The 72,089-nt window shown below is 37.3% G+C and overlaps 1 protein-coding gene and 1 long non-coding RNA gene across 2 annotated transcripts; one reads left to right on the top strand and one right to left on the bottom strand.

Moving 5' to 3' along the window:
• Nucleotides 1-37,894: 37,894 nt before the first annotated feature.
• Nucleotides 37,895-41,663, bottom strand: LOC145055305 (protein SMAX1-LIKE 6-like). The gene is made up of 3 exons (XM_079003601.1): nt 40,141-41,663; nt 39,741-39,987; nt 37,895-39,612 (listed from the first exon to the last, which is right to left on the bottom strand). The coding sequence occupies exons 1-3, from the start codon at nt 41,316-41,318 to the stop codon at nt 38,080-38,082; spliced, it is 2,958 nt and encodes a 985-aa protein (XP_078859727.1). The 5' UTR covers nt 41,319-41,663; the 3' UTR covers nt 37,895-38,079.
• Nucleotides 41,664-41,931: 268 nt separating this feature from the next.
• On the top strand, nt 41,932-42,683 carry LOC145052011 (uncharacterized). The gene is made up of 2 exons (XR_013683902.1): nt 41,932-42,261; nt 42,367-42,683. It is a non-coding gene; the product is annotated as an uncharacterized LOC145052011 (long non-coding RNA).
• The last annotated feature ends 29,406 nt before the right edge of the window (nt 42,684-72,089 follow it).

Here is a 72,089-nt window from a genome sequence, read left to right as displayed (position 1 = left end):
ATACCTTAATCCTGATCTGATCCATACTCCCGGATCTATAACTGTGCCCAATCCATACTCCCGGACTAGGGACAATTATCTTAATCTTAATCCATATCTGATCCATACTCCCGGATCCATAACTGTGCCCAATCCATACTCCCGGACTAGGGACAATTAACTTAGTCTTAATCCATACTCCCGGACTAATAGCAAGTTTATCTCTTTACCTGATCCATACTCACGGATCTAAAACTAACCTCTTAATTTGATCCCTACTCATGGATCTAAGCTGACCTCTTGATTTGATCCCTACTCACGGATCTAAACTAACCTCTTGATCTAATCCATACTCGCTGAATAACTAGATCAACAACAACAACATCGGGGCCTCTCATCTGTTTATCACACATCAACTGTCTCCCCATGTTCTACCCAACATATTAGTAGATAAAAATATATATTTTTATACATAGTTTGAAACCTGTATAACACTCTCATTCAATACCTATTCCACATAACAGATGAGGCACACCCACATAACACGTATTTCATAGAGAATAAATCAGATCTATGAGATAGAAGAAAGTGAATATACATTCACACACATAACAACAAAACTATACACATAACACGTATTTCGTATAAAATACTTCATAATTATGCGTTAGAAGAAAGTAACCACACACTCACCTGATCAGAAGATGATCGGACAGCACTACAACTCGCAGAAGTAGTATTCTCCGGTAGATCTGGAAGATCTCTACAAAAATCGAACTTCTCGCGGGCAGAGCTTCGGCTCGGGAACCGCACTTCTCGGGATCTTCGGGATCTCGGGACTCGCCTCGGGGCTCGAGTATGATACCGGGGCTTCGGGGTGGAATCGGGAGTAAAAATGCAGAGCTTCGGCACAAAGATAAGAAGAAATGAGCAAATAAACCCTGAACCCTCGCATCCTATTTATAGTGAAAATATCTGATGTACTCGCCGAGTAGGGGACACCTACTCGCCGAGTTGGTCCATACTCGCCGAGTAGGGGACACCTACTCGCCGAGTTGGTCCATGTGGCGGCTTTCTGGTGGTGCCACGTGTCAAATTCTAGGTGGTGCCACGTCACCCCTATCGCGTGTTAGCCTTCGAACTTAGAAAAATCATAACTCTCGCATACAAGCTCCGTTTTTGACGTTCTTTATATCCACGCATAGGTAAAATCAAGATCTACAACTTTCGTTTAGACTCCGTCGGCTAAATCTTGACCGATCTCAAATTTAACAGTAGGAGGCGTTTAGACTGTTAAATGACCGCGAAGAATTCGTAACTCCTTCATACGAACTCCGTTTTCGTCCATATTTTTACCGTTGAGTTCCTATTAATGAGACCTTCAACTCTTATTTAGGTCGCATAAGCCAAAAACCGCTCGAACTAAAATTCGAGTTTCGGGTCGTGCACTGCTAAGCCGAATCTTAGAAAAATCATAACTTCCTCATACGAAGTCAGATTTGGGCGTTCTTTTTATTGACGCTCTTATCTTAACATATTCTACAACTTTTGTTTAGATTGATAAGGCTAAATCTCGCTCTATCGTAAATTCACTATTTACGCTTCCCGGTGCCGTGCCGGTTTTGCCGTAAAACTTCGACAGATCATAACTTCTTCGTTATAACTCGGATTTTGGCGTTCTTTATATGCACGGAAACCTTGTGACATATACTAAAATTTGGTTGAGATTAATCCTTCTAGATAATCTTCCATCAAAAAGTCATTTTTGACGCCTATCGTCTTAAAATTGACTAGCCCGAATCTACAGGCGTTACATGTTAAGTGGATCTGTATGCAGAGAATGAGTGGATATGTCGCCATGCAATAGCAATCGATATGGTCCGGCCCCTAGTATTGATCATGATGATGGAGTTGGTTGGAGGCCGTGCGTGGGCCTTGTTGGTTATATGATCGGATTCGTGGTATATGGGAGTTCGAGAATAGCAGTTGCTCTACATGGATAGTGGAGAGTGGAGTTTAGCTCAGTGGCACTTATAGGTGCGGTAAAAGTTGTTAAGTAGACTTCCTGGAAAGGAAAGGTATGTAGCTCCGAAAGGAGTGTGAGTCCTCTGAAAGGAAGGCAGTAGAGTAAATGGATGATCGAAAGTGCTCCAGTTGATGGTGATAAGCACTGAGATTGTACCAGATGTGTGGAAGCACATACGGGTTGGATGCCCGTTGAGATTGTGGGACGGTTAGCACTGACGCGGAGTCAGGGGAGATCGGAAGTGATGCACGAGTAGATCCTTGGATCCAGAATTATGGTCGTGGTCATGAGTTATGTGTGTAGTGGTGTTTCATCCTAGGGATGGCTGGATCATCGTAGACGTGCCTGGTCTTCCAGCCCGAGGTTAAGTGGGCCAGGTACGATGTGTATGAACATTATGGCTGGATGTTCAGGAGGGTTGCTCGGAAGCTGTTAAATGTTCCATCATGTCAGCGCGGTAAGGGATTTGATCCAGGAAGGAAACGGGATGAGTTTCCATCGGTGCAAGTTAATAGAAGTGGCGCCAGATGGGCGAGAGATAGCGAGATAATACTGGGTCAAGACCCGGTGGTTTAGAATGGTATCCAGTTTTCGTAGGTGGCGGATGAATGCATAAGACGAAAGTAAGGTAGTGTCTTCTAGTGGCACTTAGTGATGAGTGTTGTTATCAGAGAAAGGAAGTCGGTGGCCGGCTTGAAGCAGTTATCAGGACCCTGCAAGGGAAGAGGTGGATTTTAGGGATTCGATAGCAGTGTCTGAAGAAATCTGGGTCGGTTTGAGATCAGTGGATGCATTGTGGGAGTATCATCCGAAAGTTTGTGTTGCAGCAGGCTTCGAGGGCGAAGCCTAATTTAAGTGGGGGAGAGTTGTAACATCCCGAATTTCAGAAGTACGATTTAAGAGTTTAAAGTGTAATTTCAAAGAAGGGACTCGACGAGTAGGTACGCTTACTCGCCGAGTCGGAGCGGGTTTGGGTCACGAATTAAGTGACCAACTTGCCGAGTCAGAAGCTGGACTCGACGAGTTGGTGTCGGGGTGAGAAAAACCCTAATCTTAGGGTTTGCACCCTATTTAAAGGACTTAATGTCCTCCCCTCAGCTCCCTTAGCCCCCTTTGAGATCCAGTAAACCCTAGCTCGTGTGTATAAGGCCATTAGAGGGAGATTGAAGCTTTGGGAGGTGTTCTAGTGGAAGAAACTTGAAGATCAAAAGGGTTTGCATCAAAAAATTAGTGTAGATCCAGAATTTACTACAGTTTTGGGCACATCTTGGAGGTAATGAGTTGTTACCTTTCCTTTGTTGCTTCTAGATTTATTCTTGAATGAGATTTGGGGACATTTTGGTATGATTGAGATCCACTTCGGGTTTGGAGTCCAGATCCGAGGTTGCTACTTTAGATCTAGGCTTGTATTGGTCCAAAAAGTCATAAAGCATCAGTTATTGAACTGTTAGTGAAGCCCTTTTGTCTAAAACCCAAGCCCTAGTGTGTTTTGGGCCTATGTCTCTTTGGTTTCACGTAAAGTTTGCAACTTTATGTGAGGGATAGATTGTAGAAGGGTGGATCTACGGACTGGAGCCTCAACATGGCTCGAAAAGCCTTTGAATGGATTGAGAACTGGAGAGACTCGGCGAGTCACATGGGTGTACTCGACGAGTTGTATGAACACGTGCATGGACTCGACGAGTTGGAAGAACAACTCGGTGAGTCAGGTCGCAGAACCCTAACCTCTTTTGGTTAAAGCCTTGGATTAGTGAATCGGTTGGCGACTCAGTGAGTTGGACAGGATGGGACTCAGAGATCATTGGACTCGGCGAGTTAAGTTGTGTCATGAGAGTTTTATGGGTAAGGGAACTCGGCGAGTCGACGGGGTGACTCGGCGAGTAGAGCCAACCAGGAAGATTGACTTTGACTGAGGACTTTGACCTTGACCAAGAGTTGACCAGTTTGACTTCCAAGGGTACTTTGGTAATATTGGTATTTATGGAATTGGTTCTTTGGTAGTGTTTAGTGGCGGCGATCGTGTCGAAGGTCGTAGCAGCTTGGTCTTATCTTTTCAGTCAGCAATTTCAGGTGAGTTATCCTCACTAAATCAATAGGGTCTAAGGCACCAAGGCCGACCCTTTTAGTTGTTATCTTGGTTACAGTATGCTACATGTGGTTATGACCTGTTAGATTGGTATCAGAATAGACAGTATGTTGTTATGCTCATGTGATCCGTTAGGATTAGTATGTTAGTGACATGGTTAGGTCGATGCCTTGGTCATGAGAGATTGCTATGATCGATGATCTATGAGATAGTTATATCTGATATTTGTACTTGTATTGTTGATGTGCTTATTGATCTGTTAGATCGGCGTCCTAGTAATTGGGACAATATTATGTCAGTGACCTGGTTTAGGTCGGTATCCTGGTATATAGGATGATGCTATGTTAGTGACCTGGTTTAGGTCAGTATCCTGTTATATAGGATGATGCTATGTTAGTGACCAGTTAGATCGATATCCTGGTAAGGATGATGTTATGCTTTATGATCTACTAGATCGATTTGTTTGCCTATAGACTGTTATGTGATTTCATGTTATATGTACACATGGTTATTTGCTTGATGTTTGGGTTGAAGCGGTCCTGCTTTGTGCTGAAGGCCAACATACCCTACGAGCGGTCCGGATAGATTGTAGGCCCGTATGCTCATTTTGGATGGTTTATGTTCAGTGTGTTCTTTAGCATTCATGATACCAAGGGATGAATTTATTTAGGACAAATCGGTCATTTTGATTCAAATCGTGTTTCATTCGTGCTCATAAAAGATTAACATTGATGTATTAAGTCGACCTTTGTTCTTTGTTTTTTAATACAACCTCTATGTGACAGATTGGAAGAAAAAAGATTAAGGTTGAGTTCGATTAAGAAGAGAAAGCACAGAAGTAGATAGACTATGTTCTTGTATATTGTTTAAAAAAATATGAGGTTACGCAATTGAGATTAAAAAGGAGAACCTTGGGTTTGATTGAAGAAAAATGAGGGCTTGATCTTCTTGTTCCTTCTGAAGAAAACACATACATAATAAACATGATTCTTTCCTTCGATTTTGGAAGAATATTACTAACTGGTGATTCTTTCAATCATATATATGTTTGTTCTATTATGACATAATATTCTTTAAGAATGCTCATTGTTATTCTTTATGAATATAATTTCTTCCATTGTCACAAAATATTATCAGAATGTTTGTTATTTTTTAGAATGTCATTACATATTTTTCTATAATTTTCATATTCTCAAGCAATATTATGCGGCTTGTGAAATTATATGTTATTCTCACCCATTTTCGCCCATTCTCACGTAATGTTTCACACACATCACTAGTATTATGGTTGTAGTTATTTAATAATGATTATGAGTCTTAAAAAACGATATTTTTATTTCACGTAAATTCCAGGTTCTTAGAAAAATGAAATCGGAAGAAGAATTATAAACTGAAGAATGAAATCGGGTTGTAGTGATATTAGGAAACAAAAACCGGAATTGATTTTTAAATTTGAAATTGATTCAAACTTAACAAAAATGTCAAATGTGAATCCAAGAAAAAATCCCTTTCCATATTACAAAATGTACATTTAATGGTTAAGATTGACTTATACAGTTACATAATATATGTGATTTACATTTGAATATATATATATATATATATATATATATATATATATATATATATATATATATATATATCATACTATATTATAAAGGAAACATTTTTCCTTTATATCAATTTGAAACTCCAAACTCTTCATATTTCTATATAATTTACTTAATTTATTAACTTAAATATGTTGTTAGTTATAAACATTATCATAAATGAAAGACATCTTGAATTATCAATATATATATATATATATATATATATATATATATATATATATATATATATATATATATATATATATATACATGCTACATTAAAGTTTGAATAAACAACATTTATGTATTTTATTTATTAAATAAATTACATACGTATAATAAACTACTCCTAAATTATTTCACGTATGTCCATAGCGGGACTTGAACCCTCAACCTCAAGGAGGGAGGGCAATACCAGATATAGTTGGGCTAGAAGTCTTTTGGTTATTATATTTAATACTTTACATATATAAATATAAATATCATAAGGCTTTTACATTTAATATTTTACATATATAAGTATAAGTATCATGTGACTTTTTAATTTTAAAAATTAAAAAAAAAATCAAAAATTGACATGTGGATATTATTTATTTTAAAAATATCATAAGATAACAAATGTCAAAACTCATAAAAGATTGACATGTAGTAAAATAGATCGTAATTTATTATAATAGATTTAAAAAGATCCCTATAAAATTAGGATACTAATCAATTTACCGAACTCAATAGGTTAAGCATGTAATTGTAATTTTCGTTTAGAGGTGTTTTTGTAGTTTTCATCTTAAGGTTTGGTTAATTCGGGATTATTTTTTTGTTAATACTTTATCGTTGGCTTTGGTTAAAAGTTTTCTAGAATAAATTATATTTCCAAGTCTAATACATAATTATATATGAGATTTTGTCATATATAGATAATTTTTGGAGTTGAATTTCAAAAAATAAGTATATGTTCCGAGGAATCGATGTTAAAGAATATTGAAGAACCATTACGTGGAGCTACCTCCGATGAACGAATTCATTCCTCGAAGGTAGCTCCGCGGAATGGTTCTTTAGAAATTTTTTTCACATCGATTCCTCGGAGCTTCTATTCATTCCGCAGAGCTCTCGGGTCTTACCTCTGCAAAATCGATGTCTATATCTGAAATTTTGATTTTTATGTCTATTTTCTAGAATTCAATCTTGAAAAATGTCTATATCCGACAAAAATACCATTATATATTACTATCAAATTGTTAATGATAAGTTTACAATGAAAGATAGACTTTTTTTATGTTTAAAACTAAAATACGTCATTTTACAATCTGTGTTTTCTTTTCGCCATTTGCGTTTATTACTTCACCGTAGTAAACATTACTTTTTTTCATTGTCACGAAGGTCGAAGATAATCAATATTCTTACTTCCTTATCAAAACTATTATGCCGATCTTCAATCTACGTCTTTCAACTGTTAATCGTGAGTCCCTAACCACAATCTTTGTATAGTAAAACGATGTATTTTTATGAGGTTTAGTACCTACATTTAGGTGAGGCTGTAATGTATATTCACTTTTTCATATATATATATATATATATATATATATATATATATATATATATATATATATATATATATATATATATATATATATATATAAAAAGAGAATTTTACACACCCAAAAAAAATAAATCAGCCACTACAACAGTAAATGGGCCAAACCTAATGGACCATGGGCTGAGAGTGTAGACTAACATTTGTTCGTCCAGAATCCTAGCCAAGTCGATGCTAGCGTTTAAAAATTATTTTCAAACTTATTGTTGCAATCTTTATAAAATAAAATATTAGTCATTAAAAATTTAGAATGGTTACATATTCTCTATAGTTGTATTGAACTATTGATGTCCCTTCCCAAAAAATAATTGGTTCGTAACATAAATTTTCTTGAGTGCAACATGCGACCGTCCAATACCCAAAAATCTGAAGGTTCCATAAAAAAAATTTCAGGCCCTAAAAATGAAATAAAATGTTGACCGTAAAAAGATAAATAAACATCCAATTTTTGTTGACCCATACATAAAACATTCATCAATAACCAAAAAAATAAATAAATACAGATTCTAGTAATTCTAGGTTATATTGTTATCACTTGGAGAATTAATATTTGCCATTGTAAATATTGAAACAACATTTATCTTCGAATAAAACTATAATCTTATAAATCTGGTCGATTGTTCTATCATAATCGACTACAGTTGTCAACTAGATATTTAGTAAATATTTACTTTTAGTTATATTGTTGAATTTCTCTTAGTATTTTCATAGATTTTGCCGATTTGTATGATGATTCCAAGTCCGTACACAAAGATAGAAATGGTTATTGCAATAAGGACTTTTGAATTTTATTTAATATTATATTTTTAGGTTAGTGTGTTTTAACTGTTTAAAATGTTTTAAAATATCATACAACTAAAAAATGTTAGCAAAAGATAAATAACTATTGTTTTGGTTTATAAAATAATCATTCAATATTCTTTTTGTTTAAAATACCATTGGTATTTTTAAAACCAAGACGATATATCATGACCATAGACCCACAACATCATTTTCTATGTGAGGTTTTTGGAAGCAAGATAAAAACAGAAAATTATAAATGACAAAAAAATCAAGCATTAAAGAGAATGAATACAATATAAGTTTAGTTGAGTTGAGGGTACACTTAAGTAGTCTTTACCATAGACCCACAATATGACCGGCCAAAGATATACAACTACGGGAATTTATTAAGTTCACAAGAAGAAGGTACACTAAATTGTTTATCGAAGAACAACTCCAAGGGACCTATATATTTGTGTTTTACAGGTCCATTTTACTTCTATGGAACTACAGAAACACACAAAATTGGTGTTGATATATATATATATATATATATATATATATATATATATATATATATATATATATATATATATATATATATATATATATATATATATATATATATATATATATATATATAGTACCCGTGTTTATCTCACTGTCCAATCTACCCGAGCGTCGTATGGTCAGTTCAAACAATCCTATCTAAATCCACACTGTCAAATCCTTCGTGCCTACCAACACATTGAACATAGAGTCCAGACAATTCAGATTCAGTCCCTTACACATGTTTTAGACTGATCACTTTCTTGATATCACTTCCCAAACAATACTTACAAACAAAAACTGTTAAGAAAATGAAAAATTGTCTTTAAAACGAATCAGAGTAAGGTAAACTCAGGAGTATAGAGAAGAAACACAAATCGTAAGTCACCGATTGAATTTGCATCCAGAAGGTCTGAGAACAGCACGCATAATCTCATAACAGATCCGAAAATTCTTCATGTTGTTAAGCACAAACCCCATGAGTGAATCCTTCCTTTCTTCCCTTCTCGTAAAGGACACATACTCTCAAACAAAATTCTGAGTGTTGTACAGTTGAAAGATGCCTCCTATCATGTGCCTGGAACAGCCACTACCAACAAACTGAAGTCTGATGATATGCCTCCATAGCTGCTCCAGCACAGAGCGGGATCAGTTGGTCTTTGGAACCCAGTCCATTTTGAAACTGGGTCGACCTTTGTCATCAATGTAGGGTACTCTCTCCCATGACATATCCTGCTTATCACAAACAAAAGATGTAGAAATATTAGAAGCATTAGAAGATTTGGGAGAGTGAGCCTTTGGATCCCATTTGTAGTTGGGTTTAACCCATTTCTTTTTCGATCTGATGGGTGGCTCAGTGCTTGCTTTTGATCTTGATGTTGGCCGTTGAGATGACTTTAACTGAACCGGTCTTTATTTCATTGGAGCATCTCTTGGATTGGGCTTCTTGGCAGGCATTCCCTTCTTGCCTTTGGGATTCAGATTCTTGGCCTTGTGGGTTTGATTCTTGGCCTTCTGCGCGTTCCAGTCACCATTGTCTGAACGTGACCTGGAAGGGTTTCTTTTGAAGTATCTCCCACTTGGCGCGTTTTGTCATCCTTGTGCGTAGTAGGGAACGTATGCGCAATTAGGACAATTTCTGGCAATGTGTCCAGGTGTTCCATGATGAGAACATGTCTTTTTCTTCACTGGGAAGTTGTCTCTTCCTGCCCCTGGTGGCATATCCATGCCTTGTCTCTTATTGATCCCACATGCACACTTGCAACAAGCACTCTGTTGTGCTAGAATTGGAGGCCTATATTTCTCAACGGCAGGTTTGTTAGGAGTAACAGAATTCGAAGCAACAGATTCTGAGTTCAAGGAGTCATTGGTTTGTTCAGTAGTGTTCTCCTTGTTCTTATCTTCTGCTACTTTACCTGCACATGAAGTAGAAACATTAGTATTTTCAACCTGAATACCTCCTGACACAAATCCAGCTGGTTTGCCATATTGAAGATGCGTTTCCTTGTCAATTCCTTCCTGTGTCATAGGGATGGATGTGTAGTTATGATTGAAAGGTGGAGGAACAATATCATACCCTAGACCCTTGTTTTGATTATCTTTGAATTTTAATTGGGTTTGAAATAAGGACTCGATTGTCTGACTTGACACAGTATAATTTTTGAAACTAACATCTGTTTTTCCACACTTAATTTTCAAAGTGTCAAGTTCTTCAGTTACAACAACAAGTTGTCTCTTAATATAGTCATAATTTTCACACTTGTTGCTATACTCTTCCTGAAGCTTCCTGAAGTCTTTGGTTTTTGCTTCTAATTCAGCCTTCATGGGTTTCTGTCCTTTCCTAAGTTGATATCCTTCGTATTTTAGGTCATCGACTTCCCTTTTTAGCAAATCATTATGTTCACGAAGAATTTTAATCGTATCCTCACAAGATGGAGTACATGAAACTTCATTGGTCGGGATGTTTGTGGAACTCATTGTTTTTCCACATTTCAAAGCATCAAGCTCTTCAATTACATCAGCAATACTAAGACGATTGAGATCTTTTGCCTTCTTGATGACAGCTACGTTCATATCCCACGATTTCGGAAGTGAATTCAGTAGCTTTTTGTTTATCTCAGGTTTGTTCAAGAAGATCCCAGCTATATTCATCTTAGTAGTGAGTGTGGTAAATCGCTGCAACTGAGCTTCCAGGGTTTCTCCAGGGATATAATTGAACATGTTAAAATTCTGTCTCAACATATCTTGACTGTAACAGCCCGGATTTCCAGGTATCTTTATTGTTTTTAATTTTGGTGTTTTGAGAGGGAACTCGGCGAGTTGGAGCTCAGACTCGCCGAGTAGGGTCGCGATTCTGGACGCGGGATTCGTCTGGACTCGGCGAGTCCAGAATATGGACTCGGCGAGTCCGCGCTGTTTAATGAAACCCTAATTTCTCGGGTATGGGACCTATTTAAAGGGCCTTATGGCCGTCATTTGTACCCATCAGTCCATAGAGAGAAACCCTAGAGCGCTTTAGCGATTTGAGAGAGAGAGGAAGCATTTCTTGACCTTTGTGTATTGTTTAGCAAAGAAGAGGGAGGTTCTAGCCAAGAGGAGGCAAAGGTGGTTGCTATTCTGTGGATTTGAAGCTTAGATCTTTAATCTAAAGGTATGATTTCGGCTCATCTTCTGTTTTATGAAGTATATTGGATTTTAGGGTTTCTTGTGACCTTGTTGGGTTGATTTAATGGCCAAATAGTCCCTTGCTAGTGATGAGGCTTTGGATCTGGATCCATAGAGGTCCAGAGAGCCTCATTTATCAAGCTTTATGAAGAGCAATGGAGGTTATGACCTTGAGTAGTGATATTTGTTGATAATCCTTCATATATGGTCATATAGAGGTTGTATGTACACCAAGTTTGGGGCTTTACGTGGTGAATCAGTCTAGGAGATGTTTGGGTCTATAAAGACCACATTGATTGAGACGTTTGATGAGCGTTACGCCGCTCTTTCTGAGGCTGCTGTTGCAGCGGCTACCGCAGCGATTGCTGCTGCGAGGCCGCAAGGTGGTGATGTGTTGCTGTTCCGCGAGTTCAGCAACACAAAACCACCAGAGTTTGATGGGACTCAGGATCCGGTGGAAGCTATGAGGTGGATATTTGATATTGAGGGGTGTTTCTTCACTTGCTCGACTCCTGAGCATTTGAAGGTTCGGTTCGCACTGAACCAGCTTCGCTTGGGAGCGAAGGACTGGTGGAAGTTTGTGACGGCGCATTATACGCCTGCTGAGCTTGCGGCAGTGACCTGGGAGAGGTTCACTGTCATGTTCCGAGATGAGTACGTTCCCCAGGTGGAGAGGGAACGATTGGCACAAGAGTTTCTGACCCTCAAGCAGGGTACTGAGTCAGTTACAGCGATCACGAGGATGTTCCATGAGAGGGCGATGTTCTGCCCTGAGCACGTGTCCACTGAGCAGGCACGTATGAGCCGCTACTTGAGCATTCTGAGGCGGGATATTCGAGAGTTCGCTGCGAACTCCTCGTACCGGACATTTGCTGAGCTTCAGGCAAATGCCCGGAAGAGGGAGATTGAGCTTGAGACTCAGGCCAGGGAGGAGGCGGAGTCTCAGGGGAGGGATCGGCGACCGGCACAGTCTCGACCGGCAGCCAAGCGGGCCAAGCCCGCTGATCCCAAACCAGGGAGCCAGAAGGGCCGCACTTGCGGGAAGTGCGGCAAGGGTCATGATGGAGTCTGCCGAGCGGGATCTTGCTACAAATGTGGCAAGGAGGGGCATATGGCCAAGGACTGCCCCAAGGGGTTTGCAGTGTGTTTTCACTGCAACCAGACCGGACACCGGAAGGCCGAGTGTCCGCAGTTGCGCGGAGCATTTCAGGGATCTGCTCCTGCCGCCATCAGAGCTACAGAGAGTCGGCCTGTGAAGGTCGAAGCGCCGAGAGCTCGAGGGAGAGCTTTCCAGCTGACTGCGGAGGAGGTCCGCGCTGCGCCCGATGTTGTGGCTGGTATGTTTCCTTTCATGTATTTATTTTGATGTTAAGATATTATGCTTATATTATGTTATGCGTAGGTACTTTCCTTGTGAACTCTGTACCTGCTTTAGTGTTATTTGACTCGGGTGCGAGTCGGTCCTTTGTATCTTTGGCCTTAAGTCAGCATATCAGTGTTAGCCGTGAGGCATTGAGTCGGCCTCTAAGAGTTTCCATAGCTGACGATAGAGTGATTTGTGCCACGGAGGTTCTCCGGGGATGTGTATTAGAGATTTTTGGGGTTGAGTTTCCGATTGATCTGATTCCTATTGCGATGGGTGATGTCTATGTCGTTGTGGGCATGGACTGGATGAGCCGATTCGGCGCGGTTATCGACTGTGAGCGTCAGCTGGTGACCATACGAAACCCTAGTGGGGGAGTTCTTTCAGTGTACGGCGAGGGTACACGTTCAGGATCAACTTTTTGTTCGGCCGCTAGGGCGAGGCAGTGTCTACAGCAGGGCTGTAGGGGTTTTGTGGCGTATGTGATGGATACGCGGGTGGCTTCCGAGAGACCGAGTTCAGTTAAGGAGGTTCCGGTGGTGCGTGAGTTTCCAGATGTTTTTCCCGAGGAGTTACCGGGTGTGCCTCCTGTGAGGCAAGTGGAGTTCAGTATTGATTTGGTTCCGGGGGCCTCACCTATCGCTAAGGTGCCTTATCGTCTTGCACCTCCAGAGATGCAGGAGTTATCCTCGCAGCTTCAGGAGCTGCTGGGGAAGGGGTTTATTCGGCCGAGCAGCTCTCCGTGGGGAGCACCTATCCTGTTCGTCAAGAAGAAGGATGGTTCACACCGGATGTGCATTGACTACCTGGAGTTGAACAAGCTGACGGTCAAGAACCGTTACCCCGTTACCAAGGATCGACGATTTGTTCGATCAGTTGCAGGGAGCATCTTGGTTCTCCAAGATCGATTTGAGGTATGGGTATCATCAGGTGAGAGTGCGGGATGAGGACGTCCATAAGACAGCATTCAGGACGCGGTATGGGCATTATGAGTTTGTGGTGATGCCTTTTGGGCTCACCAATGCCCCGGCTGTGTTCATGGATCTCATGAACAGGGTATGCAGGCCGATGTTGGATCGGTCGGTGATTGTATTTATCGATGATATTCTGGTGTATTCGAGATCTAGAGAGCGGCATGAGGAACATTTGAGGGAGGTCCTTGGGGTTTTGAGATCGGAGAAGCTTTATGCAAAGTTCTCCAAGTGTGATTTCTGGTTGCGGCAGGTTCAGTTCCTAGGACATCTCGTTAACCAGGAAGGGATTCTGGTCGATCCGGCCAAAGTTGAGGCGGTGATGAGTTGGGAGGTGCCGAAGTCACCATCTGAGATCAGGAGCTTCCTTGGGTTGGCAGGGTATTATCGGAGATTTATCAAGGATTTCTCCAAGATCGCAGTGCCACTCACCAGATTGACCCGGAAGGGTGTCGCATTCTCATGGGGTCCCGAGCAACAGACCTCCTTTGAGACACTTCGCCAAAGGTTGTGCGAAGCCCCGGTATTAGTTCTCCCGGAAGGGATGGAGGATTTTGTAGTATATTGTGATGCATCGATTTTGGGGCTGGGTGCGGTGTTGATGTAGAGGGGTCATGTGATAGCATATGCATCGAGGCAGTTGAAGCCTCATGAGACGAGATATCCCACGCATGATCTAGAGTTGGGGGCAGTAGTGTTCGCTCTCAAGATTTGGCGTCACTACTTGTATGGGGTTCGATGTACGATATACACGGACCATAAGAGTTTGAAGTACTTGATGGATCAGCCCAACCTAAATATGCGTCAGAGGAGGTGGTTGGATGTGGTCAAGGATGTGGTCAAAGTTTAAAATCAAAGGTCAAATTTTAAATGTCAAAGTCAAAATTTAAAAACAAAAATTTATTATTATTATTATTATTATTATTTATTTAAATGTAATTTAAAAAGAAAAGAAAATTGATTTTGGGCTGAAAATGTAAAAAATGCAAAACTGGATGCGATTAGGAGAGTTTATGAATTAAATTCGGAGAGAAAGGAACAAGATGCAGGTTGATTCAATTGGTTTGATGCGTGTGTTGATAACTCAAGGGACCCGGGTTCGATCCCCGGCAGCCCCCAAAAATCACTTCTTAATTTTATTAGATGCGCGTGATGCTACCGAGCCTAAGCTACCAAATCATCCAAGCCGAGCGGCACACGTTCTGACTGAGCCGCAAACTCCGGCCGTAAACTCCGGGAAACCCTAGCCGTAAACTCCGCCGCCGCCGGCCGTAAACCCTTCAAAGGCCGTAAACTCTTCGCAGATTACGTGAAAAATAGCGTTTTTCACCTCTTTTTGCTCCAAAACTCGATCAAAAACTCGTTTTTTTTATCAAAAACGCGAAAAACAAACCCCCCTCCCCCCCCCCCCCCCCTAATTTTTAGAGATCTATCCAAAAACACAATTTTTTTTTGAAAAAAAGATAAAATAAGCTCCATATCTGACAAAATTGACTGATACAATCATTGCTCTGATACCAATTGTAAGTCCTCAATCTGCTTGTGTATCAATCAGATCCGTTTGATGGTGTGGAATCCCAATCAAATGGATGATATCAGATCAAATAGAAGAGAAGGAGAAGAAGAAAATGATGAATCTTATATGTATTGATATGAATGAAGATCCGGATACAAGATTGACACACACTTACACATACTTAAGCTCCCTATTCTCTTCTGTTCATCACTAAAAAAACGTTACCCTTACACTCCTCACCCTATATATATATATATATATATATATATATATATATATATATATATTGTGACAACCGTCAAATTCTGGTCAATTCAAAGTCAAATAAAGTCAACAAGTCAAACCGGTCAACCCAACTAACCCTTGTGTACTAGGGCTCACGTTATGTATTTACTAAACAACTCGCCATTCTAATGAGAGATCATAAATTGAAAAGTACGTACATCTAGATCTCCTTAACCTAAAATTGTGGTAAGTGTCGAGCCAAACCGATAAAACAGTGTTGCATACTCATCGGGAGCGTGTAAGATCCTTAAACAAGGCTTAACAGGGTTTACGGACCTTGCGTTGCGAAGCCGGACACTCAAAAAGGTCACAAATGAAACCTCTCTCTCAATCGTTTTCACTCTATCTCTCTTTATCGGAAATCTCTCCCAAAACTCTCTTTGTATGAGGAATCTCTTAAAGAATGTGAAATCTCTCCCAAAACTCTATTTGTATGAGAAATCTCTCCAAGAACGTGAAATCTCTCCCAAAACTCTCTTTGTATGCGAAATCTTTCCAAGAATGTGAAATCTCTCCCAAAACTCTCTTTGTATGAGAAATCTCTCCAAGAATGTGAAATCTCTCCCAAAACTCTCTTTGTATGAGAAATCTCTCCAAGAATGTGAAATCTCTCCCAAATCTCTCTCAAAAGTTCCCATAACTTTTTGAAATCATTCGGGTCATTCCGACCCTTAACCGGGTCAAAAACGGCTTGAATCGGGGTAAAAACGAGTAAAATAGGCTTAAAGACCCGAAACCCCTTTTAAGGAGCCGAAACACCTCTTAACCGGGTCAAACACAACTTTTCTCTCAAACTTTTTCTCTCTATTTCAAGACTCCAAGGCTGATCTTCAAGCTTTAATCTTCTCTAGGTAAGTATAATTCATCCTCCTTGTGATTATTTCACTTCATTCTACTCAAAATCATAGATTGTTTACACAAACATCATCACATTCTTGTTAGATCTTCGAATCTTCAAGTGATTCTTCAAGTGTTCTTGAGTTGAACACTTCTCTTCTTCAACACTCATCTACTGAAATCACTCAAGGTGAGTTCATACCCCTACATTTTCATGTTTTTTCTCAAGTTTTTAGGGGGGGAATACAAGTTAAAACACCAAGAACATAACTAAAATTTTCTAACAGCTTTCATCAGAAAAGTTGGACTCCATTCACGGATTGTTTTGGACAACGTAAACATTTTAGTTTTCAAAACTGTTTTAGGTGCAAGTATTTCCACTTCTTAGCTTTAAAATGACTACTTTCACATCTCCATACGATTTTTCTACAATTTATGGTGATTTTTACAAAACTGCCTATCATTTCAAACATCAATCCGGACCAATCTGTGATTATGGACTTTTTCACACAAGTAAGAGGTCATTAAAATTATGAACAAAGTAGACTCATTTTCCAAACTTCCAGAATTTACGGATTCTGATTTTCACCTTTAATTATTTTTCTATGAATTTTCTAAAAACAGAATAGAAATGGCAATACTAGAAAAATGTTTTAAATTTCATATACACCTTGTAACTTATTGAGCAAGGTGTGTACCTTCATGTGATGATATGTTATTACCATATATGTCATCTTGCCTTATTATATAGAAATACATCAGAAAACAAATGGATTCTTACCTCCATAAGTATGGTAAATATATAAATGGTATTACAAGGCTATATCCATTAAACTACAAACATTGGTAAACTATGACAAGTATAGTTTATGCTCACTACCCAAACAAATATTTAATAAACTATAATAGGTATAGTTGAGGATTCATTTACATAACAAACACATTATTAAAGGTATTACACATACAAAAGAGTTATTACAACTATGAATAATTATGATAAACTATAATAAGTATAGTTAAGTCCATTATACCCCCACAAACGAACACGCTAGTTATAATCGGCATAGTTATGGCATATATATTACAAACAAAGTGATAAACTATAATAGGTATAGTTTATTTTTCATCCACACTACGAACTTAATTACAAGAAAAGGATTCACCATCACCACCACTTTTGATAAGCTATAATATGCATAGTTCATGTTCACTACCACTATCGCTATTTGATGAACTATGATATGTATAGGTTATACTCACTATCACCACCACTTTTGGTAAACTATAATATGCATAGTTCATGTTCACTAGTCACTATCACTATCCGATGAACTATGATATGTATAGTTTATGTTCACAGCCACTATTACTATTTCGTACACTACACTAGGGTTTGGTTCCGGTTTTTGGATTTAAGTCCACATTCAATTTCGCATTGTTAGTTTTCAACTATAATTTCTAAGTGTATATGTTAGAGTTATATAGAACCTAGTCGTGATTGGCTTAGAATTGGTGGTTCCGCCTTATTTCATGTTCCTTGTTTGGTTGTGGGCCTAGGGCAGACCCATTACATTCGACGTTTTATCTAACTTAAATTTTATATAACTCATGTACACAAGGAAATTATAGAAGGAATCTATAGGGAATTCCAGGATGCACTATTTCATAACATAGAAACTTACATTTCACATTTTGAGGAAAATATCGGATTTTCTGGATACATACTCTATCGCTTTTACAAGGAAAACAGTTTATTTCTCAATTTAAAACTCTTATGAACTCACCAACCTTTGTGTTGACACCTTTTTTTTCAAAACAACTTGTATTCTCAGGAAATTACTAAACAGGTAAATCAACTGCTTTCGAGGACGGGATGCTAAAGCGATAAACTCAAACTTATTTTGTCATCATGATGTAATTAATTTTGAAACATGTAAACTTACTCTATGATGTAACTCTTTCAATTATATTGATGATGGTTGTGTTTGCTTTCTTCACTATTACATTTGTTGTTATGATACTATACATGAAGTCATCCACCCTCGAACGTTTCCGCCGATCTGGTTTGGGGGTGTGACAGATTGGTATCAGAGCATTGTTTATAGTGAACTAAGTATATTGAACCATATAAGATATACAAACTATAAATACATTGGGACTGAAAGTCTCTGTTTTAACGTTTTCCAAATAACTACACTTTTAGAAACAAATAATCTCTCGGTAAAAGTATGAGCACATGCACACACACTAGGGTCAGTATCATGGTGGGATGGGACAAAAGTGGTGATTGTTGAACAATACGAGTAGGCTTGGGGATGTATAGTCAGGTCTGGGAATGACATAGCCTGATCAACTATGTCTCATTCAGAAGTGACTAGCATATGCCCATGAATGGTCGTAGGTGTTACAGTAAGCCTAAAAACTTACCAACACTACCACAATGAAATACCATAGGGGTATTTGGTGTTATTATAATTACTTATCTGAGAACTAAATAGATTTTTATCAATAGATCAATAATTGCCTAGTGGATACATTAAAATTATATGTATCCAGGACGTCATAGACTTTGAATCTGTGGATCTTTGCTTTACTTCCTGTTCTCGTTGGATTGGGGATTTAGAGTTAGGATCGCTTATTCGAAGGTCTATCCTGTCCCAAATACATATGACTAGTATGCACTAAACAAGGTATTGAAGTACCTGATAAAGATCATCTTACAATTATCTAATTAGTACGTCTACTTAGTTATTCCTTATATTTCCATTTCTTGCAAAAATATCATGGCTGGATTCCATCCTCACGACGACCCATACTACCCCAACCACGACAAATCTGGATGGTCCGGAGAGGAGCCAGAGAATGATTACCCAATCCTTGTGGATGGTCACCAAGCTGAAGGCTTTGCTGACGGTTCCGACTCCGAACCTGAAATGGAGAACCTACCCCCGATGACCCTTGTTCCGAATCCTAACCCTCGTCCGGCTTTTCAAGGCCCGACGCCTCCGTGGGCAGAGTGCTTGGAGACCTGGAGCGAAGAGCAAGACCAACCTAGGCTGTTTAATGGAGACATTCGAATCCTTCAGAATCCGGAGACTACACTATTCAAGGGAACCGTAGCATTGTCCAAAAATTTTCCTTACGTTAATGAGATGTAGACCTATTTTCCTCGAACCCTATACACTAAATTATATTAAATAAATTGGCTCGCATTAAAATTCATTGGGAACTTTCCACGTATTTTATAACCCTGTATTACAAACAATTTACATATGGTAACTCCAAGAAATTCTTAATGTATACCTCCAGGTCGGGTGTAATTAAGGGATAATCGACTTAGAAATGGTGAGTCCGCCTTAGGTCCTGTTCCTCGTTTGGTTGTGGGCCTAGGGCAGACTCATTAAGTTCGAAGGCCTATTGGACCTTAATTATACACGACTTGTATATATACCAAGTGATTTTAGGAGGGGATCAGGCACGAAACAAATCACAAGTTGCATTTGAGTCACTACCACTAAATTCATTCATAGGGGCTTTATTATGAATTACATACAAAATACTTTTAATTCAGAACATAATACAGAAAAGTCTGTCTTGATAACATCTGACTTGTCACTACTATTAGAAACTTATCGTATGTTCGTCTCTACCAACTTATGACAGGACTATGCCGCCAAAGAAAAAGTCTAGACCCTCCGGCAACACAGCACCGCTACCACCTCCGGAGTTTGATCCTGTGATGTTTCAGGCTGCAGTAACAGCAGCCGTGGCGGCAGCAATGTCGCAAATGGGTACAAATGGTTCCGGCGGTTCCGGATCCGGGAATATTAAATCGAATCAGGGGGACAACACGGGGCGTACTAAGGAGTGTTCTTACAAAGACTTCACGAATGGAAAACCCGATCCTTTTGACGGAAGCGGGGGCGTCATCGCGCTGATGCAATGGTTCGAAAGGACCGAAGCAGTCTTCGAAATCTGTGCTTGTCCCGAAGCGAGCAAGGTCAAGTATGCGGCATTCACCTTCACAAGAAAAGCTCTTACTTGGTGGAACGACAGAGTTAAGTCGCTTACTCCTACAGTGGCTAACTCTATAAGCTGGGAGGATTTAAAAGCTTTGATGCTGAAAGAATATTGCCCAAGAGGCGAAGTGCAAAAACTGGAAGAGGAACTCTGGAACCTCAAAATGTCAGGGACGGATCTCGAAGCTTATACCACCCGATTCAATGACCTAGCACTCCTTTGTCCCGCAATGGTCACCCCAGAGGAGAAAAAGGTAGAACGATACCTTTGGGGGCTATCATCCCAGATTCATGATAGTGTATTGGCCTCAAGACCAACTACCTTCGACAACGCCAAGGAGTTGGCACAACAACTCATCGACCATCGTGCCAGCCATGACACTACGACAACCACGCCAATTTTTGCTGTTCGTGCTGCCACAACCCTCACCATGCCAACTCCCATGAAACAATACGCTGGAACCCTTCCGAAATGTAACAAGTGTAGCTTCCATCACACTGGGGCTTGTAGAGAATTGCATTGCATGAACTGCAATAGGAAGGGGCACACTACCCGTTTCTGTAGGGCACCGGTACGACCCATCAACCAGTTCCCCGGCTTTGGAGTAAGCCCAGCCTGTTACAAGTGTGGAGAAACGGGACACTTTAAAAGGAACTGCCCAAGTGCAAGAGATGCCAGTTGTGGTGGAAGGGTGCTTGCGATCACCGAAGGAGAGACCACCCCGGAACCCGCAAATATCAGTACGTGTTTCTAACATCGACGTTTAAATTCTAAACTTCTTTATATGTTAAATCTAGCATCGATTAAAGCATGCATAGTAGTAATGCCAAGGATTAAACTGAGAGCATAAACAATAAGAAATTCCAAGGCCGACATGTGACATCAGGCGGGTTATTCCTCACCATAATCAATCTCTTGTACTGCGAAAAGTTTCCCCCATCTTTCCTCCGAATTCTTGGATCCCCATTCAAAGTGCAAATTTCGGGACGAAATTCCCTCTAACGGGGGGATGATGTGACAACCGTCAAATTCTGGTCAATTCAAAGTCAAATAAAGTCAACAAGTCAAACCGGTCAACCCAACTAACCCTTGTGTACTAGGGCTCACGTTATGTATTTACTAAACAACTCGCTATTCTAATGAGAGATCATAAATCGAAAAGTACGTACATCTAGATCTCCTTAACCTAAAACTGTGGTAAGTGTCGAGCCAAACCGATAAAACAGTGTTGCATACTCATCGGGAGTGTGTAAGATCCTTAAACAAGGCTTAACAGGGTTTACGGACCTTGCATTGCGAAGCCGGACACTCAAAAAGGTCACAAATAAAACCTCTCTCTCAATCGTTTTCACTCTATCTCTCTTTATCGGAAATCTCTCCCAAAACTGTCTTTGTATGAGAAATCTCTCCAAGAATGTGAAATCTCTCCCAAAACTCTATTTGTATGAGAAATCTCTCCAAGAACGTGAAATCTCTCCCAAAACTCTCTTTGTATGAGAAATCTTTCCAAGAATGTGAAATCTCTCCCAAAACTCTCTTTGTATGAGAAATCTCTCCAAGAATGTGAAATCTCTCCCAAAACTCTCTTTGTATGAGAAATCTCTCCAAGAATGTGAAATCTCTCCCAAATCTCTCTCAAAAGTTCTCGTAACTTTTTGAAGTCATTCGGGTCAAAAGCGGCTTGAATCGAGGTAAAAACGAGTAAAATAGGCTTAAGGACCTGAAACCCCTCTTAAGGAGCCGAAACCCCTCTTAGGACCGAAAGTCCTCTTAGGGACCGAACCCTTCTGAGCCGAAGGCTGCTGAACCGAACCCGAAGGGTCCTCTCGGGCCCGAACCTCGCACAAGACCCGAACCCGAAGCTACTGTTCATTCGGTCCATTTAGCTCCATATTGCCCTCGGTCTAGTTCGCTTCTGATGACTTCGGACCGAGCCTCCTTCTCGCTTCCTACTGTTTCGCATCGCCTCGCTTCGGACCCAGCATCAGAAGGGACCGAACCTTCGGCCCCCTTCCGAGAAGCCTCGCTGTAATGCCTTTTCTTTCCGGTTTTCGACTACGACTTCATTTTAGCTTCGTTTTTAATTATTTTAACGCGGGATTTTCACCCAAAACTTTATTTTAACATATAAGGACCCATAATTAATTATTTATCACGTTTTTAAGGATAAAACCTTATCCAAAAATAGTGGGTGAAGTACAAGAGGTGGAGTGTTGACTTTCCTTTATTCTATGACACAAACAACCACCATACCCACTCCATGCCTAACCCACACTCCTCCCCACCATACCTTGTCACTTCCTTGTCCTTTTTACCTCACTCACAAGTCATTCCCACGTTTTTGAGAGCTGGACACTCAACCTCTCTCCTCATTTCTTTCACTTGCTCTCATTTCACCAAAAATCAAACACAACTTTTCTCTCAAACTTTTTCTCTCTATTTCAAGACTCCAAGGCTGATCTTCAAGCTTTAATCTTCTCTAGGTAAGTATAATTCATCCTCCTTGTGATTATTTCACTTCATTCTACTCAAAATCATAGATTGTTTACACAAACATCATCACATTCTTGTTAGATCTTCGAATCTTCAAGTGATTCTTCAAGTGTTCTTGAGTTGGACACTTCTCTTCTTCAACACTCATCTACTGAAATCACTCAAGGTGAGTTCATACCCCTACATTTTCATGTTTTCTCAAGTTTTTAGGGGGGGGGGGGGGGGAATACAAGTTAAAACACCAAGAACATAACTAAAATTTTCTAACAACTTTCATCAGAAAAGTTAGACTCCATTCACGGATTGTTTTGGACAACGTAAACATTTTAATTTTCAAAACTGTTTTAGGTGCAAGTAGTTCCACTTCTTAACTTTAAAATTACTACTTGCACATCTCCATACGATTTTTCTACAATTTATGGTGATTTTTACAAAACTGCCTATCATTTCAAACATCAATCCGGACCAATCTGTGATTATGGACTTTTTCACACAAGTAAGAGGTCATTAAAATTTATAATAAAAATTATGAACAAAGTAGACTCATTTTCCAAACTTCCAGAATTTACGGATTCTGATTTTCACCTTTAATTATTTTTCTATGAATTTTCTAAAAACAGAATAGAAATGGCAATACTAGAAAAATGTTTTAAATTTCATATACACCTTGTAACTTATTGAGCAAGGTGTGTACCTTCATGCGATGATATGTTATTACCATATATGTCATCTTGCCTTATTATATAGAAATACATCAGAAAACAAATGGATTCTTACCTCCATAAGTATGGTAAATATATAAATGGTATTACAAGGCTATATCCATTAAAATACAAACATTGGTAAACTATGACAAGTATAGTTTATGCTCACTACCCAAACAAATATTTAATAAACTATAATAGGTATAGTTGAGGATTCATTTACATAACAAACACATTATTAAAGGTATTACATATACAAAAGAGTTATTACAACTATGAATAATTATGATAAACTATAATAAGTATAGTTAAGTCCATTATACCCCCACAAACGAACACGCTAGTTATAATCGGCATAGTTATGACATATATATTACAAACAAAGTGATAAACTATAATAGGTATAGTTTATGTTTCATCCACACTACGAACTTAATTACAAGAAAAGGATTCACCATCACCACCACTTTTGATAAGTTATAATATGCATAGTTCATGTTCACTACCACTATCGCTATTTGATGAACTATGATATGTATAGGTTATACTCACTATCACCACCACTTTTGGTAAACTATAATATGCATAGTTCATGTTCACTAGTCACTATCACTATCCGATGAACTATGATATGTATAGTTTATGTTTACAGCCACTATTACTATTTCGTACACTACACTAGGGTTTGGTTCCGGTTTTTGGATTTAAGTCCACATTCAATTTCGCATTGTTAGTTTTCAACTATAATTTCTAAGTGTATATGTTAGAGTTATATAGAACCTAGTCGTGATTGGCTTAGAATTGGTGGTTCCGCCTTATTTCATGTTCCTCGTTTGGTTGTGGGCCTAGGGCAGACCCATTACATTCGACGTTTTATCTAACTTAAATTTTATATAACTCATGTACACAAGGAAATTATAGAAGGAATCTATAGGGAATTCCAGGATGCACTATTTCATAACATAGAAACTTACATTTCACATTTTGAGGAAAATATCGGATTTTCTGGATACATACTCTATCGCTTTTACAAGGAAAACAGTTTATTTCTCAATTTAAAACTCTTATGAACTCACCAACCTTTGTGTTGACACTTTTTTTTTTCAAAACAACTTGTATTCTCAAGAAATTACTAAACAGGTAAATCAACTGCATTCGAGGACGGGACGCTAAAGCGATAAACTCAAACTTATTTTGTCATCATGATGTTTTGAAACATGTAAACTTACTCTATGATGTAACTCTTTCAATTATATTGATGATGGTTGTGTTTGCTTTCTTCACTATTACATTTGTTGTTATGATACTATACATGAAGTTATCCACCCTCGAACGTTTCCGCCGATCTGGTTTGGGGGTGTGACATATATATATATATATATATATATATATATATATATATATATATATATATATATATATATATATATATATATACACACATGAGAAACATGGGGCGAAAATGAGTTTACGACCGTAAATGGGTTTATAGCCGTAAACCTGTTTACGGCCGTAAATGGGTTTACGGCCGTAAACCTGTCCGTAAACTCATAAAACATTACAGAAAAATACATTTTCCTAGAAAAGCAAACTATAAACCATTTTTTGACCCAACATGGCCTGATTCTAAAGCATTATCCCCCAACGGTTACTGTTCATGCGTCTTGCGACGTGCTGGTTGAAATGACATGTTGCTTCTATATGTTTCAATTTAAGTTATTATATATACAATTAAATGTGCACAAACCATTTTCTCAATACAGTTTACACATAGGAATATATTATAGAGTTACAAAAAATATAAAATTGTGACAAAAAAAATTTATTGAATGGTTTCTAATGGTTATTAGAGAGAGTAGCAACCCATTTATCCTTTTATTGGAATAAAACAAAGTACATTGCCTATATTGGTAGCTTACTTCTTCATGATAGGTGTTTTCTCCTCAAGTGTTGATGCGACCTTTCATGCATCAAATAAGCCACAAGTTACTTACCAACATCATCTATCTGCTATGTATCACCACTTTCATGCCATCCAAATTTCATTGGAATATCTTATCATTACGTGAAACCTCGTAAATATAAGCAAACCATAAGCTAAGAAAAAGAGAGGTGTAGAGAAGACCAGAATTAAAATTAGAAGGAAAAATATGAAAACCTGCATACATCATATGAAAGTAAATAGGGATCAAAGTAAACCTTATGATTGAATGCTCTGGTCTGTTTGTGAAGCAAGAAATGAAAATACCCAAGTTGCATTAGACTTTCTTTGAGACATTTCCTCTAACAACTGATATGGATACTTTTTAGATTCTCTAACGCTTTAGTCAACCTTAATGCCATCAGCAAAACCAAGCAAAATAAAATTCAATTCATACTTGTATTTGTATTATATCAAAGAAGTTCAGAAATGGAAAGGTCGAATTTTAGTTCTAAAAGAAGCAGATTACTGAGTTGGCATTCTATGATTTCTTGAACAAAGGAATATGAATTGTTTCAGCAATTATATAACTACTTACCATTATTGAAATAATTAAAGCGTTTAATCCTGAACTTAATGCAAAAGACCTGCAAAAATGAATAAAATTGAACATCAAATCATGATATATTGATGCCGATAATCAACTAAAAGTATTCAAAAAAATCTACCTTCATTTAATTATGAGACCAAAGATTCCATAAATGTTGCCATTACTATTATGAAGAAGTTAATAAAAAGCATCATAACTCAAATATTTTATTTTGTATATTTTATAAAAAAAAATGTTGCGAGGAATTTCAAGTTCCTATGTTCATATATTTGACTATTCTATCTGAAATTAGGGTTATGAACATTTCAAAACTTAAATTTTTTAACAAATAAATCATGACAGTTCACAAAACTAAGCAATTGGGTGTATGATGTTTAAAATGATCTCTATGATGGGAAGATCATATTAATCAACATGTATTTTTTTCATGTATTTAAGGAGTTCAATTTCATTTTAAGGTTCTAGAAAAAGAATTGTGATTAGGGTTCTAAAATCTATGGCTTTTATCTGGGTCACAAAATATCTCGCATGAGAACTTGTTTAGTTTTTTACTTTTAAAATACCAATTCTTGATTTGTGATAAGAATATAGTAATTAAGAAAAAAAAACCACTACTTCAATTTGTTGTTTAGCAATAGGATTTTAACAGAAATTATCCGTCGTGGTGTATGTATTATCAAGACTAACATCCGGATTTAGTTCCCTAAAAGGTAGCAAACCAGGTATAACCATATTCTTTGTCTTTTCCTCTTCTCAGTTAATAGCTATTTTGATGATCCTTCCATAATTCAAAATTAGTTGAAAATCAGTTAGATGAACCTATTCTTGGTAAAAAAAAATTAAGATTCCAATGAAGTAGGATACAAAATGATTTAGAGGAGTCTTTGAATATCAATATACAAGGGTACGAAAATCTAAAAGGTAATTTAATTTAAATGCGACTCACTTGAAATCGTATTCCAGCACCATCAATCCTCATCATCTCGCTTCTATGCAATATGTTGGAATACCCTTCTAGAAACCTCCATACTTCCAATTTCTTCCAATCACTTCAATGGTTGATGTATGTGTTTCTAATCTTAGGGTATACTGATAAAACCGAAAGAAATTATCAACATTGGAACAAATACAGGATAGTCATCGTAGTTACCTTTCAGCATCTCAGGTTGTGAGGCCTATGATTAAAGTCGCTGCAATTTTAGTATCCTCAATGTAAACGGAAACGAAAAAAGATGATACGTAGGGATGTCGAACCTTCTCTTCATATTCAGATTTCGAACGTTGGAATTTAGCGATGTCGTTCTATTTCTCGGCAAAAACATAAGATAGAGATGGCGGTGACCAATTAATGGTTTGATGGTGTTGTTGACCAGTCCGCTCTGTTTACGGGTTTATGGGCTTGGCTGATGGAAAAAGGCGACATTGTAATCTAGGTGCGGGAGTGGGAGAATCAATGTCTTCCAGATACAAGGAAGACATGTGAGTTGAGGAGTGGAAGATAGCAAATCGGCCAAGCAGTAACCCCAACCTGAAACCATGAATATCAAATGAGTTTTGAAAGGATAAGCCTCGAGACCAATCTAATTCTAATTGTCGATGGCGATGGTTTTTCCCGGTCCACTTCTCCACTGGTGTCGATGTCGGTGTTTTCACACCCACAAGGTTGGATGGAATCTGCAGCTGGAATAAATGAGTAATAGATGAGGTAGTCAGTTGAGGCGGTAATGGGGTTTTTGTTGTCCGTATTTAATTGGCAGCAAGTGGAGGTGGGAGCAGAGAACGAACACGTATCAAATATATAACAAAAGTAAATCAGTATAAGAAAAAAAATCCACCAATAGAAACAGAGTACTGTTCACTAAAGGGTTTGAAATTGATCTGTATATATAATTAGTTTTTTAAAAAAAATATTGAAGATAATAAGATCCAAAATATAATGATTAAAAATATTAATGATTTACAAAAAAGAAAAAAGACTTTTGTTTCAACTGGTTTATGATCTTTAATTTGTTATGATCCAAAAATATTTAGACTTAAATATTTTATAATCATTAATTATATATTTTATGATTCAAAATTAAATGATTCAAAATATATAATGATTTATAATTTCTGTTTGAATAAAAACTTTATTTAATTAAATATATTATTGATCCAAAATCGCATGATTCAAAAATGATTTGATTTAAAATAATTTGATTAAAAAATAATATGATTCAAAAATAATATGAACGAAAAATATGATGATCCACATTATTTTTTGAGTCCTCTACGGAGATATATATATATATATATATATATATATATATATATATATATATATATATATAAGATTTTTTTTTTCAGAAGGTAAGAAGTTTTTTTTTTCTATATATTTTTTTAGCGAACAAAACAAATGAATAACTAGATGAATAAAAAATAATATGATTCACAAAAAAAAATCCCAAAACTTCTTACCTTCTTATTTTTTTGGAATTTTTTCTTGTGAATCATCTTACTTGTGAATCATTTAGTGATTCATTTTGTTTTTTTCATTAAAATAATATGTAGAAAAAAACTTCTTACCTTCCTATCAAAATTTTCTTTTTTATTTAATCTTGAATATATATATATATATATATATATATATATATATATATATATACACACACACACACACACACACACACACATATATATATATATATATATATATATATATATATATATATATATATATATATATATAGGGAAGGGTTATTTGGAAAACAAAAAAACACTAAAAATCATAAAAATACTTACAAAAAATACCAAGACATCACAAAACTTTTTTTTGAATTTTTTTATCAAAAAATTGCAACATTTTTTTACAATTTCGCTGAAAAAAAAAATAAAAAATCAATCTTTTTTTTTTGTGAAAAAAAAATTCAATTTTTTTTATCGTTTTTGTCCTAAAAGTTGCGATTTTTTGATAAAAAATTCAAAATTTTTTTTTTTTTGTGATCTCTAAATATTTTTTTTATGCATTTTAAGGATTTTTAGGGTTTTTTGTTTTCCATAGACCCTAAACCTATATATATATATATATATATATATATATATATATATATATATATATATATATATATATATATATATATAATCAAGATAAAATAAAAAGGAAAATTTTGATAGGAAAGTAAGAATTTTTTTATATACATATTTTTTTTAGTAAACAAACTAAATAAATCATTAGATGATTCAAAAGTCAGTTGCTTCATTATAAAAAAATTGTCAAAAAAACACCATCATGATTCATTTTTAAGTAAAGTAAGAAAAAAATCACTTTTATGACAATTTTAGTGAATATAAACAAATACACCGTAAAATGAATAATCAAAATGTTATTTTGGGGGTTTTTTTTATGAATCATGTTATTTTTGATTCATTTGTTTTGTTCGTCAAAAAATATGTCAAAAAAAAATCCTTTTACTTTCATACAGAAAAAAAAAAAAAATTTACCGGATATATATATATATATATATATATATATATATATATATATATATAGGTAAATTTAATTAAGAAAATAAAAAAAGTTAATAATTGGAGAATCATTCTCAGGTAATTATTTATTTTTGCTGTTAAACCCTCCATCGTACCGATAGAAAGGGGAATTGAATACATATGTGTTTTTCAACCAAACATATTTCCTTAATATATTAAAAAAACATTGTATTTTTTTTTTTTGTATTTTAATTTTTAAGAGGTTGTTTTTATCGAAAAACTATTTTAAATATATCAAAATTCATAATTTTTTATTCTCTATATATGGACACCTATATTGATATAGTTTTAAGATAAAATAAAATTTTTACTTTTTTTTTTTATAGTTTAGCTCTCATTATTGATAAGTAAATAAAATTTATCAGATTTTATTACAGTATATTCGTTAATCACTTATGAATAAAAAATATGTTTAATATTTTTACAGTTAAACTATCATTCATATATGAATAAAACATGTACTAACTTTTCTCATAAGTTATATTCATAAATGAATAACACATTTATGTGAATTTTTTTACAGTTCATTTTTTATTAACATAATACTTATTCATATATTAATAACAAATGAACTGTAACAAAATATGATAAATGTTTTATTCGTATATAAATATAACGTATGACGATAGTTAATACACGTTTTATTTATATATGAATATATAAATGTAGTGAAAGATGATGTAAAAATTATATTTTAGGTAAAAAAAATTATTGCGTGTTATATATTCATATATAAATGATACTTAAATAGTAAAAAAAATTATTTATTCATAAATAAATAACGAATATATTATAATAAAAATCTGATGTATTTTTATTCACTTATGAATAATGCTAAAACTAATATATATATATATATATATATATATATATATATATATATATATATATATATATATATATATATATATAATATTTTTTCGATAAAAATAGCTCCTTAAAAATTAAAAAAAACAAAAAACTATATTTTTCTATATATTAAGGTAATGATTAACAGAGTTTAAGGAAACGTGTTTGGTTTGGAAACACACTTATATCCCTTATCCATTTCTGTTGGGACGCCCTTGTGTTTTGCGTAAAATAAATGTGTGGCTAAGAATGATTCTTTTATAATATTTTCATAATAACAAAAAGGCCTAACACAATTTATTAAGGCTGACAAAATAGGTGAAAGGTAATGGTGAAATGCATCGGGGAACGTTACATAAATGCATGTAATCGTATATAATGATGGAAAATGACACGATATAAGTAAAAATAATATGATAAGGAAGTAACAATGATATTTTACATCCTCAAAATGTTAAATGAAACACATTATAAAAATAACATGATAATGCATGCAACCAATACAATATTAGATGATATAAAAAGGTAGATATCTACACCTACTGCATAAAGGCATGTAATGATGTAACATGATGCAAAAAATAGCACCACACGATATATGAAAATAATATGATAAGAAAGTAAGAATATAATTGTACAATTTCAAAGTGTTTGATGAAATAACAGTTGGTGATCTTCGATAATGACTCATGGATAGTGATCTTCCATTGTTCAGGTTGTATAAAGGCTTACCTATATGGCTCACACCAATGAGGATTTATTAGGATAGACAAGAATATAGCACACTCGAATTGTATTGGTTAAGTGCTTTTTTCTTGTTCTACCCACCGACAAGAAATTTCTAGCCTCACCAAAAATATATAATGTCGTATTCATCTTATAAAAAATTTTAGTTGTAATATTTGAAAACTTGAAATCCATATACATGCATACAGCTTATTGAAGTGAAGTAAATAGATGGATTGCATTTAATTGATCACAACACCTTTTTTTTGTTCGATTATTATTTTAAAGGTAAATAATAATTAGTTATTTTCACACATAGGATTGATTAGTCTTATTTAAGAGGTCTTGACCACTTATAGAGCTTGAACTTTTGGTTTGAAGGCCTAATCATATATTTAAAGGGTCTTGACCACTGACAGAGCTTGAACTTTTGGTTTGAAGGCCGGAAATATAATATGTATAAAAGTTGGAGAACATAAGGGCCACAATTAAATTTTATAGTTTTAGGCCTAATATATGAATTTTTTAATAGTTATGGACTAGTCCTTAAGAAGATTTGTCCATGGTTTTGACATAAAAGTCCTTAAGTTTGATAAAGTTTGTCGTTTTTGGACGTGTTCGGCAAAACTAGTTGGTAGCGAGTAACTTGTAGTGGGTAGTAGGTAACTTGTAGGTGGTAGCATTTTGTTTGAACTAAATGCTACAAGTTTGTAGTGTTAAACGATGTTTTCTATTTAAAACGGAACGTTTTGTCAAACGTTGGAAGCTAAAAGCTCTTAAACACTCATTAACCTTATGTGTCGAACATATGTGACATTTTTTTGTTCGTTTGTTTGTTCGTTAATGTCAAGTTTGCCAAAAAGAATTCATTTTTTTCCCTTGTTAGCATTAATAACAAGTTTTCATGGACAAAACCGACAAAATTTGACAAACTTAAGGATTATTATGTCAAATTTGAAAAAAAAAAAACATTTTTGGTAAAAAAATAATAAATAAAAGAGTTGTAAAATTAAGGGTTTTTTTTAACAAACTTTGGGCATTAACAACAAAAAATCAAAGACAAAATTTACAAAATATGTCAAAAAGTATTTAATGTAAAAAAGCCCTTTATTTAACCAAGTTTAGTCTTTTTCAACTTTATGTATCGATGTTTGTTTATATAAAGCCACATATGTATTTTAGACTTTACGATTAAACAACGATAATCAATTATGTGAACAAATTATCGTACCGTTAATAATTATGAAAACAAACAAACAAATAATTAATATCGATGATTAATTACATGGACAATCATCATCATCATCATCACCATCATTATCATTATTATCAAGTTTATTTAGAAATTAGACGCATCCTTCACGATGAAATATAATCATAAGAAAGGTAGATGAAGACTATCCTGGTATCGAAAGAATTAAAACGAGACAAAAAAGTAAGACCAACATGAAGATTGTGAATATTTGATTACTGAAATCTGGACAGAATGACTCATGTCCTAAAAGATTTTGACATCGCTCGAAGGTTGTAAGCGTCAACGTAAAATCCCATGATTTAATGCAGATTGTCAATTTTTCATCATCTACAGAAGAACGAGTAAATGCAAAACAAATACTCGTAAACTGGAAGAACAAATAATTCTAAAACATACTACTTATTGAATTCACAAAGAGAAGAGAGCAGAGGAGATCTCTGTTAGTGTATAAATATTAGTATTGTTTTGTATTATTGTTAGACCCATTTTATTTAGCATCTTTGTATTTGGCTCTTTTTGATGTATACATGTATATATCTAGTCTATCAATGAATGGTGATTTCATGGAAAAACACCAAGATTACATGGTATTAGAGCCAATTCTCTTCTTCTAAACCTAATCACCCGTCTCTCTTCTGACGACTAATTCTTCTTCTCACCTTTCATTGGTTCTTTTTCTTCCCTTTCATTGTTCTTGTCTCTTTCACATTGTCTGGATCTTCGTCTGCTGGATCATCTTCTACAATTCTTGACAAGCCTTCATCTACAATAAATATCAAGCATGATGTCCCCTTGGTTCTAAATCTGGATCGTATGAATTACGATATTTGGCGTGGACTTTTTGAGATCCATTGCATTGGATACGGTGTCAGCGATCATCTTGAACCCCCCCAAAGACAAGATTCCTGAAGACAAAGTAAAAGAATGGAACCGGAGTTCACGTGGCCCATTTCTTATCAGATTAGCACCCCACTGCAACAGTTCCCATCAACACCAATTTTTAGCCCACAATAAGCTTATCAGATTAGCACCCCAGTGCAACAGTTCCCGTGACCCAACAACAATACTTAGCAAATCCGAAGTTCATGTCACTTCCTCAAATGTTTAATATTATGTCATTAAATGACCCGAGTCAAGATGATTGGTATATAGACACCGGTGCTACATCTCATGTTCACGCTAATGAAGGTATTCTCAAATCTGTTTTAGATAATCATTTATTTTCTTCATCTATATCAGTAGGGGACGGATCTTCTATACCTATGACTAAAATGAGACATTCTACTCTTCCGCACTCTAATATGTTTCGCCCCCTACACCTTAAAAATGTTTTGATCACGCCCTCAATCATTAAAAATCTAATTTATGTTCGTCGCTTTGTTCGTGAAAATAATTGTTTTATAGAATTTGACCCTTTTGGTTTTTCTGTGAAGGATTTTCAAATCAAACAAATTCTCATGCGATGCGAAAGCACTACTGATCTTTATCCAGTAACCACTCCAACTCCTCAAGCATTGCTTTCTATTTCATTGTCTCTATGGCATCAGAGTCTTGGTCATCCTGGTCATCATGTCTTCAAGCACTTAGTTCATAATAATTCTATTATTTGCTCTTCTAATAAAGACTCCAGTTTATTTCATGCATGACAGTTAGGCAAACATGTTAAATTACCTTTTAGCTTATCTTCATCTATTTCTATATCTCCTTTTGAACTTGTGCATTCAGATATTTGGACATCTCCTATTGCAAGTACTAGTGGTATCAAATATTATGTCATATTTTTGGAAGGTTTTTCTCATTATGTGTGCGTATATCCTTTACGTGCCAAGTATGATGTTTTTGATAAATTTGTTCATTTTCGTTCCTTTGTCAATAATCAATTTAAAACTGAAATCAAATCTATTCAATGTGACAATGGGGGTGAATATTACAATCATAAGTTTCATCAAATATGTGATCAAAATGGCATTCAAATGTGTTTCTCATGTCCTTACACATCTCAACAAAACGGTAAATCAGAACGCATGCTTCGTTCCCTTAATAATGTCATTCACACACTTCTTTTCAATGTCCATCTTCCTCCCACTTACTGGGTTGAAGCTCTTCATATGGTTGCTCACTTGCTTAACATTCTATCCACAACCACTCTCGACAATGACACACCATTTCACAAACTCTTTCAAAAACAACCCACCTACTCCCACCTTCTTGTCTTTGGCTGCCTATGCTTCCCTCATATTGAGCCTCCCAATAAACTCTCTCCACGATCTGTACCCTGCATTTTTCTAGGATATCCTACTAATCACAAAGGATATCGTTGTCTCAACCTTGATACGAATCAAATAATTCTATCCCGTCATGTTGTTTTTGATTAATCTATTTTCCCTTTCGGTTCCATGACTCCTAACACCTCTCATTCCTATTCTTTTCTCGATCATGTTCCTTCACCTATTCTTTTTATTCCTACCTCACAAAATACTTCTATTAATTCTGAGGGTGGATCTCTTTTCGAGACTCCCTCTTCCGCCAACCCCTCATTCGACTATCCGTGGATAACTCCTCTTACGGCAGCCCAACTTCTCCGAATTCTCCAATCTCTCCTCTGCTTTCATCACCTAATATTACTAATCCTTTATCTCAACATCCCATGTTTACTCGTGCCAAACAAGGCATCTTTAAACCTATTCAAAAACTTAATCTTCATGTGGACTCTAAATCTCTTGTCCCAAAGAATTATTCTCAGGCATTTAAAGATCCTAACTAGTTAACTACGATGACTGAATAATATAATGCTCTTATCTTTAACAATACTTGGGTTCTTGTGCCAAGACCACCTGCTGCCAATATTATAAGTTATATTTGGTTGTTCAAAAAGAATCTTAATTCAGACGGGTCCTTGTCGCGATATAAAGCACAATTGGTTGCTAATGGTAGAAATCAGCGACCTGGCATTGACTGTGATGAGACATCTAGTCTTGTGGTTAAATCTGCCACCATTCGCACGGTTCTCAGCATTGTTGTCACCCACAAGTGGCCCATTAGACAGTTGGATGTGAAGAATGCCTTTCTTCATGGTCATTTATAGGAAACAAAGTATATTCAACAACCTCCTGGTTTTCGGGATCCTTCTAGACCTAATCATGTTTGTCTTCTTCAGAAGTCTCTTTATGGTCTCAAGCAAGCTCCTCGAGCATGGTTTCAACGTTTTACAATGTTTATTTCACGCATTGGTTTTGTTCATAGTAGGTGTGACTCATCCTTATTTATCTACAGGCATGGATCACATATGACATATTTACTTATATATGTCAATGATATTGTTCTTACCGGTTCCTCTTCACAGTTGCTGACTCGCATTATCTTCTTTTTGAGTACGAAGTTCTCTATGACTGATCTTAGTGATCTTAATTATTGTCTTGGTATCTCTGTTGTTAGATCACCTGATGGCCTATTTTTGTCTCAACAAAAATATTTGAATGACATCCTTCAACGGGCGGGTATGCTCAACTACAAGCCGGCCAGAACTCTGGCTGACTTGTCTGCTAAATTTGATGGGTCTGGGACTCCTCTTGATGACGCCCACTTTATATCGTAGTCTTGCAGGAGCTTTGCCGTATCTTACATTTACGAGACCTGACATCACATATGTTGTTCAACAAATATGTTTGTACATGCATGATCCCAGGGAACCACATTTCAAAGCTCTTAAACGCATTCTGCGCTACATTCGAGGTACCACGGATCATGGCCTTCAGTTGTTTACATCTCCTAATCACGATCTTGTTGCATATTTGGATGCCGACTGGGCAAGGTGCCCAGTAACTAGAAGATCTACCTCCGGTTATTGTGTTTTCCTAGGACACAATCTATTGTCTTGGTCTTCGAAACGTCAAAACACTATCTCTCACTCAAGTGTTAAAGCCGAGTACCGGGGTGTTGCTAATACAGTTGCTGAGACATGTTGGATTCGTAATTTACACATTGAGCTTCGTTATTCGCCTCACCGGGCTACTATTGTTTACTGTTATAATGTTAGTGTCGTTTACATGTCTTCCAATCCCATTCAACATCAACGAACTAAACATATTGAGATTTGATCTCCATTTTTTTCGTTACAAAGTTGCCACGGGTCATGTTCATGTCCTTCATGTTCCGTCTTCATCTCAATATGCTGATATTTTTACCAAAAGTCTCCCCTTACCCTTGTTTCTTGATTTTCGATCCATCTTAAACGTTCGGTCTTCTCTGACCATTCTCACTGCGAGGGGGGGGGGGTATTAGTGTATAAATATTAGTATTGTTTTATATTATTGTTGGACCCATTTTATTTATGGCCTCTTTGTATTTGGTCCTTTTTGATGTATACATGTATATATCTAATTTATCAATGAATAGTGATTTCATGGAAAAATACCAAGATTACACTCACGAATTTGGGGTGTGGAATAATGGCTTGAATGTCATGTCATCAATGTAAAGGACCCAACATAATATAGATTGTGAGGGAGAGAAGAAAACAGAGAAATGGAAGAGGAGAATGAAGAGTGGCATAAAAGTTCATACCTAATCATTCGTCAACATCATTGATGTTGAGCGATGAAGGCGAAGCAAGGAGAACCGAAGGCGGAGCAAGGAGCGACTAATGCCGGAGGGAATGGCCAACATGGGGAGATACCGGTGGAGGATGTAGTCAATGAAAGGGAACAATCAGATGGAGGTGTGAAGAAAAGATGGAGGTGTGAAGAATTGAAAGTTATATTTTAAGTATTTTTAGAAAAGAGATTACAAATTCTTTTCGAAATATTTTTTCTTCTAAAAAACAAATAAGTTTTTTCCGCAAACATCTAGCCGCGCTAGACATAAGTACCAAAAAGAACTTCTAGTATAAAACAAACACAACCTTAGTCACCATAAAAAAACCACACTTCTAAACGGGCTAAATAAAAAGTGATTGGGCTCAAATCCAAAACTTGTTAAGAATGAAGTTAACAACTTTTTTTTTTGAACGGCGTGAAGTTAACAACTTAAAGAAGAATACATCTATCATATCAAGATTGTGGTTGCTCAAAATTTCTAAATATATTTTGGGGGCACCCTTTGATTATTAACAAGTTAAAACAACGATGTGGAGGATGTGGTAATGAGAAACCTAGGACACGATGTCTTTACATTCACTTTTATTAAAAGATTTTGGGATGTAATCGACAAGGACATTTACTTTGCTATGAAATTCTTCGAAGAGCATTTTACCTTTAATCCCGGAAGTAATGCATCCTTTATCACTTTAATTCCCAAGTCTAAAGACCTTTTAAATCTTGAGGATCACCGTTTCATCAATCTCATTGGTTGCATTAGTACAATTATTTCTAATGTCTTTGTCGAGCGCGAAAAGGCATTCAATACGCTTAATTGGAACCCATCTAGATGACATTTTGAGGCAAATGGGTTTCAAGGATAAATAGATGAAATCGATTAAAGATGCATCATCTTTTCTAAAACTTGAAACTAAAAACAAAAATAAATGACTTCACATAACGCATCCATGAACAGATGAATGAAGAAGCTCAAGATGAACACATATCACTATACAATATTATATATCACCGCAAGCAATTGTAGCACAAAACACAGAACAACATGAACGATTCCGTAAAATTGTGGGGATATAAAATCAAGCCAAAAACTAGCCTGTTTTCGATGCTAAAACTAGCATTATACATAATAATTACAATAAAAAAAAAACATACCTAAATTATCATTTCACCATGATCCTTGAAGGAAGACAAAGACACGACAGGTCATCTTCTTCAACCATAACCCTTTCAACCATAAGTTTCACCATGGATTCACCATCGACACCATGTTTCTGCTTCTGCTTCGCTTCCATAAACCCTCTATACAGAACACTATCAATCCAGTTCTTTATATTCTCTTTTCTTTCAGATAACCAACAGGATGCAAGAATCTGTAACATTACTTCATTCTCGATCTCCAACAACACATTTGATCCAACTGATTTCTGAAAGCAAACACTGATTTCTTTCAAAATCGTTTCTGCATGTGAGTCGAAATCGAAAGGTTTCATCACCACTTTTTCATCAATTCTCTCTAAAAACTCATCCAACCACACTTTTTGAGATCCCGATTCCGTTTCATCCTCACTCTCTTCCGATTCATCAACCGGAAGATTCAAATCAAAACCCGATTTCAATTTCTTGATTCCCGGTACCATTATCTCAAAATCCCCGATTTCAATAACTTTTCTTTTGTTACAAGTAACGGGATTTCGAGAATTTAACCGTACAGGTGAAAGGAGTACACTCGAGGTTCCGGGATCCGTGAAACTTTCAATCAAGATTCTCATTTGAAAGGGTTTGGCATTCATGATTCTTTCCTCGGAATAGCTGATTCCGTTTCCATTTCCGTTTCCGTTTCCGTCCCCTTCTTCACTACTACTCAAGGTGGTTACAAAGATGGCATCAGTGAGGCGGATTTCCCGACCACGGGAATCGGACAATTTCCCTGTCTTGATGGCCTGAGATAAGTTCTCTTTAGTGACAAAATCAGCCTTGTCTATGTGTTCAAGAAGAACAATTGACCGAGGTTTCTTGGTCAACTCTTCACCGATGAAATCCGTAATGGTCTTTCCTCTGAATGACAAATCAGAAAAATTTACAGTTTTCCTGTCAAAAACCGAGCTCCTGTGATGTATTTGGTTTTCAAAATTCAAATCTATAGAAATCAGGCTATCCCTGTTTCCAAACACAACTTCACCAATTGCTTGACTGATTTTCTTCTTCCCGACTCTATCGGGCCCACAAAACATAAACCAAATATTGCGCCTTTTGTCCCCGATTCTACACCGCGTAATCGTTTGGCTAATGGCACGAATCGAATCATCTTGATACCCGACTTTATCAACAAGAGCTTTGTATATTTGCTTAAAATCTTTTTCATAAGATTTTGGTATTTCATGGGCCTCGACATAGATTGTTCCTAGGCCCAAATCTGTTGTTATGGAAGTTGGTGGTGAGGATGATGGTGTAGTTGTAAAAAAGTCGACTGGTGGTGATAGATTTTTACATGGGATTTGTTGGTTTGAATCGTGGTGGTTGATTTCAGCCCGTTTGGAGTCGGGCTGAAATCTCCAATCAAGGTCCGTTCCCGTTTGGGAACGGACCCTGATCGGTGGCGATGAGGGATTGCCATGGAGACGGCGACATATGTCGTTCCATTTCCTTTGCAGCCCTGTCACCCTCGCATTGAATACACTGCCATGGTCTATAGCCTGCACTGAAAAGATTGGGCATATGTTGAAACTTATATTTCTTCGTATAAAACAATAAAATTTGGTTATTCCTATGTAAAAATAGCAGATTAAAAATATAGAGATATAATTATGAAGAAATTACACACCTGTATTCCAGTGTTTCCTTTGGTTAGATCAGATTCGGGATTTTGCAACCAAGAAGCTACACCCACGGACTGTTGATCAGCAACAGACACTGTCGTTCCTCCTTTAAGAACAATGGAAACTTCATGTTCATACTTCTCGTTGCAAAGGTCACAACGAGTTACAGATGGATCTGAGTTTCTTGATGAATTTTCCAATTCGGTTTGTATAGGGAAGAAGCCACCAAATGGCACAAATGACCCCATCAAGCTGTAATTATTATATCATGAGCATCGTACTGTGTGAGATTATGTAGGCAATATCAGAATTAGCTCCAAAGAGGTTTGTTTTATTTTATATATAATAATTTATATAATAATAACTGATGACATGGTATTTGTAGCTTTATACAAAATTACTTACTTGGATTTCAAGGGTTGTGATGCACCAGGACTCGATTTAGAAGACGTGATTGGAAGCAGATTCAAGTCCCATTCTTTCTCCAGGGATGGGAATTTGGCTGAAAGTTTCATGTAAGTTTCATAACTTCCAATGGATCCAATCAACCATGATTTCCCACTAACCAAATTGCTCAATTGTGAAACAAGATAGTCGAGAACGCCAGATGATTTCCCATCAAGAAACAGCTTCAATTCTCCGAGATTGAGAATCACACCGGAGTTTGTGCAGGTGTCGATGTTGTCTCTTACCTCCTTCAACTTCAAATTCATCATATCTTCACTCAAATTCCCAACAAGAAACTCACGGATCTCCTTCTGGATGTTGATTACATTTAATCCTTGTAATTCGGTAGGCAAGAAATCTGTTTTACCCATCTTTAAAGAATCTGTGAATCCAGCGAGGACATGGTCAGCGGAAACCCCGATTAGGAGTGGATTTCTTGAGGTTTTCTTGGCCAAAACTTGCCCGATTCTTTTGAAATCTTCTTCTCCTTGATCAACAGCGAATGGGAAATTAAACCCGGCCCGATTGGTATTCGAATCGGGTAGGTTACAGAGGAACAGAGGCGGAAACCTCATCATGGATTTCTGGAACCCAGAAACTGTTGGTGGATGTAAGATTGCGATTTTGATATCGGTGCTTCGGAAACCCGCATCGCCGAAAACCCGACTAACAATTGGGTCATCGAGAATGGACAAGATGAAGTGTTTGAGCTCGACTTTAACACACGACAACGAGGATTGAGAGTTGTGCAACTGTTGATGCATCTGGTACAAATGAAACGTCTCCGGATGCCTCCGTTGATTCGCCTGAGAACGTTTGATTGCAGCCATGAGTGAATTGGAAACCGGTGGTTCGTCATCTGATGTTTTGCTTTTAGAAGAAGGAAGACGATCGAGGGAAACGGTGACACAGAGCTCAAGCGCACGAAACTGGAGACGAGGGGAGTAAGCGGAGCTACGCGCCCGAGCACACGCGTCACGTAAGGTGGATGTCGGCAGGGACAAAAGAGCGGAGACGGCATGAAGAGAGGTGGTCTGGGAGTGACACCGCCGGCGGGCGACGGCTACAGCATCATCCAACGCACGCGCGGCCTCGTCAGTTAAACATTGCCTGGCTGAGCTGACCGGCGTTGGCATCGCCGGTAAGCATATATACACCCACAATTACACGTATATACAAAATCAAAAAATATAAAATAAATATAAAATCGTAGTATTATTATAATCACAGAAGCTTGCTGCAAATCTAAACGTCAATAAACAATTATTGAGTAGTGTTCACTTCAATGCCTTTTGCAATTATTTATTGAGATAGGTGATGAAGGGGGCATTTTTGTTCTTGGGTTTTTCAGTGGGGCCACGAAACAAACACATGGTGAGCATAGATTCTTGAAGAACATCAATGAAAGATTAGAAAGATCTTTCTGCCTTCGTCTTTATATGGCAGAATGGTAGTTTTTAGCACTGTGTGTGTGTGTTGCGTGTGTGTGATAGAGAAAGATGCCGTGTCCACTTGATAAACAAATGGGCCAAGCTCGGCATCAATGGAAGTCAAGGTCACTGTCATGCTTTTTAGAGAGAAAGAAAGTTGTTTTTGGATTCAACAACCCTTTAATCTAATTACATAATTCAACTTCGCCCTCACATATGCTTTTTAGAGATAGATTTAATACTAATTGGGATAAATTAAGAAAGAAAATTTTGGTGAAATAACCATTAGGGGGGGGGGGGGGGGGTTGGTTAACGAATTAACCATGAAAATCGAAGATTTGCTAAATGACCACGAGATCCGCAGAGGGGCTTCTGCGGACCGACTAATGCCTCTGTGGAAAGAGGATTTCTCTGAGGAATTACGTGGCAGGGGTAATTTAGTAAATTCACCAAAAATACCTCTTTCCTTACTTCCTTTGCTGCGGAAATAGACGTTCCTTTTGGGGGAGTTTGTTGCGGAAGACGAAGAACACGGGACTTCGATTGTTGCATCGACGGAGCAAGAATCAAACAAAAAGAAATGGTAAGGCGATTCCGGAAAGTGCAAGAATTACACGATGATGTCTTATCCGATGGGGATAAAACTCATGTAAGTGTTATCCTCGTTTTGAAATTGTATGAAACCCTAATTAACATTAGTAACGTCGATTTTTGATGTTAAAAATGTGTTATTAATCAATATTATGTTTTGTAGGGTGTATGTTAGTGAAATAGATCACAAAAATCTGGATTCTGCCATTGTTACCCGAAGAACAATTTCTCAGAGGACCATTCCGAAGAACGTATCCGCAGAGGACCTTTCTGCGGATTGCAAAGGCCTCTGCGGAATTAATTTTTTTTTTTATTATTTATTATTATTATTATTATTATTATTATTATTATTATTATTATTATTATTATTATTATTTTGACGATTCTGAATATGTTGTAAATGTGATTGGGATTTTGATAACAAACAATGTTTGTAAATGTGACTGGGATTGGGTAAATGTGATTACGAATTTTTTATAACTACTTCAAATAACAATGTACTTTAATAAATTTATGTTAATTAGCTTACGGTTGGTAGGATCATTTGCATTTTGTTCATTTAGCAATAGATTGATAACCAAGATTTGGTGTTGATCATGTGTTTAAATTAGATGTCACACCCTCAGACCAAGGATGGCGGAAACATCCAAGGGTGGAGGACTTCATGTATAGTATCACAACAAGTGTATAATAGTACTCAAAGTAAAACAACCATCATAAATATAATTGAAAACATTACACCATAGTATGAGTTTACATGTTTCTAATTTAATTACAAAATGATGACCAAAAATGAAATGTTTGACGATTTAACGTCCCATCCTCAAAAGCTGTAGATTTCCTGTTTCACTGATTTCCTGAGAATACAAGTAATTTTTGAAATGTCAACAATTAAGTTGGTGAGTTAATAAGCTTTTGGATGAAGAGTTTGAAAATCCTTTGTTTGTGAATGTATTGCATACCAAGAAAATCCCTTATTTTCCTTAATAAATGTTATGTAGTCTTAAATCCCAAGACCGAGTGTCTATGTGTTCCGAAATTTCAACGTAGTGTGCCGTTTTAAATAGATAAAACCTTTTTTAAGATAAAAGTTCCCGTAAACTTAAAATGTGTTAACTCCCTATGTGAGTCGCTATAACCATGCTATGACTAGATGACCTGCTACAACGTTTGTCAGACGTTTTAGAATTTGTATGACATTTGTCACCCGTAGACCTGCAGGTCCGGCTGTAGCTAGCAGCAAGGTGTGGGGTGTCAATCCCAATATAGATATATACACAATTTTCACGCTCTCCTTACAAGAGACTCTGGTTATAGCTTACAGGAATTTTAACCCGTACTCTAGGAGTACAATGAAGACGTGTCTCACAATTTACGTTAACGAGTTTACGTGTAGTATGTTTAGTGATGCATAACTATGCTTCTTATGTCCCATTATTTATGTTTGTAATACTAAAGGACTCTTACCATATAGAGAATACCTTTTTGTTACTAAATTGTAACTTAACAGAAAACATATATGAACTATGAAGTTATGAAAGACAAACACTTTGCTCAACATGTTACAAAGTGTTATGAAAATTGAAAGCTGCGAACTAGTTTTTAACATTTCTGCGCTGTTTTAGAAAAGTCATACGAAATCAAAAGCCAAATCCGTAAACCCTCAAAGTTTAGGAAATGTGTCTAGTTTGTTCACAAATTTTATTATGATTTTTATAACTTTCTAACTTGTGTGAAAATGTTCCTAATCACAGACTGGTCCGGATTCATTACTAAAATGGTGGGAAGTTTTGTATAATTCACCATAAATTGAGTAAAATTGGTATGGAGATGTGTAAGTAGTCATTTTAAAGGTAAAAACCCAAACTACTTGCATATGAAACAGTTTTGAAAGACATTAGGTCTGAGATAGTCAAATCAGTCCGTGATTTGGGCTCTACTTTTCTGTGAAAAGTTGAGGTATGAGTTTGAGTGACAATAAGGAGTGTTAACTTGTATTCCCCCCCCCCCTAAAACTTGAAGAAAAAACATAAAAATGTAGGGGTATGAACTCACCTTGTGGGATTTCTTTTCTGTGGACGATGAAGAAGGTGAAGTTCCAAGTCCAGAATACTTGGGGAAAGCTTAGGAGTTCAAGGAATCTATGGACAACATGATGATTTTTGAGTAAGAATCCTGGTGGAGAACTCATCGAGTGATTAATTTTCAAGATAATTGATGAAATACTTACCAGGGTGAATGTGCATGCAATTTCTTCCTGAGGCTTGGTTGACTACTAGAGAGATGAGGGAAAAAGGAAAATGTATGTTGGGGGCTGCACTTGGGTTTTATAGTGAAGGTTGGAAATCCAAATGATTAGATTCGAGAAAGATAATATGATGGAGTGTTGGTACAAAGATATGGATTTGCCTAGGTAAATGGAGTAATGATGCCAATAGGTTGTCATAGAGTGGTTATGGGGCATAGGGCGTGTCATAACCTTTTGGGATAAAGTTTTGTACAAAAGATACGATGTGGTGTGATGTTTTTCTTTGGTCATGATTTAAGAGGACGAGCTCTCACTTATTGTGGCGTGACTTGATTCTAGCTGACTACAGAGGTGAGTCCGCAGTCTATTTTCCCAATCCGGAGTCAAATTGCTACATCTGGAGTCAAATAGCCAGGTCCGGAGTCGATGCGAAAATTCCAGGGTGCGTGGAGTCACCTGATTCCGGATTCATCATATTCCGGACTCAGATGGCTTCGGATCATGAAGGCTCTTTTGTTTTACAAGGCTTTTCTCCTAGTTTAGAGTCGTGTGGTTGAGGAAAATTGGACAAGGAGTCTCAATTTGAAAGTGGATCCGGACCGAAAGAGAGCTCTGAACCGAAAGAGGGTTCCGAACCGACAGAGAGTTCCGGTCCGAAAGAGGGTTCCGGACTGAAAGAGGGTTCCGGACCGAAAGAGGGTTCCGGTCCGAAAGAGGGTTTCGGACCAACAGAGGGTTCCGGTCCGAAAGAGGGTTTCGGACCGACAGAGGGTTCCGGTCCGAAAGAGGGTTTCGGACCGACAGAGAGTTCCGGTCCGAAAGAGGGTTCCAGAATGAAAGAGAGTTCCGGACCGACAGAGGATTTCGGACCGACAAAGAGTTTCGGTCCAAAAGAGAGTTCATTAAGTAACTTCCCATTTTGAATGGTTTTTGGCTAAGTTAAGGGTTGAGATGCCCCGGTTGATTATGAAGAGTTAAGAGGTTTTCGAGAAAGGTCTAGGAGAGATTTCACATACTTGGAGAGATTGAAATAGACTTTGTCATATGCCCTTATAAATGTTTTCCTTCGTAGATCAAAGTTCGTAGGCTTAGTTACATCCTATTTTGAGTGTTATGCATCTGTGACAACCCGAAATTTTCTATCTTGTACAGTCAAATACTTCATTGAAAGTCAAAATCATTCCTGCTATCATTTAGCACAAATTGGAGTTTATTTGATCGTTATGAGCCTTGTACACTTAAGGGATACATGTCGGGGTTTATCTGCTGACGTTATAGCTCAAAGATCAAGTCTGAAACCCCTTGACAAGGAGTTCACGGCCACCACAAGGGATTTTACGGCCGTAAACTCCATGTGGGCCGTAAACTCCTCCTATATGATGAGTTGTTGGCCATTAATTCACTTCTTTCTTTCCCTTGGTTGATTTCCTCCCAAATCCTCTCAAGTATCATCCCGATCTTCATCCCCGATCTTCAAAAATTGTAAGTTTCTTGCACTAACTAGTTGATATCTTACATGATCTAGTGATCTTACATGTTTTCATCCGTGAAATCATTCCATTTTGTAGATCTTCAAGTTTCACCAAGAACACACACTAGTGTTCTTGGCCAAAACTGACCACTCAAGCTCATAGATCATAAGTACTCTTGATCTAACTCGTTGTACACTAGGTTTAACATGTCTAGGGCTTAGAAATCACAAAGAAACACAAGATCAAAGGATTTTACGGCCAAGACATGTTATTGGGCCGTAAACCCCTATAAGTGGGGCAAAATGCACCCTAGTCCCTTACCAAGCCTTGGAACTTAGTCTAGAACCAACCATCATTGAACTAGGGACTTCAAAAATCGAAATGGTACTTCCCACCATGAGTTTACGGCAGTAAACTCATGGGGAAGTGGTCCCCAGGCCGTAAACACAAGTTAGGGCCATTCTTGGACCTTAAACTCACCTAGCCTCTTGTTTAAGCCTTGGAACACTTAACCACTTAAGACACCTTACCTTTAAGCCTCAAATGGTGACCCATTAGAGAGTTTACAGCCAGGAGTAAACTCCCCTAGGCCGTAAACTCCATTAAGTATGGTCCATTGACCATAAACTCAGTTATAATGCCTTGCAATCTTTTGTTGCAACCCAATAGCCTCCTAACACTTTGACCAAAGTGTTTTCCACGCATTAGGATGTTTATACTTGTCTAATTAGTGTTTTAACCACTAATTGTATATATACATATGTCTTTATATGTTATTAGGATCATTGTGTGTGTTTAAGTCTTCACTTGACACCAAGCACTTGTCTGACACTTCCATACGATCCACTCACTGCAGGTGAGTTCATGCCCCTTAATTAACCTTTTAAGTGTTACTAAATGTTACTAAATGCTTTTATAAGGGGGGGGGGGGAATACAAGTTGAACCATGATAGTTATTATATCAATCACATGTGATTAATAACTAGCATACAAATGGATTTACTACACTTTTAGCTGTTTTACCAAACAGATTACTTCGAATGACTTTCTCAAACGTTTTTACATGTTAAAACTATTTATCAAACTGTCTTACATACTCTATGCTTCCTTTTAAACTCTATTACAATTGTGTTTCAAACAAAGGTTTTCTTATGCTTAAAACTGTTCTTATCAAACAAACTGCTTTCAAATCGTTTTATAAACTGACATCAAGTCATCATTTCTTATTTATTAAACTTTTCAAAGGTTTTACAAAACTTCTTTTATACTTTTATATTGTCAATTGCATTCCTATATATGTATAGTTATATAAGTAATGTTTAAAGGACTTAGAACTGCTAGCTCGCTTTAATTCCTTTTCCTTGTTTGGATGTGGCCTTAGGGTATCGGTTAGTTGTCTGAATGTCGTCTAAATATTAGTTATATAGCATGTATACATATATAGACATAAAAGTTCTATCCGTCAGTTCAATACCTTTGGGTAGAAAAGGTATACCTTCGGTTATACACGTACATTACTAGTAACTATAATAGGTATAGTTAGGATACCATTCCAAGTATAAGGAATCACATAAGAGTCAGTTCATTCATGAGTCTATACTAATACGTTACATACTATATGAAGAGATACGATTACATATAATTAGAAGACATACAATTACAGGACATACAATTACAAGACATACAATTACAAGACATACAATTACAAGACATACGATTACATAGATACGTTTACATAGATACGATTACTAGATACGTTTACATAGATACTATTATGTAGATTCTATTACATACGTTTCGGGACTTACCATTCCACCCCCAAGGTTGTTAGCTACAGTAGGGAAAATGCATATCGACGGGTGTCTACGGTTGTACTGTTCGGCGAGTTACCACGCCGTGAATATCCTAGTACAAAAGGATACAATTTTAGTTATTATATTATTTTCCTTTTTGCCTTTACTTTGTGACACATTCACATGAACGACGAGGTAGAATATATTTGATATAGATAGACTAATTTCCTTATTACTTTTATATTGTGACACATACACATAAACGATGAGGTAGACGATAGTTTTATAATAATAATAGTTATACGAGGGAAAAACCGTTACATTTACGGTGATGCATAGTTTCAAAACAGTCGGGTCTTGGTAGAAGGCTACTTTCAAAATAGTCGGGTCTTGGTAGAAGGCTACTTTCAAAACAGTCAGGTCTTGGTAGAAGGCTACTTTCAAAACAGTCGGGTCTTGGTAGAAGACTACTTTTTATACTAGTAGGAAATATGGGATTTTCTAGGGTTTTCAAACGTTTACAATTACTTACAAACATGTTCATTGATACAAACTTTTCTTCAAACATTTACAACTCTTTCTTTACAGTTTTACAAATCAAAGACACATAAATACTTATGAATTCACCAGCTTTATTGCTGATACTCCCTTTCAAAATAACTTATATTCTCAAGTTACAAATAGACAGGTACGACAACCAGGTTTTTTGAAGACGGAGCAGTCAAGACTTGTCTTTTATTTTGAATATTCATTATGTTGTTTTATACTATGAAAGAACCTACATGTACTTAAAATTATACTATTAATGCAATGGATGATGTTTTTGCTTATTTACTACTTTGCATTGTTGTGATACATTACATGACATCCTCCACCCCAGAACGTTTCCGCCGTTCTCGGTTTTGGGGTGTGACGGCATCCCTAAAGTGTATGTAATAATATCTTATAGAGTTGTTATTTCCCTCAAACTGATTAGGGTTTAGAAATTCTTTTTAAACATTTGAAACTCTCAAGTGTTACTTTGCATTAAGATTTCAAGTCATACATTGATAAACATAAAGAATCCCTACATATTGGCACTAGTTGAGTTGACCAGTTTGACTTTCTTTTGACTTTGACTTGACCGGAAGGTGACAGTTCTCACATCATCCCCCTGTTAAAGGAATTTCATCTCGAAATTAGCGTTTTGACTGGGACCTCAGGCGTTTGGGAAGAGATGTGGGTATTTTTGCTTCATTTGATCTTCGCGTTCCCAGGTGAACTCAGGTCCTCGCTTAGCGTTCCAGCGAACCTTCACTATCGGGATGCGACTCTGTTTCGTTCTCTTGATCTCTCGATCCATGATCTCTACCAGTTCTTCTACGAAGTGGAGACTCTCATTGACCTCGATTTCCTCGAGTGGGATCATAAGAGTCTCGTCGGACAGACAGTTCTTTAAATTTGACACGTGGAAAGTCGGGTGTACGTTGTTAAGTTCTTGAGGTAGTCGAAGTTTGTATGCCATCAGGCCAATCCTGGTGAGGATTTCAAACGGTCCGATGTACCTTGGATTTAGTTTGCCACGTTTGCCGAAACGTATTGTTCCTTTCCATGGTGAGACCTTCAATAGTACCCGGTCCCCAACCTGGAATTCTAATGGTTTGCGCCGCTTATCGGCGTACCTTTTTTGTTGATCTCGAAATGCTTTCAGTCTCTCTTGGATTTGTACGATCTTTTCCATAGTCTCTCTTATGATCTTAGGACCTGTGAGTGTGCTGTTAGGGACTTGTCCCTTTGCTAATTGTGTATCTCCCACTTCAGCCCAACACAATGGTGATCTGTACTTGCAGCCATAGAGAGCTTCAAATGGCGCGAATTTGATGCTAGTATGATAGCTGTTATTATACGAGAACTCAATAAGTGATAAGTTGGTATCCTATGGTTTACCGAAGTCAATAACACAAGCTCTTAGCATATCCTCTAAGGTTTGAATAGTTCTTTCACTCTGTCCGTCGGTTTGTGGGTGGTAGGCCGTACTCATGTCTAGCCTGGTCCCTAGAGATTTCTGTAAGGACTGCCAAAATCGTGAAGTGAATCTACTATCTCTATTAGATATAATTGATATCGACACACCGTGTAGTCGTACAATTTCTTTGATGCACGTCCTGGTCAAATTTTCCATCTTATCGGTCTCCTTAATTGGCATGAAGTGTGAGGATTTGGTCAGTCTATCGACGATTACCCAAATGGTATCAAGACCACCTGCTGTCTTAGGCATTTTGGTTATGAAGTCCATGGTTATTCGTTCCCACTTCCATACGGGTATCTCGGGTTGCTGTAGTAAGCCCGAAGGCTTTTGGTATTCTATCTTAACTTTAGCGCAAGTTAGACACTTGCTCACGTAGGTAGCGATTTCGGCTTTCATGTTCGGCCACCAGTAGTGTTTCTTCAAGTCCAGGTACATCTTGTCCGATCTGGGATGTACGGAGTATCTAGTTTTGTGTGCTTCATTCAGGATGACGTCCCTGAACCCGCCGAATTTCGGTCCCAAATTCGGTTCATGAAATATCGAGCTCCGTCGTCCTTGACTTCTAGATTCTTATCCATTCCTCTTAATGCATCACTTGCCACATTTTCAGGCTTCAAAGGTTCCAGCCGGGCCTCCTTGATTTGTACGGATAGGTGCGAATGGATTGTCATGGTTAATGAATTTACTCGGCGACCCGAGTATTCTTATCGACTTAAGGCGTCAGCTACCACATTGGCTTTACCTGGGTGATAACACATCTCACACTCGTAATCATTCAATAATTCTACCCATCGTCTCTGCCTCATGTTGAACTCTTTTTGATTGAGGATGTGCTGAAGGCTTTTGTGGTCGGTAAAGATAGTACACTTTGTTCTGTAAAGGTAGTGTCTCCAGATCTTTAGGGTGAATACTACTGCTCCCAATTCGAGGTCATGTGTGGCGTAATTGACCTCGTGCGTCTTTAGTTGCCTCGATGCGTAGGCAATGACTTTTCCTCATTGCATTAACACACATCCAAGGCCCTGGATTGATGCGTCACAATAGACCACAAAGTCCTCGGTCCCTTCAAGCAGGGATAAAATCGGGGCACTGCACAAGGCCTGTTTTAATGTTTGGAAGGAAATTTCTTGTTTCTCTCCCCAGGTGAAGGTCACACTCTTTTGGGTTTGGGCGGTAAGGGGTTTGGAAATCTTGGAGAAGTTTTGGATGAACCTTTGATAGTAGCCAGTGAGGCCTAAGAATTGGCAGATTTCTGTAGGCGTCTTTGGTGCTGACCAGTTCTCGATCGCCTTAATTTTTGAGGGATCCATGTGTATCCCTTTTTCGCTAACCACATGACCGAGGAAGTCTACTTCTCGGATCCAGAATTCGCACTTTGAAAATTTTGCATATAATTTCTCCGCCCTTAGTGTCTCCACTACTTGTCATAGATGTTGGCTATGTTCTTCTTTACTCCTTGAATAGACCAGGATATCATCTATTAAGTCAATCACGAACTTGTCTAGGTAAGGCCGACACACACGGTTCATTAGATCCATGAACACTATGGGCACATTTGTTAATCCAAAGGGCATTACCACAAACTCGTAGTGACCGTACCGAGTTCCGAATGTCGTTTTAGGGATATCCTCCTCCTGAATCCATAGTTGATGGTATCCTGATCTTAAATCGATCTTTGAGAAGTAAGATGCTCCTTGGAGTTGGTCAAATAGGTCGTCGATTCGGGGTAAAGGGTATCGGTTCTTGATGGTAAACTTATTTATCTCGCGATAGTCGATGCACATGTGAAACGATCCATCTTTCTTTTTCACAAATAGAACTGGCGCTCCCTAAGGTGAGAAGCTGGGTCTAATGAATCCTTTGCTTAGCAGTTCGTTCAATTGGCTTGATAGTTCTTGCATCTCGGCTGGCGCTAGGCGGTAAGGCGCTTTGCATACGGGGGTAGCTCCAGGGATTAAGTCGATTCGAAATTCGACTTGTCGTGCGGGTGGAACTCCTGGAAGGTCTTCCGGAAATACGTCTGAGAAGTTACAGACCTCTGGAATGTCCTTGATGTTCTTCACCTCGTGTTTCTTATCCACTACGTGGGCTAAGAAGGTGTGGTATTCCTTGTGGAGATACTTTTGGGCTTTGGCACAAGAGATGATTTGAAGGTTTGTAATAGGTTTGTTGCCGTAGACGATAAGGGTTTCGCCACTCGACAGATTTAGGCATACATCCCTTTCGTAACACTGAATATCAGCATGATTTGAACTTAACCCATCCATGCCAATGATGATGTCAAAGCTTTTGATCGAAACTAGCAATAGATCGATTTTGAATGGGTGGGTGTCTAGAGTGAGGGTACACCCTGAGTATATGTCGTTAGTGCTTTCTATTTTTCCATTAGCCATTTCTACAACGTATGTATCTTTTAGTGATTGGGGGTTTTGTTTTAATAATTGTTTAAACTTGTGGCTAACAAAACTCCTCTCAGCTCCACTATCGAATAATATGCATGCCTATGAGTTATTGAGGAGAAAGGTACCGGTAACCACCGTGGGATCATCCCTTGCTTCCCCCTGTCCTAAGGTCAAAATCCTTCTGACACCGTTGGTGCTTGCGTTTTTAGTTTTTGGGCAGTTTCTCTTGTAGTGCCCAGTTTCCCCGCAGCCATAACAGGCTCGGCTTGCTCTGACGTTGGCGGCTGGGTTGGCTTGCTAGGCAGGCGCTCTGCAAAAACAGGTGGTATGCCCCTTTTTGTTATAGTTGTTGCAGTGCATTTCCTGACAAGGCCCGTTGTGGTGAAAGTTGCACTTGTTGCACTTGGGAAGGGTTCCAGCATATTGCCTCGGTGGTGCTAGGGTGGAAGGAGTAGTAGCAGCATGGATGGTAACAGTTTGTTTCTTCTTGGTGGGGTCCTGCGTCGGTTGCTTATTTATAGTGTTCTAGAACTTCCTCCTGTTGCTTCCTCCTTTGGCTTGATCGGAGGTGGTCGTCGCATTGACATGGCTTGCCTGATGGATGAGTTGTTGTGCCAACTCTTTGGCACTGTCAAAGGTGGTTGGCCTTGAGGCCAACACGATATTTTGAATATGGGAAGATAGTCCCCAGAGGTATCGTTCCACCTTCTTTCTTTCCGGACTGACCATCTTCATATAGAGGAGTGCTTGATCATTGAATTGGGTAGTGTAAGCTGCAAGGTCAGAGCCCGTCATCTTGAGACTCCATAGTTCTTGCTCTAACTTTTGCACTTCACCCCTTGGGCAATACTCCTTCAGCATCATAGTTTTCAAGTCTTCCCAACTTATCGAATTAGGCACGACGAGTTTCAGGGATTTAAACATTGTTGTTCCACCAAGTAAGGGCCCTTCCGGTGAATGTGCAAGCTGCGAATTTGACTTTGCTTGCTTCGGAGCACGCACAAATATTGAAGACGGATTCGGTCTTCTCGAACCACTGCATCAAAGAGATGATGCCCCCGCTTCCATTGAAGGAATCGGGGTTGCCATTTGTGAAGTCCTTCTAGGAACATTCCCTTGAACGCCCTTGGCTATCTCCTTGAGTAGAATTAGTAGTACCGCTTCCTGTTCTCCTGGCTCCGTCGGCGCTGATTTGAGACATAGCAGCCGCCATTGCGGCCATAACCGCAACCTGAAACATAACAGGGTCATACTGAGGGGGCGGTGGTAATGGATTTGTTGGTGTTCCGCCAGTGCGTCTTGCAGATCTTCGGGGTGGCATCTTTCCGTCATAAAATTTTAAGTCTTTTAGTGATGGTTATAAGTCGGGTGTCGTAGAACTAGATGATTATTTTCAAGTATAGTATTCCCCGAATTTCGGATGTCTATGAGTAATTTCACAATAGTAGTCTATGTAAGTAAACTTATGAATTCTTGTAGTGATGACTCGAATGAATTCTTGTGTTGCTTGTTCCTTGCCTAATCCACTCCTAAGACTACTCGACATACACAAGTTGTGTGCAATTTAAAATTTAATAAATCATTGAAACTGATGAGTCGGACCTAGGTCTATAACCAAGTAAGAAACAGGCCCTAAGGCGGACTCACCATTTCTAAGTCGATCATCCCTTAATTACACATAACTTCGAAGTACTCTTGAAGACTCTTAGAGTTATCGTTAGCAAGTTGTTTGTAGTATCGAGTTATGAGATCTAACGTTAATATCCAAATAAAACAAAATGCATGCCAATTTTATTGATGTAATTCTTGTACATATAGATAGGAAAATTTGACCTCGTAGTAGGCCCACATTACATCAAATTAACGGGAAAATTTTGGCAGCGCCACTACCCTCCGAATACTTAGTCGTAGGGTCAAACATAATAATGAAGAAAAGAGTAGCGCTAATGCATACTCATGGACATAACCTATGGTGGGAGGTAAGGAGCGCATCGCTCCTCATGGGGAGCGTTTGATGTTCAGGATCTTGGGTTCCGAAATCTGGCTTTCGACTTCTCTTAAACGCCTCTCAAGGGCGGCCAAATTTCTTCGGAGCGTCCCAATCTCAGCCAGAGCTGCATCCAGCTCCCTCCAGAGAGTCTTGGTGTGGTTCTAGGTCTGATCATGGTCCTGATCCAGTCGTCGAAGTCTTGCTGTGTTGACTTGTGCGATCGCGTTAGTTACTAAGAGTTAATCGTATGTGGTTCGGACTTGGGCACCTTGGCGTCTAACGCGGCGTATTACAACAGGAAGACTCCTATCAGCCGTACCTCCCCCTTCAAGGTTGAGGAACTCCCCATTTGGTCCGAAGGGAGGTTGCTGACATTGTTCTTGGCTCCAACGTCCTATGATCTCGACCCATTGGGGCGTCGGGCCCTAAAACTGCGGTCCGAGCGCTGGGGTAGAAGGAGGGCTGTAGACTTCAGGTTCTCTTTTAGAATCCTCTTCCATGTCTTCCTCCCCTTCTAACCCCTCTAGGTCCTCCTCTGGATCCTCCTCCGGTTCTTCTTCAATTTCTTCCTCCGAATCTTCCTCTATCCATCCTCCATTTCCTTGGTTCGGATAGTAAGGGTCTCCAGGTAGGTGAAATCTCCATGATATCTGTACAAGAATTTGTGGGAGGATAAGAAGTATGATATGATTGCTAGAGTAACATAAATCATTCCTATAGCATTTTTTTTACCGATGTCCCCCCATCATATGCGACTCGCCTCTCGGACAGACATAGTTGATCAGGCTATGCCCATTCGGAACTTGAGTACATATCCTAAGGCACACCCGTAATGTATAACTCGCCTTATTTCGTTTTCATATTCTCCTAGTCGCAACACTATCTGACGAGTATGGCCGCACTAATACCTTTAGTGAGGAAACATTTTTATTTCCAAAGGTATAATCATTTGTAAATGTTAAATCAGAGACTTTTAGTCCCAATGCATTTATATTTGTATATCTTATGTGGTCCGATATACTTAGTTCGCAATAAACAATGCCCTGATACCAATCATTCACACCCTCGGACCAAGGATGGCGGAAACATCCAGGGGTGGAGGACTTCGTGTATAGTATCACAACAAGTGTATAATAGTGCTCAAAGTAAAACAACCATCGTAAATATAATTGAAAAAGTTACACCATAGTATGAGTTTACATGTTTCTAACTCAATTACAAAATGATGACCAAAAATGAAATGTTTCACGATTTAACATCCCATCCTCAAAAGCTGTAGATTTCCTGTTTCACTGATTTCCTGAGAATACAAGTAATTTTTGAAATGTCAACAATTAAGTTGGTGAGTTAATAAGCTTTTGGATGAAGAGGTTGAAAATCCTTTGATTGTGAATGTATTGCATACCAAGAAAATCCCTTATTTTCCTTAATAAATGTTATGTAGTCTTAAATCCCAAGACCGAGTGTCTATGTGTTCCGAAATTTCAACGTAGTGTGCAGTTTAAAATAGATAAAACCCTTTTTAATATTAAATTTCCCATAAACTTAAAGTGTGTTAAATCCCTATGTGAGTCGCATAACCATGCTATGACTAGATGACCTGCTATAACGTTTGTCAGACGTTTTAGAATTTGTATGACATTTGTCACTCGTAGACCTGCAGGTCTGGCTGTAGCTAGCAGCAAGGTGTGGGGTGTCAATCCCAATATAGATCTATACACAATTTTCACGCTCTCCATACAAGAGACTCTCGTTATAACTTACAAGAATTTTAACCCATACTCTAGGAGTACAATGAAGACGTGTCTCACAATTTACGTTAACGGATTTATGTGTAGTATGTTTAGTGATACATAACTATGCTTCTTATGTCCATGTAATTTGTTCCTGGGGCTTGGTCGACTTCTGGAGAGATAAGGGAAAAAGGAAAATGTATGTTGGGGGTTGTACTTGGGTTTTATAGTGGAGGTTGGAAATCCAAATGATTAGATTTGAGAAACATAATTTGATGGAGTGTTGGTACAAAGATATGGATTTGCCTAGGTAAATGGAGTAATAATGCCAATAGGTTGTCATAGAGTGGTTACGGGGAATAGGGCGTGTCATAACCTTTGGGTAAGTCAACCATCCTTTGGATAAAGTTTTGTACAAAAGATACGATGTGGTGTGATGTTTTTCCCTGGTCATGATTTAAGAGGGTGAGCTCTCGCTTATTGTGGCGTGACTTGATTGTAGCTGACTACATAGGTGAGTCTGGAGTCAATTTGCCCAATCCATAGTCAAATTGCTACATCTGGAGTCGAATACTAGGTCCAGAGTCGATGCGAAAATTCCGGGGTGCATGGAGTCACTTGATTCCGGATTCATCATATTTCGAACTCAGATGGCTTCTGATCATGAAGGATCTTTTGTTTTACGGGGTTTTTCTCCTAGTTTAGAGTCGTGTGGTTGAGGTAAATTAGACAAGGAGTCTCGATTTGAAAGTGGACCCGGACCGAAAGAGAGCTCCGGACTGAAAGAGGGTTTCAGACTAACAAAGAGTTCCGGTCCGAAAGAGGGTTCCAGACAAAAAAAGAGTTCCGGATTGAAAGAGGGTTCCGGACTGAAAGCGAGTTCCGGACCGAAAGAAGGTTCCGGACCGACAGAGAGTTCTGGTCCGAAAGAGGGTTCCGAACCGACAGAGAGTTCCGGTCTGAAAGACGGTTCTAGACCGACAGAGAGTTCCGGTCCGAAAGAGGGTTTCGGACTGAAAGAGAGTTCCAGACCGATAGAGAGTTCTGGGCCGAAAGAGAGTTTCGGTCTGAAAGAGAGTTCCTTAAGTAACTTCCCGTTTTGAATGTTTTTTTGGCTAAGTTAAGGGTTGAGATTCCCCGGTTGATTATGAAGAGTTAAGAGAGGTTTTCGAGAAAGGCCTGGGAGAGATTTCACATACTTGGAGAGATTGAAATAGACTTTTTCATAAGCCCATATAAATGTTTTCCTTCGTAGATCGAAGGTCGTAGGCTTAGTTACATCCTATTTTGAGTGTTATGCATCCCCAAAGGGTACGTAATAGTGTCTTATAGAGTTGTTATTTCCCTAAACCGATTAGGGTTTAGATTTTTTTTTGAACATTTGAAACTTTCAAGTGTTACTTTGCATTAAGATTTCTAGTCATACATTGATAAACATAAAGAAATCCCTACATGTTAGCACTAGTTGAGTTGACCAGTTTGACTTTCATTGACTTTCTTTTGACTTTGACTTGACCTAAATGTGACAGTTGTCACATTAGATCAGACAATGCTTGAAGTTCTTTAATGTGTGCCCTAAAAAATGTTGAAAGAATATAAAGTTGGGTTTTCATAATAGATTGTTGTCTTAATAGAAGAATAAATATAAGTACAATGTGTTAACCAGTTAGTTTTTGAAAGTATGATGTTATAACTTGTTATATTTTCCAAGTACATTGTTTTGAATAAATATAAGTACAATGTGTTAACAAGTTAGTTTTTGAAAGTATGATGTTATAACTTGTTATATTTTCCAAGTACATTGTTTTGAATAAATATAAGTACAATGTGTTAACAAGTTAGTTTTTGAAAGTATGATGTTATAACTTGTTATATTTTTCAAGTACATTGTTTTGAATAAATATAAGTACAATGTCTTAACAAGTTAGTTTTTGAAAGTATGATGTTATAACTTGTTATATTTTCCAAGTAGATTCTTTTGCATAAATATAAGTACAATGTCTTAACAAGTTAGTTTAGGTTAAAATTTAAAACTATTTAAAATAAGATTGTGGTTTGCTAATTGATGAAATATATGTTTTAAATTGTGTTACAGAAATTGTCCCTCTTGCATAGTACATTGACATATAGTTTAAAGAAAATTTTGTTATATAGGTTAGGTTAGGTTTAAAATAACAATGTACTTTGATAAATGATGAAATTTATTGTGTTACACATAATATGTTTATATTGTTAATGTGTAGAAAAAATGTTGTTAGGGTGAAACAATAGACTCGCTGGTGAGACAAGCTTGGGAAAGTAAAGCGACACAAAGTTATGGCCAATATCTCTACAACATGCTGAGCCAATAAAGAAACTCACATGCCTTTAAACCAACTCATATTTCACAAGAAGTCTGGAACTACTGGCAAGAAAAATGGAATACATATGAATACAAGTTGAAATCCAAGCTGAAATCCAAGCAGAACAAGAAAAATAGGCGTAACGGTGTGGCTGATGGAATAACACAACCTACCCATAACGCTGGATCCACAAATCATTTGAATATAGCTTCTGATTTGGTAATTTTTTAATGGTACATCAATGTTTATGTTTATGTGTATGTTTTACATTTTATGGTATTTATGCAAAAGAGGAAACTAGGACGTGATCCACACCATAGTGAATTGTTCCTGTATACACACACAAATAATCACGATGGAGTCACGTTTACAAATGAAAAAGATAGAAAAATTCATGTAATATTCATTTCAGTGCAATTAAACTTTTATATTGTAGCTAGTCCTTAATGTCATTCATAACTTTGATATCTTTTTATTTAAATTATTATTATTTTGTAGGCGTCCTATACACAAAAACAAGAAGATTTGGAAGCTGAAAGTGCTGAATTTGAGGATGACAAAATATTTTATGATTCTGTTGGTGGGCATGACAAAAAAGAAGACTTTATGGATTAAGCTCTTTTGCAAAGGCGGTTCCCAAGATTAATGGTAAAACGGATGTATCTTACATTCTAAAAAATGATGAAATGGAAGAATTAAGGGAACTTGTTGCTAAACAAAAAAAGCAAAATGAAGAGCTTAAAGAAATAATGAAGGCCCAAGAAGACCAATACAACGCAAGAGTCGAGCAACTTGATTAACAAATTAAATCGACAATGGATCTTATTAATATTAGTAGAGAACCTCAAAACCAGTAGGGATTTTCCATGTAATAAATAATTATTGTATTATTTTATGATATAATGTTATTTGATTTTTTTTGATATATTTGTTTTTCATATATTACTACAAAAAAAATTTGGATTTAATTTATAAATCGATTATGCATCCGTCCCTATGGAATTTTTGCTATGGAATCTGCTATATAATATACACCACAAAAATTGTTAGGGATTCATGACCACAGAATTTGTTAGGAATTCACTACCACAAAATTTGCTAGGGATTCACCACCACGGAATTTGCTAGAGATTCATCACCACAAAATTTGCTAGGGAATCACCACCACGGAATTTGCTAGGGATTCACCACCACAAAATTTGATAGAGATTCACCACCACAGAATTTGTGATGGAATCCTACTATGAAATACACGACAAAATACCGTCTACAATGGATTTCATTTCGTTGTCACATTTGCAACATTGATTGTTTCCCTAGCAAACCCTCGCTATGGGGTATTTTGGGATGGAAATCGGTCGTCACAAATTTCGTCGCTATTCGTCTTTTGCAATGGAATTTCAGCTTTTCGCAAATAAATCCCTCCCTAGCAAAATTGCAGTTTTATTGTAGTGACTAGTGTTAGGGTATGTATGTTTCAAAAAAACAATCTTAGGTTTACACACCAAACACACACATAACCTTACTTGGTAACATACATACCCTAACACTCGCATCCAACCACATTTGTAATGAATGATATGGGTTATATTTAAACAAAAAAACCTAGTTCAAAATCAAATTTCATGGACCAAAAACATTCAAAAAGTGGAGCTCTTCGGCTTGAGAGTTTTTAGGGAAAAATCAGGATAAAAGATGTTGTTTTCTTGGCTTAAAGCATTGGCACAAGACCAAAAGATTTAAGGATGGTGAATACATGTAATAGAAACACCTAACTTGGTCCAAGAAAGGTTCATACACTAAAAAGAAAGAATGAAACTCAACATTTACAAAAATCCCGAGAATAATGTGCGTAAGAGGTTTTAAAGACATTTTATGGTGGTTTTTCGAGAGTTTGCACATCCAAGCGAGTCCTTAAGATTAGAGGAAGATTATAACTAGTTTTTTTTTTACAATGCTTGAGGGATTGAATCAAGTTAAACATGTTGAAAACTATGACATACCTATTTTTTAGAACTAAAAAATCTCTTCTTTACGCTTTAAAATCACATTTTTTTGTTTGCGGAAAATCCTAGTAATAAAACATTTTGCGGAAACTGTTTCGTTTTATTAAAATATCTTTGAGTAAAGATGTTTCAAAATACGAAAACTCTAAGGATGTCATAATCAATACATAACATTGTTATCATATAAAGATTAAATGGTCCATAACACTATTGCATGTTGTCTCTTAATCACTCGACATCTTAATCAAGTTCTATCAGCTTTAACCTTGTTACATGTGATGCATTTAAATTGAGTGGGTCAGGTTGGAGAAACTGGTGAGACACATGGGGTTTCAATCCCACAATAATATCATGATAAGAATTTATAATCATCAAACGTGCAAAACCAACTATTACTAAACAATATAGATATATACCATAACTTAGATATCTATAAAACAATACACCTATACATACTCATCCCAATCAATTCTCACAAATCGTAGTCCACAATTATCAGAAAGAATCAACTTTCCTGATGTGTCATTTATATAAATGGTTTGACTACACAACTAGGGGCTCCCTTGGCTGGTATGAGTCATAAAGGCACTTAAGCCATCATAGTATTTAATGAATGATGGTATCATATTTCATCTACGTCGGTGGGTAATGAGCCCACACTAGCAATGTAATTCACAAGACTATCTAGAACGTTAAGTGTTGCCATCCTACCCTATTAGATGACGAGGCATAGCCTCTGGTTGGTTGATCATACCAACCATATCTGGCTATCCAAAGGAATATTATTTATACTCTGGTACGTAAAGCGTTCATCCACATGTGTCATTGAACATAGTTTTATTCTCCGTTCCTATCGCACACACCCTTAATATGATGTTACCCAATATTCAAACTTCATTGAACTAAACATTCCCTTTAAGTCTTAGTGTATAACTAGACAAGATTACAAAGCCTGTAATCAACATAATTTCCTGTGTATGTAATATTTTTACAATACAAGGTGTAACTAAATAATCTTTTAATCTACCTCGATCTAAGTGTCCTTTATAAATATTATTAATTACTAGGTAAGACTATAATGCTTATAATTGATTTCCAAACCATTTTCCTATTTATACCCTATTATCGCAATATAGTAAACGACTATTCTTTTTTATCAAATTTAACTAGATTTAAATATTCTTTATATGTCTTAGTCTAGAAATTAGATGAGACTACAATCACTGTAGTCGAATTTTTCAGTAATCATACTAATTTTTAAGATTATCACGATAATATTATATAAACATCTTTAACAAATAATTAACCATAACTGATTCACATAATTCATGTTATCAAATACACATTTAACAAATAATCTAGATAATAAACATTGAAATCATATATAAACTTTCAAAAATTATTTAATACTTTTTAATGATTACTGGCATTAAATTATGTTCATAAAAGTAACTATGCACTTACATAATGTAGGTGGAAGACTCGCAGTAAAGTCAGATCCTTGATTGACGCTTTAGATTTCCCTTTTAAAAAAACCTAAATACAAATATTACTAAGCCTTAGTATTCATTCATATGTATAAAGTTTTATCGTTATACTGTTTTCTCTGTTTTATCAATAATTCCAAATGAAACACTGATGTATAGATGATAAGAAACAACCAGGTAAGATCATATCAGAGGTAGGATCCGTCTGGAATATCAAGATATACTATTTGGAAAATCCAGTTGAAAGACTTCACTGATCTTGCCTTATCATCATTCCTGTAAGTAGACGAGTCCGTGTAACGACTGGTATTACCGATAGGTCTTTTTTATAAGTTAATAATAATGATTATAAACATAAATATAAGTTACTTAAAGCACGGTAAGCATACCTCAACTTACAGGTTGTTTGACGAAAATCTGGATATTACGTGGGTAGAACTTCAAAAACAAAAACTCCAATTCTCAGGGCTCTCCGTTGCTCCATAGCTTCGCTACTAACACTAAGAACTACTAGGGTCGGGGCTCGAGGCATCGGGAAATTCTGAGAGAGAAAGGAATGATTTTGAACAAGAAATTTGATAAAAAAAACGAGGCTATATATAAGGATATGTAGAGGGCGTGTCGCATCCTCGACACGTGTCGATTATCTATGGATTTTTGTAGGGAAGAAGGGTGGCTATAGATTCACTTTTTATGATGCATCTTGTCGTATCGACTTGAATGCGATACTTCGATAAATCCTAATTTCCTCGTACAAAGTCAAATGTGGGCATTCTTTATATCCACTAAATCATGATCACGACTACTATACCTTTTGTTAAGATTATTTATCCTAAATAATCATTTATTTTTAATCTTTATTTTATTTCTTAATGATAGTTTTTATACTCCCTTCGTTCCAAAATTATAGTCCATCTTTCCTTTTTGGTTTGTCCAAAAATAATAGTCCACTTCTAAAAATAAATAACATTTTTACCAAAATACCCCCGTATTATTACTTAACTAAATAAGCATTTAATGGAACATTAAATGCAAAGTAAGGACAAAACTGTCATTTTATTATATAAAGTTAGCGGTAATTAATGTTTTTCTTAATTTGTGTGTTTTTTTGTCTGTGGACAATAATATTGGGACGGAGGGAGTATTAAGATTTTCTACAAATATTATATAATCATAATATTTGTCCATTTAGTGTGTACATGATAATTATTTATTATCTCATAACATATATGAAAAACAATTACTTTAATCAAGGATTTTAATTGTACGTTAAAATATATAATTATCATTATTTTACTCTAAACGTCTAGCCCTAAATTGTGGGCGTTATAGAAACAAACCACACAACATAAATCCCATAATATACGGTTTTCCGGCTGTTAGAGAGCTATTGGAGGCTGCTCCAGCCTCTAAAGCGATGAAGGAAGGTTGTGAATCACCCTAGGTATGGAGTGAAGGTCTTCCATATCGCATTAAGATGTCTAAAGTCTTAACTAAATTGGCATAATCTTAGTGAATAAATGTAAAGCATTTTTTGGGTTACCCTCATAACCAAAATAGCTAGAATTGATATTAGAAAAGAGAAAAAATGATTTGTTAATATATCATATGATTAATATATTAATTAGAAATAGTTAAAAAATAACTTTGAATTAATTAGACATAGTTGGAATTGATTAATTATTAATCAGAATTTATTTGGAATTAACTCGAGATTAACTAAAATTAATTAAAGGTGTAAGAGGGAAATGTAATTGTTCAATAGTTGAACAAAAGAAGAAATTCTAGAATCATCCAAGCATGGACAGTTTTGAAGAGGCCTTCTAGGATTTCTTGAAGCCTCCTGATAGCTAATAAAGAAATGATTTGAATCGAGGATTAAATCTAATATTTAATTCTTCAAATATGGATTTATCTGCAAGTTACCTAATCTATAAATAAGGACCCTTGGGCATCACAAATTCATGGCTAATATCGTTTAGGATGAGAAATCCGAATTACTCATCATCTCCCCTCTATCATGTTGATTTCATGTGTTCTAGGGTTTTGTGTGTGAATCATTAGAGATATTCACACTATTGGATGTTGGATTTCCATGTGCTATTGAAAATTAAGAAGTAATTATATTTTAAATACTAAAAGGTATGGTTTCTAATCTAGTATTTTAAATTATACCTAGATTATATTAGTTTTTCATAGTATTTGTTGTAATGAGAAAATGCCATAGATCCTTAGGTTGCATATAAACTATTTATGTGAAATTCTGTTGTGCAAATTTGTTTTAATATAACCTAGAAGACCCGTCAGTTGTATAAGAGCCTAGGATTCTCTGTTATTTGTGCATATATGTAACTAGAAATCAAAACTGAAATCGAAAAGAAACCTGTTGAATTGCACCACAGTGTGGCACTTTGCCGATCACGACATGGTGGAGCCTTCAACATATTTTTGGGATTTATTGCCATTGCGACTTTGTAGGATAATTACTAGTCTTAGTTGTTGTTTTAATTGTATAAAATATGAACCTTTAAACTAGGTAATTGGATAAACCCTAATTCGAAAATGGAGGAAGTAATAAAAGGAAATATTTAGTTATAAGATAATTAAGATAATTGATTTATCCTCTAAAATATTTAATACAATTAAGTAAATGTCTAATTAAAAGAAAATTATTAAATCTTAAATGGTTTAAGATATTAATAAATTAACAGTTAATTAAATCTAAACCTTGTATTTTTAAAAGGTTTTAAAATACACCTTTACATGTATATATAAGAGTTATAATACTATATGTAAAATAATATGTCAATCGAATGATAGTAGGCCTCATTCACGAAGCTACACTATAAGAGAGGTATAAGGAAACAACACATAAAATGACCGTTGAACGGGTGTACTTTTCACCCACCATTTCTTTGTGAGGTGGAGGGTCGTTAGCCAAGAGGGTTTGATAAGACACTAATCACAATTAAAGTACAATGAAAAAGTGCTAGAACATTCTACAAAATCTCACTTTAGTTACTTTAGTAAAAAATGTGAAATTGTATGCTAATCTATGAAAACACACATTGTTTCTTTGTGAGTCGTTAGTGGAGTGTGTGTAGTTAACCAATACACCAATTTGGGACTACAAAGATGAAATGATGGTACAAGTTCAAATTTTATGGTTGTTTATGGAGTGTGTTTGGTTGATCGGCACGTCAATGTGAGATCATAAATGACATCGAGGGTGTCACGCGGGTTTGCATGATTATTCACATTTGTTTGTGCCATTGATAGTTCAATGAATCTTAAAAGATCTAGGATTTTAATTTTGATTGAAATTGGTAAAGTGCTTTACTTACCTAAATAGATTCATGATGTGATTATGACATCCCTCTTCATGTCGTCCCTGATTGAAAAGGTTTTATACGTGCTCAATGAGGGCTAGATAGACAAACTTGAGAAGCTCAATGTCGTCCCTAACAAGAGTCTTTCAATAGATCTTATGATTGGTGTTGGGATATGAAGTCTTGTCCAACATGGATCACTTAAAATCAAGTGGAGCATTTAGAGCATTCTCATAGAGCATTAGGAGCACTTAGATCTCAGTGGATCACTTAAGGTTCATGGAGCAAGTGACAAAGGAATGGATCATCTTTCAAAGGAATGGATCTTCCAAAAGGGGGTTTGGAGTAACGTGGAGTGATTTGGAGAAACTTGGAGTAGCTTGGAGCAACATGGAGCAACTTGGAGCACTTGGAGCAACATGGAGTACTTGGAGCACTTAGAGCACTTGGAGCAACATTGAATACTTGGTGCACTTGGAGCAACATGGAGCTACATGGAGCAACTTGGACCACTTGGAGAAACATGGAGACCCATGAAACATCATGTTGCACCATGTAGAAGGAAGTTGCACCAACTTTAGGGATGTTGCACCAAATGATAACATGATGTGCCATCATGTCTGAAGTTGCACCCAGGTAATGTTGAGCCAAGGAGATGTTGAGCCATGAAGATGTTTCTGCTTGTAATGCCCTAAAATTCATGATATAATTTTTTTATAAATCGTTAATAAATTTCTTTCTCATGAAACCAAGGTAACCAAGAGTTAGCAAAAACATCATCAAATCAGAGTAATTCACAGAATGCGGAAACATGTGGTGTGTGCCCTGCAATCGTCCCAGTCTCTTTCGTTTGAAAACTAGAGTACTTGAAACATAAACTGAAAACCGTAAGCACAAGGCTTAGCGAGTTCCCCAAAATACCATATAGCATACAACCACAAAATATCATGCAACATACATGTAATTGCCATAGGTTCCCCCGCATGGTCTTTATTCGAAATGTCATGGGCTCCCCATGGTGTTTGCCTAGGATACCATGGGCACCCCCATGGTCTGATATCCAACTGCCTCGGGCACCCCCGAGGTCTTCCATGCAATTATCACAGACACAACTAGCATACCATATATCACAAAACAACTATCATACCACATAACACATAATGGGCCGAAATTGGTGCCTTCGACCCATGGATATAGTGAGGAGACTCAACTCGCACTAGAGAAGCTCACTGAAAGAATCCCTAGTTGCTGCCATGACGACTTCCCGAAGTAGCAATATCAATAATACAACCAACTAACAATTAGGCTTCAAACCATAACCACAACTCCATACATGGGGTAAAAGGACCATTTTTCCCCCAACCTAACCTTTCCCAAGCCCATGACCCAAACTACAATCTGAAAGGCCCAAATGTCCATTAATCAACCAATGGCCCAATTTTCCAAATTAGGCCCAAACTCCTTACATGGTATTGCCTTAAGGCCCAACCATTCTTTCTAGTCCAAACACTTTGTATCCCGATGGCCCATTAACAACTCAAGCCTAAAATACCAGAAGCTACTAGATTCATTAAAGCCCACTAATGGCCCAATTTTCCAAATTGGGCCCAACCCCATACGAGCCTTATACTAAACCCATAATTCCCTTAATTATAGGTCAAAAGTCAAAGTCAACAGTCTGAGTTGACCTAACTCGTCGTGTTTCTCCATTAAATGCACAGATCGGGAAAACTCGCATCAACTCGCCGAGTTTTCTTAATGAAGTCGCCGAGTTGGCCAGAAATCAAACATCTTAATGCATTAATCTTTTTTCCATTGAATCTAGAAGCTTCCGTTCTCAGATCTCTTCCCAAATGATGACTAGAAGATTCATCCCTGCAATGGTTAGACTCAGATGAGCGCTGCACAACAGGGTCTAATCAGCCACTCTGTGATTATTTATTCCAACTACAAACAACTTAGCATATACCTGAATAACAAGCGACTCCACACACGAATCCTAAATCACTGAAACCACTCAGACTCATCCTGCTGCCAGTTGCTGCTTCCAAAAGTAGACAAGACCTCCCTAATCCAGACTTATCTGCCAACTACTTGAAATACCGTACACTACCTGATTGCTGGGCTAAAAGACGCAAAAACACACAGTAACCCTACACGATTCTGAAAACAAGATCTCGACTGACGAAAATTGCTCCACAACACCCCGCCATCAAATCCATTTCTCCTGATTCTAAGCTTGCTATGGTCCCTCCACAGATAGTACCATCTGAAGACACACCATAATGGCTCGTCTGTCATCATAATAAACCTATTCCTTACTCTTGAACCCTGCGATTGATGCCTTTGGCATAATGACACCCCAAATTCTTATTACACTGAAACAAAAACCCTACACAAAACGTGCGCGATACCCAACTCGAGATTTTATCCAAAACTGATTCGATACCCCACTCATAGGGAATGTTTGGCACGGAGATTTTGGAAGCGTTTGGGAGCTTCTAGCTTTTAGCTTTTGAAAAAACGCTCTAGTTTAAACAAAAAGCTTCGTTTGGCAGTACGAGCGTTTAGCTTTTAGTTTTAACAAAACGCACTGATTCTAAAAGCTACTTCATGTAGCTTTTAACAAAACGATCCGGAGCTTTTGAAATCAATTTCCATAATTACCCTTAAAAATATATTTATATATATTTTTTATTTTTAATCAATTGTCCTTTTATGTAATTTTATATATTTCAAAAGCTTCCTGCTACTTTTGCCAAACATTCATATAACAAATAAAAGCTACAACTTCCCGTTACCAGTTACCGGCTACACGCTACTAGCTACCCGCAACCAGCTAACCGCTACCTGCTTCCAGTTAACAACTACTTTTGCCAAACATGCCCATAAGCCAACATCAACGAATCTGCACCTGCATTTCACACCATAACCTTCTGATTACCAAACCCTTTACCTAAACGATAAATAGGTATACCCAAACCATCTCTGAGAATTCCACTCTCGCACTTGGTCCAACCACCAAGTTCCCAAGATTCCAACAACTAGGCTACCCAACCTAAACCCCTCCGCGTCACACAATGGTTACCCGCATGTCCTACAACTCAAGATCCAAACCCTTGACTCAATAGTCTCTACCAGTTCAAACCTGAATTTTCATAATCACCCAGGCTTGCCCGTAGACCCCAAGGACCCTCAACCTAGAACAGAGAAAAATTCCCTAACAACCCTGTCCGGTGTGCCCAAGGCACGAACTGATTCCTCTTCCATGCTCGTGACCATCACATAAATAGTCTACTTAGAACCGATGAATGCTACTATCCTATCGTATCCTTACATTACTTCCATCCAACCATGCTTACCACCCAAGGCCTCACCACACTAAAACCCTCACAACATCGTACCTCCCGATCCGAATCCTGTATCCCGTCAGGAGTTTGGGTCTTGACTATGAATTCCCATTACCTACTATGCATAATGAAGGCGGTGCGGACCGACGGTTGGGAGTTTCCTAAACTCCCACCAACACAACCTAGGCCTAAGTAGCCACTTATTTCTCCCACAATTGGACTCGACGATTCTCTCTCGCCTCTTAAACCTTATGGATCCCTGATCCATTTCCCTCAATTAGCACGAACCGCCCAAATCCAGAGTTGAACAATACAAGCACCCAATTGCTAGCCAAACACAATGATCACTCAGCTCTGCAAATCCTGAAGAATAATCTTGTAATCTTAACCAATCGAATGATCCTAATCACTTCCCATGATACCCTTTACCGAAGAAATCCGAGAGCAATTACAGATTTGCCACCATCTTACCGCTACCTAGGGATCGGTGAATGTTATGGGCCACCCCACAGTCTTACACCGCTCTCGCCCCTACTGATCACTAGTGAATTCTACGGCTCCCCCATAGTCTTACAACACTCTCCCCCCAACTGATCACTAGTGAATGCTATGGATCCCCCACAGTCTTACAACACTTTTTCCCCACCGTATCTGCCTAAGACCTTACCACCGATCAATCCGATTCGACATACCCAAAGTCGAGCACGCACCCGGCCGAACACCCAAAATGAACACAATTCATGAATGGAACCCCAACATGATTCCCCAAATCCTGCTATCAAGCACCAAGAGGACGCGATTCACATGTTGGGAAGTTTACCAAGCTCCCAGCTCACACAACCCTCAAACCAAACAGCCATTTGGGCTGACTTCCTCTTCGACGGGGATGTGAAACTCATCCTAGATTTGTAACCACTCCTGCTCCTGAATACTTAAACGATTCTCCCCTACTTTGATTTGATTATGTTCTCACGACATATGAGAATTGAAGGATTCCCAACCCTTCTTACCCCCTAACAATCTGTTGACAACCATCGCTTACCAATGCTAGTGTTCCATCACTAATCATCCTAAAAGACTGCACAACCGCTGAAGATCCACTAAACACTTCCCGAATCTTGGCAACAATAATGATCCCAAACACTTAAAATGATACAATATCTAACAATTGCAACCCGCAGAACTGATACCCATACGAAAACCTCAGCAATGGATAACCCCTAGTCGTCCCTAATGGTCAATCAACAGGACCGGAAAAACCACTTAATCCTGACGATACTGGAGAATGAACCTGCTGAATCCTGACCATAAACCTTCCACACAAATCCCCTGAACCTATCTCAAATTCCACCAAAAATATGACTAAACACATGGATTCTGCTATACGAGCGATGACCCTTCAATCATCCCACTAATGACTCCCGACATGCAAAAGACATACAACAATTCTCGGAGATATAATCCACAACAACATGGAATTAGACCCAATATATCACTCACCCCAACCAATAAAACACAATAAGAAACATAAATACTAATAGTAATCGAAGGAAAACAAAAGATAACATACCCGCAATATCACCTGCTGACATGGTCAAACCTGCTATGTTTGTGGCAATCCATACTCCTGAAATGAAAAACTCTATCATGCAGTTTCCCGTACGTACCGTACTGACTCCGTCCCAGATGGCCTCTCAAGGCTGATCAGAAGCATTGGGTCTCTCTCTGGAACCCTCCGATACATATGCACCTGATCATTGATAGGCAAGAAACACACCTTACCTTTGCCTCATTGGTAGAAACTTGTCCTGAACGCATTAGCCATAACTGCTAACCATCTCTTACTGGCAACATGGTCCCTTCCTCCATCGAACGCAGGAGCTCCACGAGCACGAAACTCTCGGAAAGAAAGAATGCGAGCTCCAATGATCTTCATAACCTCAGCATGGAACGCACCCAAGCGCTCATCCAAGATCTCCAAAAACCCCTCCTTGACTGAACCAATGATTATAGGGGTCTTCTTCAAAACACCACAACTAATCTCCTGACGAAATAAATTCACATGTCTGCTCACTAATTGGCTCAGTACCCTTACCTGAGGCGGAATTAGAACTTAAACCTCCTTCCTATAAGCTCATCACCAAACCGAAATACAATAATGTAGAAAATCATAACATACTCAAGAATCCTCTTCCCCAAGCTTCTTAGATTCTCCAAGACTTTCCCCGATTTGAGTATGGATCTTGTGCTTTTAGTAGTATGGGCCCAATACTACCTTCCACACATATCCATGCTTTCCTCAAGGATCATCCTGAATCCTCTAAGTCACCTACTCCACTGATACACTAATATTCACTAAACAATAACACAAAACCCGCCGAAGCACTTCATAGGCTCCCCTAGGTTCCTGACCTCACCCTGCCATTAGCTACCGAGGAACTCCTCATAATGCCAGTCATCCACCTCATGAACACCAATATATTCACTTAGTAGCTGACTCCCATCATCCAAGAGCTCCACAAAGGAGAAAGCAAGCAACATTCGTGTAGTAACACTCCAATCTATAGAACTATCATAGCTCATTCACCCTATACACTACCATTGATGCAAGAAATTCCACCCTTATTGTTGGCTGCCTTATGCATGCAAATTATACATAGAACATGATCAAATAGACTACCGAATAATAGACACTACCCCAGAACCAGAACCAGACAAGGAACTGGAAATAAGGCCAAATCAATTATTTTAGGGCTATACGATCCTAACCGTATACAATTCTTAAAGCATACACTTAGCAGTTATTGGTAGCAATAGATATTCCCATTACATCATACCATTCGATACTCCCAAGAATACTAAGCATCACACATATCAATCCAATCTATCACTGACTAATCAGCTCTAGCATGCATGTCTACCAGTTCATACAATACACATACAAAGGCCTCTCTCCTAACATTCCATCATGTAACACCTAAGCAGATCCTTGGTCCTAACAAGCATGTGATTCACCGATTCATAAATCATATCATAACAGATAACATGTATGGGTATTTCGGAAAAACTTACTTGAGCTCAGTTGATTTCATGCACCACACCCTTCTCTTATTTAAGAAAACTATTTTCTTAAAAATACTTTTCTTTTGAAAACTTTACCAAATCCTCAGTTTGAGTTCAGACGCACTCGAGAGTATGTCCGAATACCTCAAACCAAGGCTCTGATACCAACTTCTAATGCCCCAAAAATCATGACATAATTTTTTTTATTATAAATTGTTAATACATTTCTTTCTCATGAAACCAAGGTAACCAATAGTTTGCAAAAACATCATCAAATATGAGTAATTCAAAGAATGCAGAAACATGTGGTGTGTGCCCTGTAATCATCCTGAGCTCTTTCATTTGAAAATTGGAGTACCTAAAACATAAACTAAAAATTGTAAGCACAAAGCGAAGTGAGTTCCCCAAAATACCATATAGCATACAACCACAAAATATCATGCAACATACATGTAATTTCCATGGGCTCCCCCGCATGGTCTTTATCCGAAATTCCATGGGCACCCCCATGGTCTCATATGTTGGGTTTTGAGCAATCTAACACTTCCTAAGTGTGCATGCAACCCTAATAAACCTTGGATCTATGTTTTCTTCTAAAATACATGCAAATAATAACTTCCAAGGTTTCTTCCTAACTAGCATAGCATAAGGATTATGAATCAT

The sequence above is a fragment of the Lactuca serriola genome, chromosome 5, assembly GCF_051521515.1.
Source record: "Lactuca serriola cultivar US96UC23 chromosome 5, Lser_US96UC23_V15, whole genome shotgun sequence".
Taxonomy (NCBI): Eukaryota; Viridiplantae; Streptophyta; class Magnoliopsida; order Asterales; family Asteraceae; genus Lactuca; species Lactuca serriola.
This window is presented reverse-complemented; position numbering and strand designations above follow the sequence as displayed.

Bases quoted from the DNA above. Each gene is read 5' to 3' on its own strand.
- LOC145055305 (XM_079003601.1), bottom strand. From the start codon at position 41,318: ATGCCAACGCCGGTCAGCTCAGCCAGGCAATGTTTAACTGACGAGGCC. The intron at 39,988-40,140 runs GTAAGTAATTTT...TAATAATTACAG, and splicing joins TCACAACCCTTGAAATCCAA to CTTGATGGGGTCATTTGTGC. The intron at 39,613-39,740 runs GTGTGTAATTTC...TTTTCAGTGCAG, and splicing joins AAGGAAACACTGGAATACAG to GCTATAGACCATGGCAGTGT.